The sequence below is a fragment of the Mugil cephalus genome, chromosome 3 (assembly GCF_022458985.1).
Source record: "Mugil cephalus isolate CIBA_MC_2020 chromosome 3, CIBA_Mcephalus_1.1, whole genome shotgun sequence".
NCBI classification, from domain to species: domain Eukaryota; kingdom Metazoa; phylum Chordata; class Actinopteri; order Mugiliformes; family Mugilidae; genus Mugil; species Mugil cephalus.
In genome coordinates this window covers 31,310,328-31,380,648 of record NC_061772.1, presented here as the reverse complement: position 1 = coordinate 31,380,648, position 70,321 = coordinate 31,310,328, and the positions used below count along the sequence as shown (strand labels likewise).

Below are 70,321 nucleotides of genomic sequence, written 5' to 3'. Positions count from 1 at the left end.
GGCGTATGGCTGGGCGTTGGAGGGCATGCGCCATCTAGCGGGGGTCAGCATGGAGGAGTGCTCGCTGCCGGACAGATGCCGGGCTGTGATTGGCCGCCTGGAGTCCTACCAGCTCCAGCACCCACCCATCCCTGACTCCTGCTTCCAGGAGATGAAGGAGGTGGCCAGGGAGGTGCGGGGGGAGCGGGGCCTCCGCCAGTGGAGCCTGGCCTGGTCCAAGTGCCAGGAGACCAGGAGGATGCTGGACAGGAAGATGGAGGCGGCGGTCAGGACTCGAGACTCCGCCCACAGGCGCCGCTCTGACTCCACCCTCAGCAGAAGCTCCTCCTCCTCCTCCAGGATGAGCCTGTCAGGACTGTGGGGGGTCCGCGAGACCTCCTCCTCTTTCTCCCCACAGGAGGAATCAAACAGCCCCTCCCCCCAGCACACCCCCCTCCTCCGGCGTCTGTTCCGCACCTCCTCCTCGGAGGAGTCCTCAGACCGGGGGGACGTCTGCTCCTCCAGCCCCAGCCTCCTCCGCCGCCTGGACTCCTCCCCCAGCTTCTCCTCCTCCTCCTCCTCGTTCTTCCCCAGCAGGAGGCAGCTCCTCAGGAAGACCCAGAGCTTCGACTGCCCCCCCGGCCCCGAGGCGCTGCGCTGTGGCCCCCGGGCCCTGAGCGAGCCGGGGAGGACGGGGGGGACGGGGGGGACGGGGGGGGGGCGCAGGGGCAACACCGGCGTCTTCATCCGGGGCCTGGAGGTCAGCAGCACCGCGGCGTCCGACCACACCCTCTGCCCCAGGACGCCCCTCCCCGGCTGGACGGGGCGGGGCCAGCACGGCCCCCCCGGGACCCCCGGGACCCCTGGGACCCCCCCAGCAGAACACCGACCCAGAGGAAGGTCTGACCTGCAGCTCATTCAGTATGAACATACGTCTGTGTGTTAATGTGTGTGTGTGTTAATGTGTGTGTTAATGTGTGTGTGTGTGTGTGTGTGTGTGTGTGTGTGTGTACATCTACATATATTGTGTGTGTGTGTGTGTGTTAATGTGTGTGTGTGTTAATGTGTGTGTGTGTGTTAATGTGTGTGTGTGTGTGTGTACATCTACATATATTGTGTGTGTGTGTGTGTGTTAATGTGTGTGTGTGTGTGTGTGTGTGTGTTAATGTGTGTGTGTGTGTGTGTACATCTACATATATTGTGTGTGTGTGTGTGTGTGTGTGTTAATGTGTGTGTGTGTGTGTTGTGTGTAATCTACATATATGTGGTGTGTGTAGTGGGTGAGTGTGTCTGTGTAGTCTGGTATGTGTGTGTGTGCGTACATCTCCATACTATGTGGCGTCCGTGGTTTGTGTGACTGGTACTCTACATATACTGTGTGTGTGTGTGTTTTAATGTGTGTTAATGTGTGTGTGTACATCTACATATATTGTGTGTGTGTGTGTGTGTGTGTGTGTGTGTGTGTGTGTACATCTACATATATTGTGTGTGTGTGTGTGTTAATGTGTGTGTTAATGTGTGTGTGTGTGTGTGTGTGTGTGTTAATGTGTGTGTGTGTGTGTGTGTTAATGTGTGTGTGTGTGTGTGTGTGTGTGTGTGTGTGTGTGTGTTAATGTGTGTGTGTGTTAATGTGTGTGTGTGTGTCTGTGTAGTAAGCTGAGACACATCGTGGAGGAGATGATCACCACGGAGCAGGAGTACGTCCGGTCCCTGCGCTACGTCCTGCGTCACTACGTCCCAGAGATGGACCGTCCCGACGTCCCCCAGGACCTGAGGGGACAGCGCTCCGTGGTCTTTGGGAACCTGGAGAAGCTGCTGGACTTTCACAGCCAGTTCTTCCTGCGCGAGCTGGAGGCGTGTTGGAAGCATCCGCTGAGGGTGTCGCACTGCTTCCTGCGACACGTATGCTACACAACTACACAACTACACTACTATACACTACACAACTACACACTGAGGGTGTCGCACTGCTTCCTGCGACACGTATGCTACACAACTACACAACTATACACTACTATACACTACTATACACTACACTACTATACACTACTATACACTACTATACACTACACTACTATACACTACTATACACTACACAACTACACACTGAGGGTGTCGCACTGCTTCCTGCGACACGTATGCTACACAACTACTATACAATACACAACTACACAACTATACACTACACAACTACACACTACTACACAACTACTATACACAACTACACACTACATAACTACACACACTGAGGGTGTCTCACTGCTTCCTCTGACACGTATGCTACACAATACACAACTAACACTATCTGTTCTGGCTGGTCCTGTTACCTGGTCTGTCCACTGTACACTGTTACTACCACTGATACGTACTGGTCAGGTCAACTAGTCCTGTCACTGTCCATGTGACAGTCGGTCTTGAGGTGTCCCCTTTGTTTACTGCAGGACCGTCATCTACACACTACAGTAAAACAAACCTGATAACGCCTCTGCCAGCATGAGCCCCTCCTTATCAGGTGAACCCATCTTCACTCCTTCCCCCATCACCTAGTAACACTCTGTCCCTTAGACTCTCTGTCCCCCTATCCTACTTCCCACTATCCTCTGTCCCTGTAGACACCTATCCCTGTAGACCACTCAACCCTGTAACCACATCTAGGTTCCCTGTTCCGCACACTATGTCCACCTACTGTCCCACTGTAGACCACTACTTTCCTCTGTAGACTCACACTCTGTCCCTGTACCGGTAGACCACTCTGACCTGCTAGACACCTTGCTACTCCACTGTAGACCACTCTGACCCATTCACCCTGTACACACTACTGTCCCTTCCCCTCTGTAGACCACTCTGCCACTGTAGACACACTCTGACCCCGACCCCTGTAGACCGCCCTCTGTCCCGTGCCACCTGTAGAACCACCATCTGACACTATGGATCCTTGTCTCCTGTAGACACCTTACCTGTCCCCCTGGTTAACCACCGTCTGTCCCCTGTCCGTGTGACACTCTGTTCTCTGTAGTCCACTTGTGTTCCTGCAGACCACCTCTGATCCCTAGTAAACACCCTGTAGACCCCTCTGGACCCGTGACCACCTCTTCCCCAGGGTGAGACCCTTCCTCTGATCCCCCATCCCCTGTAGACCACCTCTGTCCCCCTGTAGACCCCCTCTGACCCTTCCCCTGTAGACCCTCTGTCCCCCTGTAGACACCTCTGTACCCTGTCCTGTAGACCCCTCTGTCCCTGTCCCCCTGTAACACCCCCTCTGTCCCCCTGTAGACCACCTCTGACCCTGTCCCCCTGTAGACCCCCTCTGACCCATGTAGACCCCCTCTGTCCCCCTGTAGACCACCTCTGACCCCTGTAGACCACCTCTGTCTCCCTGTAGACCACCTCTGACCCTGTCCCCCTGTAGACCACCTCTGACCCCTGTAGACCACCTCTGACCCTGTCCCCCTGTAGACCACCTCTGTCCCTGTCCCCCTGTAGACCACCTCTGACCCCTGTAGACCACCTCTGACCCTGTCCCCCTGTAGACCACCTCTGACCCTGTGGCCCCTGTGACCACCTGTCCCCCTGTAGACCACCTCTGACCCCTGTGGACTCCCTCTGACCCTGTCCCCCTGTAGACCCCCTCAGTCCCCCTGTCCCCCTGTAGACCACCTCTGACCCCTATAGACCACCTCAGTCCCCCTATAGACCCCCTCTGACCCTGTCCCCCTGTAGACCACCTCTGTCCCCTGTGGACTCCCTCTAACCCTGTCCCCCTGTAGACCACCTCTGTCCCCTGTCCCCTTAACCACCTTGACCTGCCCCATGTAGACCACCTCTGACCCCTGTAGACCACCTCTGACCCTGTCCCCCTGTAGACCACCTCTGACCCTGTGGCCCCTTAGCACCCTGTCCCCTGTAGACCCCCTCGTCCCCTGTCCCCCTGTAGACCACCCTCTGTCCCCTTAGACCACCTCGACGTCCCCCTATAGACCCCCTCTGTCCCCGTCCCCCTGTAGACCACCTCTGTCTCCCTGTCCCCCTGTAGACCCCCTCTGTCCCCCTGTAGACCACCTCTGACCCATGTAGACCCCCTCTGTCCCCCTGTAGACCCCTGCTGACCGTCCCTCAGTAGACCCCCTGTCCCCCTGTAGACCACCTCTGACCGTCCCCTGATAGACCACCTCGCCCCTGTAGACCACCTCTGACCCTGTCCCCCTGTAGACCACCTCTGTCTGTCCCCCTGTAGACCCCCTCTGTCCCCCTGTAGACCACCTCTGTCCCCCTGTAGACTCCCTCTGACCCTGTCCCCCTGTAGACTCCCTCTGTCCCTGTCCCCCTGTAGACCACCTCTGACCCTGTCCCCCTGTAGACCACCTCTGTCCCCCTGTAGACCCAACCTTAGACCCTCTGTCCCCCTGTAGACGCGAACTCGCTCCCGACCCCTGTAGACCACCTCTGACTGTCCCCTGTAGACCCGACCAGTACCTCTGCCCCTGTAGAACTGACCGTCCTACCTCTGTACCCCTGTAGACCACCTATCTATCTGACCCTGTCCCTACCTGTACACCTGATTGATGCCCAGAGACCGTAACTGCAGCACCCGGGTGTCTGTGGGGACAAGATGGACGTGTCGTCCTACCTGCTGAAGCCGGTCCAGAGGATGAGTAAATACGCTCTGCTCCTCACTGACCTCATCAAGGAAGTGGGCGTGGCCCATGAGGCGGAGCTTGCCAGCCTGCAGGCCGCCGCCCACATGGTCAAGTTCCAGCTTCGCCACGGCAACGACCTCCTGGCCATGGACGCCATCCGGGACTGTGACGTGAGTAGGGGGGGTGGGGAGGACGGGGGACTCAGGGGACAGGGTGCTGATGTGTTACCTGTGTCCAGGTGAACCTGAAGGAGCAGGGTCAGCTGATCCGCCAGGACCACTTCACGGTTTGGACCGGGAGGAGGAAATGTCAGCGTCGTGTCTTCCTGTTCGAGGAGCTGGTCCTCTTCAGTAAACCCAGGAAGATAGAGGGAGGACTGGACCAGTTCCTCTACAAGACCTCCTTCAAGGTGAGAAGCCCCGCCCCCACGAGAACAGGCCCCGCCCCAGGTCAGACCCCCATCATCAGATGGGGCCAGGGGGGGCCAGTTCAGACCAGGTGGGGTCTCTGAGGGTCTGACTGTGTCCCTGTCCTCCAGACGGCTGACGTGGGTCTGACTGAGTCCTCGGGGGACACTGGGCTGAGGTTTGAGATCTGGTTCAGGAGGAGGACGTCCAAGAACCAGACCTTCGTCCTCCAGACGTCCTCAGCAGACGTCAAACAGGCCTGGACCCGAGACATCACCCAGATCCTCTGGACCCAGGCCACCAGGAACAAAGGTTATTATTAGCTCCTCTAACTCCTCCCCCTGCTCATCTAACTCCTCCCCCTGCTCCTCTAACTCCTCCCCCTGTCCTCCTCAGAGGTGCGTCTGAAGGAGCTGGTGTCCATGGGCGTTGGGAACAAACCGTTTCTTGACATTCAGCCGAGTGAAGCAGCGATTAGTGACCGAGCCGTTCACTGCATCATGAAGACCAGAGGTGACACCACTCATTCACTCATTCATTCATTCACTCACTCATTCACTCACTCATTCATTCATTCATTCATTCACTCACTCATTCATTCACTCATTCATTCACTCATTCACTCACTCATTCACTCACTCACTCATTCATTCATTCATTCATTCATTCACTCACTCATTCATTCATTCATTCACTCACTCATTCACTCACTCACTCATTCATTCATTCACTCACTCATTCATTCACTCACTCATTCATTCATTCATCCACTCACTCATTAATTCACTCACTCATTCACTCACTCATTCATTCATTCATTTACTCATTCACTCATTCATCCACTCACTCATTAATTCACTCACTCATCACTTACTTATTCATGCTATCACCTGATGAACCAGTGAGTGTGTCCTTGTCTCAGGAGCCAGGACCAGGGCGTCCATCGCCGTCTCCGTCTTTGACTCCAACCCTTTCAAACGTGGATCTCTGACCTCTGACCCCACGGCTTCATCTGGTCTGCTGGGACCCCTCAACCTGCACCTGTACAGGTAGGAGGAGTCCAGGAGGAGGAGGAGGAGGAGACCATGTTGTGTTTACTGACCTGTTGTTGTGTTTGTCTTCCTCCCACAGTCGGACGCTGTCCTCCCCGCCCGCCGCTGAGACCTCCTTCAGCTCCTCCTGCATCGAGGAGGAGGAGCAGGAGACGAGCAGCCAGCCCTCCATGAGTACGTACACACCTGTAGCTGTAGCCCCGCCCCTCCATGAGTACGTACACACCTGTAGCTGTAGCCCCGCCCCTCCATGAGTATGTACACACCTGTAGCTGTAGCCCCGCCCCTCCATGAGTACGTACACATCTGTAGCTGTAGCCCCGCCCCTCCATGAGTACGTACACACCTATAGCTGTAGCCCCGCCCCTCCATGAGTATGTACACACCTGTAGCCCCGCCCCCTTCCTGCTGCTGCTCAGCCAATAGGACGTAGACTTCACAACAACAACAAACCACGATGATCAAGTTAATCTGTTAATGTCACATCCTGATGGACAGAAGTTCAGAAGCACTTGTTGTTTTTATTTTTTATTTTTATTTATTTGTATTTTTTTATCAAATTGTCTTATTTCAAACTCAAATCCCAGAATTCTGACTGCTGTACTTCACCAGGCTTTAGGGGGCGCTGTCTCACATATAGTCACTAATTAGAGAAGAGGAGCAGACTTTTTATTAGATGATGATGACCCCCCCCCCCCATTATTATTAATAATAATAATAACAACACAACAAACAGCTTCATCCAATAAAACCGTCGTCTTCTGTCTCTGCAGCCACAGAGAGTTCTGGTTCTGGTTCTGGTTCTGGTTCTGGTTCATCCTCTCGTTGTTTCTCCGGCTCCACTGGATCCGACAGCGGCTGCGTCTCCTCCCACCTCCAGGAGGTGCTGCCCGAGGAGCCCGGCCCTCCCGCCCCCTCCTCCTCCACCTCCTCCTCCACCTCCTCCGCCTCCATCAAACAGCTCCTCTCATCAGCCGTGAGTTCACTCGTCTCATCCTTTAGACCTTTAGACACCGGGTCCAACACTGGTCTCTGCAGGGACTGAGATAAACCTGGTCCAGAGATAAACCTGGTCCAGAGATAAACCAGGTCCAGAGATAAACCAGGTCCAGAGATAAACCTGGTCCAGAGATAAACCTGGTCCAGAGATAAACCTGGTCCTGACATAAACCTGGTCCTGACATAAACCAGGTCCAGAGATAAACCTGGTCCTCGTCTCAGACTCTAATGTAGAGTTTATTATCCAGTAGAAAGTGGAAACTGTCCTCTGAGCTGCAGCAGAGACACAACTATGGACATCAGAGGACAACACAGACATGGGGGGTGTATCTGGACCACAGGACCAGGTCCCACATAGAACTGGTCCCGGTTGAATAGGAGGTGAGAGAATAAATATGGTTAAAGATATAAAATCCAAACTTTAAACTCATTAGACGTTGTCTCTGATTGGACGTAGTCTCCGTCCCGTCCCTCTGAGGCGCCAGTGTTTGAGGAGCTGCTATAAGCTATAAGCTATAAGCTAACAGACATCGTCGTCTCCTCGTGTTCGTGGTTTCTTCCTTCTCTTACAGCTGCTCTAGTTCTTCTTCTCTGTTTTCTTGTATCTGTGCGGCTGTGTTACAGCGCCACCCACAGGCCGGTTACCAGTGGTGTCTGTCACCAGAGGGCGCTGCTGTGCAGGGGAGGATTAGCTTTTAGCTTTTATAAGTTAAGGATAAATGATCTGTACACACTTATTGTGGTGTAGTTGTGTGAATAGTTGTGTTGATGCTGCAGTGTTGAGGACTGATGAACTGCTGAAGATCAGGAACCAGAGCTTTTCCTATCGTCTGATTTGAAGTGAGGGGCAGGTCTAGCTAGCTCAGCTAACATACGTAAGGTAACACACTGGTAGCGATAAACAAATCTCACGATACGACACGATATTCAGCCGACGATACGATTTGATATGATTCAACAGACTCACATCATTTCTGCCAGATTTTAAAGGGACAGTGTGAACGTGGTGACATCTTGTTACTGCTCCATTGATTTGGATTGAATTAATTTAACTGGAAACTGAAAGCATCAGTTACACAACATATGCTGTGACTGGACAGAGTCTACAGCTTGGAAATGCTGGAAAATGAATCAAAGCTGTGGTGAGACAGTTGTGTTATTATGAAATAAATCCGTTTTCATATCTGTTTTGACAAATACCTATGAGCCTTTCAGTGGCGTTCACATTACCTGCATGTTTAATTTAACCGATCTATAATGTATCATAAATATATTCAATTCAGTTTTATTTATATAGCGACAATAACAACACAAAGTGTCTCAAGACGCTTCACAAAAATCAGCCTGAGGGAAAAACTCACTTTACCAGGAAGAAACCTGGAGCAGAACCAGCTCATATGAAAACCAGCCATGGAGCCTCCTTCCATTTACCACCTTCTTTTTCAGAGGAGCAACTAGATTTAGAGTTGTACTAAGTGATGCTGTCAGGCTGTCAACAAAATAATCTATTTGTGATGGAGTTAGATTGTGGTTGCTGACATCCACATCACTAACATAAGGCACTGAGGTAAATACTGAAGGTATTAATTCCTTATATCTAGTTACAGCATCATCAGATAAGTGTCGACCATAACGAAATGTCTTTACAATTTCTGTGTAATTACTTATAGTAAATTCAAATGTTAAAGAGAATGATCGGACAATAGAGGGTTGTGAGAATATACGGTTAGACCTTCAGTTTCTATGCCATAAGTTAGTACAAGATCTAAGGTGTGATTGAAACAGTGAGTTGAGCCATTTACATTCTGAGAAAAGCCAATTGAGTCTAATAATGACATAAATGAAGAGCAAATACCGTCACTGCCAGCATCAACATGGATGTTAAAGTCACCTACTATAATGACTTTATCTGTTCTAAGCACTAAATCACAGAGAAACTCAGAGAATTCAGATAAAAACTCAGAGAAAGGAGCAGGTGGGCGATACACCACAACAAAGAGAACTGGTTTCTGTGTTTTACAGTCTGGATGAGCAAGACTAAGAGTAAGTAAAGCTTTGTTTAGGTCTAGGGTTAATACATAAATCAGAGTGGAAGATTGCTGCCACTCCTCCTCCTCGGCCTGAGCCTCCAGGAATGTGATAGTTACTATGACTGGGTGGCCTGGACTCATTTAAACTGACATACTCATCATCCTGCAGCCACGTTTCAGTCAAACTAAATAGATCAATCTGATGATCAGTTATCAAATCGGTCACTAGAAGAGATTTAGATGAGAGAGACCTGACAAATATGTGTCTGACATTTATAATAAACCAAACGGACTGAAAATCGGTTGAAATCCAGTGAGTTGTGATGATTTTAATCATTGACAGACCTCTGCCTCCGTTCACTAATATAATCAGTAGACGCTTCCCCCTGAGCAAGATGGCGACGTGATGACGTATTGTTCCAGTGGACAGAGACGATGGAGGCGGCATCTAGTGTTTATATCTACGGGCTTTAGGCGCATGAACGCGACGTAGCCACGCTATCCTGTTTAGCCACGCTATCCTCTCCTCAGGCTGCCTCCGTGAACATGAAGAGGAGACGCTGGCCTGTGTTTAAAGAGAGTATGTAGATGGGTGACTTGTTAGAAATGCTTTACAGTGACACTGTAACACAGCTGCAGGGGAGGATTTTAATATTAATATTAATGAGTTGATCATGTAGTTTATCGATGGTTTGATTATAGATGGAATGTAACTGGTGATACGTGGGGAGCTGTCCACCTGCCTGTGGTGCTGAAACGTGTGTCTGTCATATGTGTGTGTGGTGACTTTGTGTATTGATTGCTGTGTATTGGGAGTTCACCGTTCACGCCATGAGTCATGCATTGTGATTTTACTGTCACATTGTTTGATCCTGCGTATTTGATCCAGTCAGATCTTGAACTCTGCCAGTTGGTGGCGCTGTTGATATGATGATATCAGAGCTATATGTGATCAGAGAGCCACAGTGGAGTGGTGGTTAGCACTGATGCCTCCCAGTGACAAGGTCTGGGTTTGAGTCCGACTCAGGCCTCTTCTGCTGCTGCTGTGTTGATGGTGATATTTCTGGATTTCATTATTTTTTTCTATGTTTAACATGTTTGTTGTTCAAGTAGCTTCTTCAGTTCTGAGAGACTAGTAGGAAATTCAGGTTTAAATGGGAAAAAACTCAGTGGCTGCACTCACCAGAAACTTGTTGTGTTAGTTTGTGTGTGGAGAAAACGCAGCAGTTAATGAGTGAATGCACCAGGACGAAGAAGATGATGGTGAAGAAGATGGTTGTTGATCAGCTGATCTCATGACCTCATGTTTCCTGTGTTGTCAGAAATCTGCTGCTGTCGTCAGTCCAGCTACCATGGTGTGATCAGCTGACCTGTTCATCCACTCATCTCTGCTGCACATGTGTGACTTCCTGGTTCATGTGTTCATCTGATCACATGACTGATGGTTTGTTGTTTATTTACTGTAAATAATGTTGTTGTTGTTGATCAGCTGTTCATGTGTAAATAAACATCTGACTCTTTTCTTACGTCAACAATAAACAGTTTGTTGAAAACTGAACCACGGGTTGGATTTTATTCAGAGAACGGATCCGACCCGGTTCGGGACCCAGTTCTGGACCCGGTTCTGGACCCGGTTCTGGACCCGGTGTCATGATCAGATTTTCTGATGCTAAACCTGGAGTTTGTTCTCAGGTCAGAATGACTCAGTGAATGAATGAATGAATGAATGAATGCAGCAGCTGGAGCCAATCATCAGCCTCTGAACACGTGAACAATCACTCAGGCACTTTGTTCACGTGTTCATCACTATCTGTTCATGTTTTCATTAGTAACAGTCGACAGAAGGAACAAATGTATAAAATCAGTTTATTAAACGAGGAAATAAAAAAATAAAGTCGTCCAATCAGAGCTCAGTAACACAAACAATAAGAAAAACAAACGTTGGTTCTTGCATAGAGTTAGAAAGTGCAAACAAACAAACAAACACTGGTTCAGGATTCACGTTTCCTTCATTGGTTAAAGACGGCTGGAAGAGGCATGTCAGCCATCTTTGTAGTCCTGGCATAAAAGTAACATAAAACACTCTGAGGAGGAATGATAGAGATCAGTAATAATAATAATATTTATAATAAAGTTCTGTTTCTATTAAAATAAAACTTTTCTGATGTTTTTGTGAACGCGTCATTTAAACTGAACTCAGTTATTCATTTCGTTCAAAGACGAGTTCATGGATTCATCAGGAACGACTCTGGTTTCCTGTAAACGTGTAACTCTGTTCTGATCTGACTGACGTCTATGAGGCGGAATGAGGTCTGGATGAATGGATGAATGAGTGAATGAGTGAATGAGGTCTGGATGAATGGATGAATGAGTGAATGGATGAATGGATGAATGAGTGAATGAGGTCTGGATGAATGAGTGAATGGATGAATGAGTGAATGTCGTTCTCTCCCTGTAACAGTTTAATTCAGTCTCTTCGGCTCCTTCACGTCGGCTCGTCCTCCTTCGTCCACTCGTCTCCCTCAAAACAGCAGAAGAAGAAAAAGAAGGAGGAGTCACAGCCGGGGTGGGGGTGGGGTTCCCCTGTGAGCAGAGGCGGGGCTTCAGGAGGCTCCGCCTACAACAGCAAACACCTGAACAGACTCTTCTTGGAGCGGGACTCTGTGATCTTCACTGGACCTCCTCCTCCTGAGGGGCTGCTGTCAGTCTGCAGGAGGAGGTGGGAGGGGAGGAGGAGCATGTGGAGGAGGAGAAGGAGGAGGAGGAGGTCAATGAGCCGAGTGATAAACTGGTAGTGTTTGTGGTTTCCTACAGTTCCTGAACTCACCATCTTCCTGTTGAGTCTGGTCATGATGTCTCTGGCTAATGTGACGAAGGCCTGAGGAGGAGCAGGAGGAGGAGGAGCAGGAGGAGGAGGTTGAGGAGGAGCAGGGAGGAGGAAGAGGAGGAGGAGCAGGGAGGAGGAGGAGCAGAGAGGAGGAGGAGGAGGAGGAGGAGGAGATCTCTTTAGTTATTTACATCATAAATCTGTTTAACTCCAGATGGTTCATGTTAATGAGCCTCGTTTCTTCTCAACGTTTCTATCCAGCGTCTAATAACTGTCACAGTCTGATGGTTTAATTTTAATAATTAATCGTGTAAATGGAACCAAAACAAAGAGAAGAAGAGTGTTTGTAGAGGAGACGTTTCATCTTGTTCAGGTCTGAGGGTCTGGACGAAGTTTGAGGTTTAAATTTAAACGGACTGGACCGGTTCCTGTTTCTGAATGAAGTCCATTAAAACGTGACCTGATGACTGACAACGTTCAGGTTAAAACTCTCTGGGTGCAGATGTTTTTATGATCTTCTAATATATGTGTTGTTTGTATCTTTTAACCCTGTAACTGTCCTTGTCCCAGTTTAAATGCAGCACAAGAAAAACGAATAACTGACAGGAACATGTTCTCCTCCTCCACACCAGGGGGCGATACGTGTCTTTTCAGCGGGTTAATATCATGTTAATATCATGCCGCTTTCCGGTTGACCTGTTACGTCATATAATAAACGAGTTGTTCATGCGGCAGAACCGGCATTTAACCAACAACCAGAGGGACAATAGAACATTGTGTAATCGCGTACGTAATGTTCACGCTGCTTCTGGTGCAGGTAAGATCATCGCAGACGCTTCTTCTTCTTCTTGGATGTTTTTGTTCAGGGTCACACACGTTATCCGACTGAAAACTGAGATTCTCTGTTTACGTGCCGGAGAAAATCGAATCCAGTCGCATTATCTGATCGGATAATGAGAACGTAACGTGTTTAAATGAACTTACGTTCTCCTGTTAGAGTCCGATTAAGGCAATAATTCGTTTTTCTGTTTGTTTTTTAATGGGACAAACCTGGTTCAATAAGGGATAAATAAAAAATAACTAAAAACGATTATTTAGTTTTTATATTTGCACCATCATTTCCATTATTATTTAGTATCTTTTGTTTTCTTTGTGTGTTTTATGTATGTTCCTATTAAAAACCATTCAAATAACTAACGGACGGAGGAAACAACTAAACCCGGACTCACCTCGTCCACGTTGATGCTGGACTTGGCGCTTGTCTCCAGGAACTTAACGCCACAGTCGATGGCGAGCTACGGTAAAGACGTTAAAGACGTTAAAGACACGTGTTGCTCTCAGGAAAAACATCAATGAGTTCGTCTCACGTCTTTTTTTTTTTTAGTGTCCTCTCTTAATCGGGACAATGAGAAGTGAAGTGGACAAACCTTCTCTCCTTTCTCCTTGGACACTTGTCTCTTGTCGTTCATGTCACACTTGTTTCCCAGAACCATCCTCTCCACGTCTGAGGAGGCGTGCTGTAAAATAAACCAGCCAATCACAAAGCAGGACAGGAGGGCCGGTGGGCGGAGCTTCTGAGCTCCTGAGGGCGTGGCCTACCTCCTCTATGTTACGTATCCAGTTCCTGATGTTATCAAAGGACTTTTCATTGGTGATGTCATAGACGAGCATGATGCCCTGAACAGGAGGAGGAGCAGACTCATGAATATTTAATGAATAAGTCACGTGTTGATTGACAGGTGATATCAGAGCGAGGGGGCGTGTCCTACCATGGCTCCTCTGTAATAGGCTGTGGTGATGGTCCTGAACCTCTCCTGACCAGCCGTGTCCCTGCACACAACATCAACCAATCAAAGCCCAGCAGCCGAGCATCATGGGAGCTGGAGTTCTAGAGCTCAACTCACCAGATCTGAAGTTTGATTTTCTTTCCATCCATTTCAATGGTCCTGATCTTGAAGTCGATTCCTGAAACAAACATTCAGAGACGATGATGAAGACGATGAAGATGTTGAAGATGACTGGGTTGGATCAGCTGACTGAGCCTCGTTAAAGAGGAACTCGATATTTTCACCACAGTCACTTCCTGTCTGAGCACAGCTGCTTCCTGCTGTTTGGCTGATGACCTCTTTCTCTCTTTCTCCTCCTCCTCCTCTTCCATGAACATGAACACACACACACACACACACACACACACACACACACACACACACACACACACACACACTGCCACATGTGATCAGGTCCTGGTCTGACCTTTGACCCAGACTAGACCTCTGGACCCTTCAGCCTACGTTACCCATGAGGCACCGGGGCAGAGCGTCTTCTCCTACTTGTTTTCATTGTTCTGCTGTTCAGCAGTCACTGACATGTTAGTGACGTCACACCACAGGAGGAGGAAGAGGAGCAGTGATGGAGAAGGAGGAGGAAGAGGAGGAAGAGGAGCAGTGATGGAGGAGGAGGAGGAAGAGGAGGAAGAGGAGCAGTGATGGAGGAGGAGGAGGAAGAGGAGCAGTGATGGAGAAGGAGGACGTCAAATGTCACTAACCAGCTGCCCCCTCCTTCCCGGAAACACTTTCTGTTTCCTGGTCTAGCAGCCGTTAGCTTGTAGCCTGTGAAGCTAAGCAGCAGGAGCAGGAGGAGGAGGAGCAGGAGGAGGAGGAGGAGGAGGAGGACTCACCGATGGTGGAGATGAAGGTGGTGTTGAAGGCGTCCTCGCTGAACCTGAAGAGGAGACATGTCTTCCCGACGCCGCTGTCTCCGATCAGCAGCAGCTTGAATAAGTAGTCGTACGTCTTCGCCATATTCCCGGAAACTGACACATACCCACAATGCACCGCGGCCGCATCGGAGACGCGCCCTTCACAATAAAACACAAACCACTTTTAGTTCGTTTTCAGTTCACACATTATGCCACAACATTATGACCACAGGAAAATAAATTTGATCACTTCACATTCAGCTTTAATGTTATTCCACATGTGGCGATACAGAGCAATTAAAAGCAGTCAGCAGTTAGTGCATGTGGAATAAGATTAAGATTAATAAGATTAACATTGGAGCATCTTAATTATGAGTAATGGGTAATTTCACTAGAACTGAAACAAAAGGGCAAATAAATGTGTCTTTTATTCTTTTCTATTAAACAATAGAAAAAATCTGCATGTAAACAGGACTGGAACTAAAACATGTTATAAATAACATTTAAATCTTTCACTGTAGATGATTTATGAAAGGAAAAGCATTAGACTTTTATTAATCTCCTTGAGTTCATTGGAGTAAACACCTTCTGAACTAGCTCTGGTTGTTAGAAGGTTTCCATTTGAATTCCATGGTTTCTTGAACAGACTGGTGAGTTTCCTCCTCCAGGTCCAGGATCAGCTGATCTCTCTGCTCATGTTTAATGGATCATGCCACAGTTTCTTGTCACTTTCACTTAAATAAATTGTGCACGCTTGCAAGTGAAATCACGGTGCTTCTGGTTTGTCAGCACAACACAACAAGGAAGTGGGCCTGGTCACATGACATCCTGCTCACATGTTTTCTTTTTTTTTTTATCGGTTTATGGGTTAAACCACAGACTGTATAATTCTATAGTTCTAATTTTAACACAAATCTTTTATGAAAAGCCAGTGAATTATTGTATTGTTAAATGATCTGAGTCAAAGTGAACCAGGAACACAACAGGAGGGTTATATTTAGTACTAGGACCCTTTCACAGGAACTCCACTTTGAAGTGTTATCTTAATTAGTTTCTAGTTTTGGTTTAACTAGTTCTGAGGCTCTGCTACTCTCCCTTTAATCTCCTCTGTTCTCCAGATACTTTATTTAACAGTTATTATGAAATATGATTTGATTTTATTACACATCATTATTATTATTATACAGCCTGGCCAAAAAAGAAAAGTCACCACCAAATTAAAAGCTCCTCCTTCTAGTCTGTGGGCGGAGCTCCTCCCCTCTAGTCTATGGGCGGAGCTCCTCCCTCTAGTCTGTGGGTTTAGCTCCTCCCTCTACTCTGTGGGCGGAGCTCCTCCAGCTTTGATCCAATAAGAAGCTTCTCCAGTGTCTCCAGTTTCTTCCATCAGTGTTTTTAGTTCAGATCTTGTATTGATGATGTCAGAGTCTGAGTCTCCAGCTCATCCCAAACATTCTCTCTGGGTTCAGGTCTGGACTCTGGTCTGGTCTCATGGTTCCTGAACCTCTTTCTCTATCTGAGCTCCATGAATCCTGGTGGTGTCATCTTGGAATATGGAAAGTTTGAAAGCATGGGGAAATCGATCCTGTTGAGAAGATTGTCACCAGGCTTTTTTCCAGACATCTTCTTGTACAAATCATCATCCATTTTAAATCCGTTGAGTCTTGCTATTTCTTTCACAATTTCTCTGATAACATAATCTTCTGGAGAGGTTCCTGGTTCCTGTTTTTCTTTCTTCAGCCACTCCTCTGTAGTGAGAAAGTCTAATTTTGAGCATAGCTCGATTAAGCTCTGCATGTAAATGCACTGACTCAGACTTAATGAGTTCTTTAATCTTATTTTCACAAGCTTTTATGTCCCCCGAACATCATGAAACCATGGTGTTCTTTGCTTTAGCGGCACCAACGAGATCAGAGGTAACGTTGGTAGCCAAACCAGCCACTGATGCTACTGTTGCTGCTGCACCTATAAAAGGTATTGCTAGTCCTCCTGTGAGGAATGTTATCCCTGCTACTGTCAGGGCAGCTGCACCACCTACAGAGACAGAGCTCCCCACAACTTTAGTGACATTAATGTCTTTCTGACGTTCTTCCATCTCATTGGCCAGGTTCTTCAACTTCTTTGCACTTTCTACCTGCAGATCCAGCCAAGAGAATATTTCTTGGACCAGGAACCTCTCCAGGAGATTATGTTATCAGAGAAATTGTGAAAGAAATAGCAAGACTCAACGGATTTGAAATAGATGACAATTTGTACAAGAAGGTGTCTGTCAAGAAGAGGCTGGATTTACCTGTGATTTCAAACTTCATTCTCACTATTGCAGTTGAAATAGCAGATGAAGAACTGAAAGCTGCCAAGAAAGCTGCAGCAGGCAGCGGAACAGGCAGGACAGGCTAAAGCTGCAGCTAAAGCTACAGCTAAAGCAGCTGGACGTGTGAGTATCAACCACATTAACAGGTGATATCAGGGAGTTATGTCTTTTAAGTGAAAAATGTCCTCGTCCAGATGGATAATGTGTCCTTCTTTGCTCTGTTCAGGCTCTTGGTGGAGCGATTGGACTCGTGTTTACGGTTCCTGAGCTGATTGGCAACTGTAAAGATCTGGACAAATGTGACACAAAAGCCAGTAAATTCCTGAGAGAGAACGCCAGCGCCATCCAGACAACTGCTGAACAGCTGAGAGGAGAACTGGACGAAATGCAGTGAGTCTCAATACAACACTTGCACAATAAAACCTTTTCACAACTATCAGTTCAGTTTTTATTTAGAAACCCGTCACACAGCAGTTCTACTACCCACCACCGAAACCCATGGTTACTGTGTACATATGTAAAACAACGTCCATTTGTTAAAGAGTAGTAGTATAATAAGTACTACTGCACAGCGGGAGGAAGAGTTTGTCACATCTCTGAATGTTTTACATACAACAACCATTAGTAGCTTATTCTTGGTTACTTGGGAAAAGGAGCGGGATAAGCATGTCTTTATTCATCCTTAGATGGATGCATTGAAATGTTTTAATTTAATAGAAGTTTGTTCTTGCTTTGATCTCCGGTTACTACACAACATTTACCAATCAACAGATTATTAGATTATTTTAGATTATGCTTTAATATTTTTAAAGTTACACATCATCTAAGAGACTCGTGGTGAAATCACACAACTCTTGGACACTGGGTCACAGGTACAGATACACTGTAGGGTGGTTTGCAGGTCCTGGTTCGACCTCTCAGTGTGACCACTGGACTGTGATGATGTCCAGAAGACAGACTAATAGTGGCCCCCAGTGCCCGGCAAAACTGAACTGGGGACCTCTGTATGAAACAATGCCCAGCAGGAAACCATGGATGCAGAACATCCACCACAATCCTGGCCGTCTCAGCAACAGAGGGCAACTAGGATAAGACCACAAAGTGTAAAGTATTAAAAAACGTTCAACAGTTGCTAGTACAGGTTTGTTACCTTTGGACCGAGGTAGGCCAGTCACAAAGTCAGGGCAGCAGGGGGCGGTGAGTGGCTTTTCCTGTGGCATAGACAGTACAGGCCATGACGTACTCACAGGTACCTGCTTCCAGTGGAAGGTTACCAGAAGTGGCGTTGGAGGAGCCATAGGGTGGTACCAGGGTGGTGGTGCATCCACATCCCAGAACCTGAGAACGGACAAAGGCAGGTACAAAAAGAAGCCCCAGGGGACCTTCACCAGGACCAGGACCATCATGGAGAGCAGTCTTAACCAATGACTCCCATGTCAGGGAGCCCACCAGGCAGGAGGGAGCATGTTGTCAGAATCCTACAGATACTGTCTGGACGGGGCGTCCGGCTCAGTGTTCTCACTGCCAGGCCAGTAGGCCATGGTGAACCTCAATCAGCCAAACAACAATACCCAACAAGCTTGTTGAGAGTCAAGGCATTTAGCAGATTGAAGGTAGGTTAGGTTTTTATGATCCATCCACACAATAAAAAGAATTTCAGAACCGTCCAACCAGTGATACCATTCCTCCAGGGCGAGCATCACATCAGTACCAGTTCCCAGTTGCCGACATCATCATTTCTCTCTGCAGGGGTCACTTTCTTAGGGGAAAAAAGCACAGAGGTGAAGTTTATTGTCTGCTGTGGGACAGCACTTCACACATACCAACATCTGAGACATCCACCTCAACGATAAATTGGCAAATGGGGTCAGGCTGCACCAGGACGGGGGCAGTGGAGAAGCGCTTCTTGGATTTGTAAAAAGCCTTTTCGCCCGCAGGAGACCAGACAAAAGGGACAGATGAAGATGCTGACTTGGTGAGTGGTGCTACTACCTGACAACCTGCGGTAGAAATGAGAGAACCCAAGGAATCTTTGCAGCTGCTTCCTGGTGCTGTGCCGGGCCATTTGGTGACTGCCTGGACCTTGGCTTGATCCATCTGTACCTGCCCACTCTCCATGATGTAGCCTTGGAAGGCAACTGAGGAAGCATGAAACTCACACTTTTTGCTCTTAACAAACAGTTTGTTCTTTCACAAGCTCTGGAGAACCTGACGCACATGCACAATGTGTTCTTCTAGGCTTGGGAGAAACTGAGAATGTCATTGAGCTATGCAAACACAAAACAGTTCAGGGAATCTCTTAGCACATCATTGACAAGGGCTTGGAAAACTGCGGGGGCATTGATCAAACCAAAAGGCGTGACCAGATACTCAAAATGCCCCAGAGGCATGTTAAAGGAAGTTTTCCGTTAGTCACCTTCTCACTTCCACAGTTTACTGAAGACAGTAGCACCCTGGAGGGACTCGAAAGCTGAAGTGATAAGAGGGAGAAGGTACCTACTCGTTACAGTTGCGTTGTTGAGGTCACGACAATCAGTGCAAGGCCTCAGGGACTTGTCTTTCTTGAATACAAAGAAGAATCCTGCCCCCAGTGGAGAGGATGAGGGGCAGATAAAACCTGCATTGAGCAACTCGCTGATGTCCGTGAGCGGTTATACAGCCTGTTGGTAGGCAGAGCAACGGCAGGCAAGGTGATAGTGACACGGCTGGGGTTTACTGAAGACTTCAGCGAGGACAGAGGGACAAGGAATCCTGGGACAATGAGGCAGAGCAGATTTAAGACAGGAAGAGTGGCAGTGTGAACTCCAGGTAGCAATGCTTCCAACAACCCAGTCTATGACAGGGTGCGTCTTTTGTTGTGGTGTAGCAGTGGTCCAGAGTCTTCGTGTCCCTGGTGGGGCACATCACGTGTTGTCTGTATTTAGACATTTCAAGCTTGAGATCTGCTCTGTTAAAATCCTTGAGAATGTGTTTTCTCCACGTCTGTGATGTTGGAAATTCACACCTGTGGTGGAGTGAACTCCAGCAGTGAATAAAAGAGTCAACAGTTGGCGTGTGTTTCTGTTTAAACACCTATTTAAACATTAGGTCTGTCCCTGTCTGAAACACTGTGGAGGTGAGGAGTTAGTGGCCATTGGCGTTAATATTACACTTGTTTTACTGCTTTGGGTTCAGTTTATGTTCTATCTGTGAGGGGACCTGGGAGAACCAGACTAGAGAGGAGTGAACCTCCTTCAGCAGACAGAGGGTTTAAAGTGAGTCTGTTTTGTGAACTGTTGGCTCATTTTGCTACGTTCTGTGCTTCGTGCCTTGTTTGTGTCGTGGGCCCATTTACAGATGCTGGATTAAACACACAGAAAGACCAGAGTGTTCTTGGTGATCATTTATTAACATAAATGTCCACTACAGTGCAATCAGATGTTCATGCTGATGTAATGACAGAGAACAGATTCTTACTGAAGATCCAGAAATTCATTGTTTTCATTCATTTATTCATTGTTTTTTTCATTTTCAAAGATCTATTTTTTTAAAAAATTTTTTCAGGAAGTGAAACGTCTCCATGAGTTTGAAAAAGGAGTCAAACTCCTTTCTCAGTCTCTGCAGAACGGTCTCATCTTGGCAGTTTTCTTTGCAACTTTACATAGTTTATAATTGTTTCCAATGCAGCGTTAAACTGCAGCTAACCCACCAAACATTTTCCTGTGAAGAACAAAAAACAAGCAATATTACTGATATAATCTGCTCTATTATAGCATTTAAAAAAAATCTCATCTCTTTTCATTGTGAATAATGTTGTATTGAGACTCACTGCATTTCGTCCAGTTCTCCTCTCAGCTGTTTAGCAGTTGTCTGGATGGCGCTGGCGTTCTCTCTCAGGAATTTACTGGCTTTTGTGTCACATTTGTCCAGATCTTTACAGTTGCCAATCAGCTCAGGAACCGTAAACACGAGTCCAATCGCTCCACCAAGAGCCTGAACAGAGCAAAGAAGGACACATTATCCATCTGGACGAGGACATTTTTCATTTAAAAGACATAACTCCCTGATATCACCTGTTAATGTGGTTGATACTCACACGTCCAGCAGCTTTAGCTGTAGCTTTAGCTGCAGCTTTGGCTGCAGCAGCTTTTGCTGCCTGTTCTGCTGCCTGTTTGGCTGCAGCTCTGGCTGCTACAACCTTTGCTGCCTCTTCTGCTGTGGCTTTTGCTATAATAAGCTTAGCTGCTTCTCCTCCTGTGACTTTTGCTGTTATAACTTTAACTGATCCTTCCAGACCAGCTTTTGTTGCAGCTTTTGCAGCTTCTTCTGCAGCAGTTTTTGCCACAGCAGCTGTCGTTGCAACCTTTGCTGCTTCTTTCATTACGTATCTTGTTGTGGCTTCTTCTGCACCTTTCTCTATGGCCTTCGCTGCGAGATCTGCTGCAGCTATCTTGGCAGCTCTCAGTTCTTCATCTGCTATTTCAACTGCAATAGTGAGAATGAAGTTTGAAAGCATGGGGAAATCGATCCTGTTGAGAAGATTGTCACCAGGCTTTTTTCTAGACATCTTCTTGTACAAATCATCATCCATTTTAAATCCGTTGAGTCTTGCTATTTCTTTCACAATTTCTCTGATAACATAATCTTCTGGAGAAGTTCCTGGTTCCTGTTTTTCTTTCTTCAGCCACTCCTCTCTCAGTGACTTCACAAGTTCTTGAATCTTCTTCTTAAGATCTTCCATCTTCTTTGTAATCTCCTCTGCCTCTTCCATGGTGTTCTTTGATTTAACGGCACCAACGATATCAGAGGTAACGTTTGTAGCCAAACCAGCCACTGATGCTACTGTTGCTGCTGCACCTATAAAAGGTATTGCTGCTCCTCCTGTGAGGAATGTTATCCCTGCTACTGTCAGGGCAGCTGCACCACCTACAGAGACAGAGCTCCCTACAACTTTAGTGACATTAATGGCTTTCTGACGTTCTTCCATCTCATTGGCCAGGTTCTCCAACTTCTTTGCACTTTCTTCCTGCAGTTTCAGCCAAGAGAATATTTCTTGGACGAGAGTTTTGACATCACCCATGTTGAGATCACAGTGAGTCTAAAACAAAAACAAGTACAACAGTCAGGAAAGTGAAAGAAAAATATCCTTGAAATTTTGTTGATCAGTACATTGATGATAGCAATAATTTCATCATTTTGTGTGACACTAAGCAAGACTGATGGACCAGTGTGGGTTTGGAGGTTCCCAGGAGAACGCTACTGGTCTGACTGCACTGGGCCAAGGGTGGAGTTTGGTGGAGGGGGGGCGATGGTGGGGGTTGGTTGTTCACACCTGCACCTCACCCCCATACAACACCTTTGAGATGAATTCAATGAGGACTGTGAGCCAGGCCTTTTGCTCCAACATCACTAATGAGCTGCTGGAATAAATACACTCTTAAACCTGTGGAAAGACTTCCCAGATGAGTTGGACTTAGAGACGTCACACTAAAGCCTGGAGATTAAGAATGGACGCCACTGGAGTTCATACTTTTTGAAATATACCATTGTACCGTCTTCTCCCGGAGAAGCTTCTCTAGAGGAATCCCCAGGCATTCCCAGGCCAGAGGGGAGATACAATCCTGGGGCGACCCCGAGGCCTCCTTCTGGGTGGTGTCCTTACCAGATTCCTGGACCACCTCAACTGACTCCTCTGTCTGTGGAGGAGCAGTGGTTCTGCTCTGACCTCCTAACTCTGTCTCTAAGGCTGAACCCAGCCTTCCTGCCAAGGAAACCAAGGAAACTCATTTTGGCCACTTGCACTCGTGATCTTGTTCTTTGGGTCATTCGTTCTTGACCATAGTTGACGGTTGAAACATAGATCTGCTGGTAAATGGAAAGCTTCACCTTAGCTCTCTCTTCACCACGGTTAAGATCGGACTGCTCTGATCCTTCTGTTGATTTCCCGCTCCATCCGACCCTCATTCCTGGATAAGATCTCGAGATGCTTGAAATCCTCCACTTGAGGCAGGACCTCCTCCCCAACCCGGAGTGGGAAATCCACCCTTTTCCGACTGAGAACCATGGCCTCAGACTTGGAGATGCTGATCTTCATCCCAGTTTCTAGGAGAACCACATCACCCGCAAAAAGCAGGGACAAGATCCTCCGACACCCTCCACCCTCCTTCCGGTGACAGAGGACCTGGAACAGGAACAGGAACCTGGAACAGGTCCGACTTACAGCCGGCTACATGGTCCAGACTCTCACTGCTTTGGTCCAGGGCCTGAATGAGAGCTGGTCCGTGGTTCCACGCCCCCGGGATGAAAACCACATTGTTCCTCCTTGTTCTAAGGTTCAACTATCGGATCTTCTTTTCCAGCACCCTGACGTAGACTTTTCCGGGGAGGCCCTATTGTTAGAACACACCCCCTGGTCCCCTTTCTTAAAGCCGGGACTCTGGCTCTGTTTCCCCAAAAAAAGTATGTTGGTGGGATTGAGATATTCCTTAGCTATGTGGCTACAGAACTAGGCTAAAAATGTCCTACGTCTTAATAAAAATGTCTTATTACTTCTCTTTTAATAGTCATGAAATTCTGTGCTACTACATTGTAACATGCTAATACATGAGAAATGTTTATACAAAATACATTTGCAAAAAAGAAAATGACTGAATATGAAAATTTCCTCCACAGTGACTTCACATCTTCGAGCAGTTTTCTTTAACCCTCCATTGTTTCTTTCACTTTTGGTTAGGTTTAATCTTATCTTTACTGATTTAAGATTAGATCTGTCAAATGTGTGAATGGGTAAACGAATGCTCCACCGCAGACAGACCACGCCTGATTTCTGCAGCATTCAGAAGCTTTGAGGTAATTCAGGAGGATGTCCTGGACACTATCTGTCTCTGTGTTGCACTAATAAAGACACACATTAGATAAAGCATCAGATTTGTCCGCTCATGTGTTGATATGAGGATTAAAACGTGACAAAATCCCTTAAGGTCCATTTAGAAAAGATATAAATGTCTGGTTATTTACATGAATCACACATTAACTACTACAGATAATTAAATGAAATGTTCCCTCCTTAAAATACAACCATTCAATGCAACTTATTTCCACCTGAAATATATAACGGATGAATTGGATGAAAGCAGGTAAATCATTTGAGTTCTCTTTTGAATTGCGTGACCTGCATTCTTAATGTGATTTAAAGCTAAACCTGCTGCTCAGTTAGAGGAACCAAGAAGTAAAGAGATGATCAACAAAACATGTGAAAAGCCTGAACAGAGCAGAGCAAGAGTTCACACTTTATAATAACTCCACACTATGAAGCATTATTCAATATGAATTCATCTCTTATGACACATTACTGCTACATTAATAGGAGGAAGTTTATGAATGTAGCTATAGACGCGTTGTTCTTAAATCATTAACATCTATGCAACATGTTTATTAATGGTATGTTCATCATTTCCTAATGATCAGATTATCATTTATAATGTAAATATTTAACATTTCATTTTGAAATATATTTTTCAAGGAGTTATTAGAAAGTCTACATAAATTATGTATTAATTGTTTGTGTAAACTGTGCTACAGAAAATACTATTTAATGAGATTCTTTTCTCCACTTTATTTTATTTAAAGTGCATTAATATAGTGGCAACAGAGCTAAGTGCAATTTACACCGAGCACTTTACTGCAATATGATGTAGGGCACAGTGTAATTCCTGCCAGTGTTTTACACAGACCCCCCCCCCCCCCCCCCCCCCCCCCCCCCCCGGTACAATCTGACCTATTCACATGTTTATGTTCATTATCCCAGTAAAGAAAGTGAATAATTAAGTACTTTTTAAAATAAATATGCCCGGTTTATGTCACTATGTGTTGTTTTGTTGAATTAACTGAAAGTTTAAATTTCCTTTATAAAGTCTCATTGAGCTCACACACGTTCATTAACAATAAATCAATGTTTTATAACAAATGAACCAGTTACAGTAAGAACACATGAAGCATTTATTAACACACACTAATTAATCACCCCATTTATAAACAGCTTACTAACGTCTAATGTAGTTATGTATTACTTTATAAACGATTATTATTCTTTAATTAAGAATTAGTTTCAAAGTAAAACTGATTTTGATTTAAAGAATAAAACAATAAATAAACACTGTGGTCTTACTTTGTGTTGAGCTGAGGCTGGTTGTGTTGAGCTGATGGAGCTGAGGCTCTCGTCTCAAAGGGAACCTTCAGGGTTTCTGTATTTATACCAGGATGGAGGTGAAAGTGAAAGTACTGAAGATTTCCTGCAGCGATCCAGAAAGAAATGAACTCAGATTTCCATCTTTTCCTGATCAGGACAAACAGTTTCCCTGGTTTCCTGTAAACCACATGATTTACCTGAACACACTGCTTCCATGTTCAAGGCCATAAGAGCCTGATGTGTCTGGACTTTACTCAACATCTGCACAGTTTGACTGTAACTCATTAATAACTGTTCTAAGGTCCAGTCTTCAATAATTAACATGGGTCTGAGTGTAGAAATGGGGCGCGGTTCTTCAGAGGAACAGACCTAAAGGACATTTATGCAGCGTCACCTGGTTCTGATTTGTGTTTGCAGACTCTGTCCTGTTCTCTAAGAAGTGAGATAAGATAAGGTTTTATTTGTCACAGTTCTACATAGTACAATGTGCAGTGAAATGTGCTGTGTAGGTGTATGACTGAGAAAGATGAAATAATATCAAAATAAAATTGAATAAGATAAAATAAAATCTGTAGACTTGAAATGTTGGGGGGGCGGGGCCTCATGTAAATGCAGACAGGAGCCAGACTGTCCTCTCTGCTGGAGCTCTCAAACAAGACGCTCTCCAATCTGCAGGTGTGAAAATATATTGTATTTCAATTCTTCTCTTCTCAATTCTTCTCGCTGGTTTGTTTGTCAAGGAAAGAGACTTTTTCTAGGACCATGTCTCTGCAGGCCAATGATGTGCACATGGTTCTGACTGGCTGAGCCTGATGATGAGTCAGTTACTCATATGATGGTTGTATATGGACGTTTGGGGAGTTTACACATGAGGCATTGGTTTGGTCCATGGGATGGAATCTGTGTCTCTTACCTTGTGCCTCCGTTGTAATTGCTGAGTTGCCTCTAATGACACAGCTGTGGCTGCAAAACAGGTGATAGGTGCAAGTCACTCCTGGTGTGGGCTCCAAACTCAGTCCAAAAACTGAACCTTTTTATTTCTAAATCATTTTGTGACCATAAACCAGTGGTGTGGGGCGCGGGGCCTAAATTCTATTCAGATAATTCAGAACATCCTCATTTTAAAAACTGCAAATTGATTTTAAAAAAGGATGCACGGATGGATCTAAAGAGCCGGTTGCTGGTTTTAATTAGGAAATAACTTTCCGAAGCGTCACAGCATCAATCAGGACAAACTTCTCTAGTGTTTCCTCACATTTAAACGATGGATTTGGGTCCGATCTGATTCTCTGGCTGACTCGGCTGATCCAAATGTTGACTCCTAAATCTGACATTTATGATTTTCATATTGTACCTGTTGCTGTTTTCTGTCTTACTCTGTATCATTCGACCTCTGCACTGGGAGCCGTGTCTGGAGATCAGGTCTGGTCGACCTGTTCCTGATCTTTTTCTGAAATGCTCTGTTACTTTGACTCCAGGTGGAATGGAGTCCGGCTTTACAGTATTTGGTCTGGTCTCTTTCTGAACTCTGACCTTAACTGAGCCCAGCGAGGCTCCAGGTCTCAGGATGTCCTCAGGTCTCTGGATGTCCTCAGGTCTCAGGATGTCCTCAGGTCTCAGGTCTCAGGTGATAAACCACAGATGAGTTTTAACAGGAAAGAACCATGGAGGTCTGGATTTAAAGCCTCCTCAACAATCAAAACCTTCATCTAAAAACTGCATGTTGTGTTTACTTGTATTATCTTTGGCTAATATTTAAATGAGTTTGATGGTCAGTAAGTAAGAAACAATGAAGGGTGCACACAGTCTAGTGATGAATCATTCATGCAAACTAAGAGCGGACCACAAAGAACGTAACACAATTAAAACAAGAAAGCGTTTGTTGTGAAGAAGAAAGTAAAAGCAGTAAAATCAAGTAGTTTTGGGGGAAATCATGAGGAGGGAGCTGAGCCCTGGTTGAGTCTGTGACTCAGTGGATGGAGACACTGTAGTCAGGAGGTCACTGGTTCATCTTCTGTCAGTGAAGATGAAAACTGACTCCTCTGGAGATGAGGAGGAGGAGGAGGAGGAGGATGAAGACCAGGAGTGAGTTTAATTAACATTATCACTTCCACACACACACACACAGCAGCCAACATGACCACAGCTGTTCTTAAATGATGCTGCATCTCACTGGATTTAATCGTCAGAGTGAAAACATAAAACACATCAGTAGTTAAATCAGTGGAAAACTCAGAGTAAAAACCCGGAATCATCATTTGATTTGTAATGGTTAATGACTCGTGGCAGTTTTTAAAGCTTTTATTGCCTATCCTGCTCTTTATTTCTGTCTGGAATTGCAAAGAATAGTTGTGTTATTGTGTGATTTTTATCTTGCACTGGCTCTGGCGCCTCTCTGCGCCCGAGGACTCTGTGTTGTGTTGTTGTGGGGGTGAAATGCAGACTCAGGCTCAGCTAATTTGCTGTTTATTCTCTCTCTCAAACAATTAAAAATGGCGTGCCTGTGGGTGAACATCTGAAAGAAAAAACATACAACAGCACCATCTATTGACGTAAATAGCAACTGCCTTACATCCACCCCTTCATTAATGAATGGTTTTTCATCAAAACAAATGAAATAAAACCAGGACTAGGGATGGGCATCAACAACTGCTTCCATTCATCGACATCATTAGTCTTTTTGTGCCGAATCTTCATCGCGTGACGACAAGGAACATGGAGGAGAGACTGAAATGGACCAAAGTGGCTTCACTTCACCAGACAGAACTGGAACAGCCCCGTAACCAGCAGCAGGTCTCGTCTTCTACTCCGTCCTCAGCCATAGTAAACATCTAATATTTAACTCACAGGATCAGAGACTCTCCTTAAAGAGGGGAAATGTAACCTTGTCTAAAAAGGATTAGAGAAATAGGTTAACATTAAAAAAAACTATGTAACAACTTCCCTAACACAAAATAAAAGAAGTGTTCTGTCCTTTACCTTTCAGACTGAGGAGGAACCATCCAAAACAAACAAGTTAGGAGAACCAAAGGAGAACTCTGAACAGTGATGAACCATCCAAACACACAAACCCGTTCTTCACAAATGAAGTGCAAAGAAATAATGCATGTAATTATTCTCTTTTAAATCAAATGACATTACCTGGTCTGGAAGAAATATAAGTTTTAAAAGTTAATACATTTAAAGCATTTTCAACAATATTAGATTTCCACATTATTCCATATAAATATTCAATTCTATTCAGTTTTATTTATATAGCGCCAATAACAACACAAATCGTCTCATGGCGCTTCACAAAAACCAGCCTGAAACCTCCAGAGCAGCCTGAGGGAAAAACTCCCTTTAACAGGAAGAAACCAGGAGCAGAACCAGCTCATATAGAGGAACCATCTGCTGAAGACCAGCCGGGTAGAACCAGAGAAGATAGAGAGAGAAGAAGAACAGGAGAAACAAGATAAGAGAGGGAGACACAGTGGTTAGTAAATTATAAGAGATAGAAAATAAAATGATAAGATAAGGAGGAGGATTTTAAATTCAATTCTAGATTTTAAAGGGTGCCAATGAAGAGAAGCTAATACTGGAGTAATATGATCTCTCTTGCTAATTCCTGTCAGTGCTCTTGCTGCAGCGTTTTGAATCAGTTGGAGGCTTTTTAAAGAGTATTTGGAGCCAGACAGTAACGAGTTACAATAATCCAGCCTGGAAGACACAAATGCATCAACTAGTTTTTCCGCATCACTCTGAGAAAGGATGTTCCTAATGTTGATGATATTACGAAGGTGAAAGAAAGCAGTCCTGGTCACCTGCTTTATGTGAGAATTAAAGGACATATCCTGGTCAAATATAACACCAAGGTTTTTCACAGTAGCACTGGAGGCCAAGGTAACGCCATCCAACAAAAGCAGGTGATTAGATAATGAATCTCTGACATGTTTAGAGCCAAATACGATAACTTCTGTTTTGTCTGAGTTTAAAAGTAGAAAATTACAGGTCATCCAAGCCTTTATGTCTTTAAGGTGCTTGGAGTTTAACCAGCTGATTAGTTTCATCTGGTTTCATGGATAAATATAGCTGGGTATCATCTGCATAGCAATGGAAGTTTATGCCGTGCTTTCTAATAATATTGCCTAAGGGAAGCATGTATAATGTGAATAATATTGGTCCTAGCACAGAACCCTGAGGAACTCCATAGCTTACTTTGGTATATATAGAAGAGTTGTTGTTTACATGGACAAACTGGAATCTGTCTGACAGATACGATTTAAACCAGTCTAGTGCAGTTCCTGTAATCTTGATCACACTTTCAAGTCTCTGTAGTAATATATTGTGATCAATAGTGTCAAATGCAGCACTGAGATCTAGCAGGACAAGTATAGAGACAAGTCCATCGTCTGAAGCCATGAGGAGATCATTGGTTACTTTAACTAGAGCTGTGGGTTTTTTAAGTAATGGTTTAATTACAGCAGTTTTAAAAGACTGGGGCACATATCCTGTTAATAAAGACAAGTTTATCTGATTTTATATGGAGGTATTAATTAATGGAAAAACCTCCTTGAGCAACTTAGTTGTGATGGGGTCTAGAAGACAAGTTGATGGTTTAGATGCTGTAATAACTGAAGTGAGCTCAGGAAGATCAATTAGGGAGAAAGAATCCAAATACTGACTCGGTCCTACAGAGGTTTCTAATGCCACTGTACTTACATCTTTGACAGATGGAAGGGTGCTATGAATTTTATCTCTAATGCAACAATTTTATCAGTAAAGAAGCTCATGAAGTCATTACTGCTGAGGGCTGAAGGAATAGATGCTCAACAGAGCTGTGACTCTTTGTCAGCCTGGCTACAGCTGAAAAGAAATCTGGGGTTGTTCTTGTTTTCTTCTATTAATGAAGAATAATATGCTGTTCTAATCTTATGGAGAGTTTTTTTTTTATAAGTTTTTTTTTATATAAGTTTTTTTTTATAAGCCATAGGAAAAGTAATACCTATAATCTGTTTAATTTCCTTCTGAATATTTTCCCAGAACTCTTTTATTTTTGGCCAATCCTAGAATATATGGGTGGTGTCACCCACAAATCCACACTCCCTCCAGCATAGATCAGTTGTGTTGCTATATTTTGATGTAATAAACTGGGTGTTGAAGTAGCGCATTTTCTATTAGGATAGTGGTCAAATCACATGCCACTTGCATTACACTGGATTGTTACAGGTTAAACACATTAACACAGACAATACATTCCCTTACATCAGACCTGGGCATTTTATGGCCCATGGTATGTCAGTCATAAGTACAGATGAACAAGTATTTATTCTGTGCATGTAATACGACTGTGTTGCTTTTATTTTGAGCCATGATGTGTTATTTACGTCATGATGCTGTTAGTTCGTTAATTCTTCAAAAAGTAAGATTGAAACAGCTTCTTGCATCTATTAACCCTCAAAAGCCTGAACGGATCGCTGGCATCCGTCAAAGCGGCTGATTATAAATTACCGTAAGTCACAGTGGTTTGGTTCTATTGATAATATTCATTGTGACTGAACACTGGTTAGTTGTGCTTTTGCCTGGAAGACCTTCGTGACATCTCAAGGGTATAACTAACTTTGTTTTTACCAACAAATTCCTCCAAACAAGTCTCTCTTACTGAGGCTCCGTGATCGTTGCTCTCCAACCTGCAGCCACAGCAGCATCATTACCGTAATGGCAGTGTTTTTTCTAGAAAGCGCAACTTGAATATTGTCCATCTGTGAGTTACGGTAATTCAAATACAGCAAGCTTCTCTTTGTGGGCAGACGGACATTCAGGTCTTAAAGGGTTAAACATTTATTGACCTTTATTGAGATACAGAAAATAATTCATGTAACTACATGGTCACTTCTTGGTTCACTGACGTTTTCCAAAGAGGACAAAGTTTCCAACATTCGAATGCGTTTTATCCAAAACTACAGATCGATTGTTTCATTTTCCTCTTCAACCTACAACAAAACTCATAAATTTAAATAAATATCTACAGAATATTCTTATGTGTCTGATTACCAGTAGCAGCTTATCAACATATATAATTTACTGCTTTTTACAATGGGAGAAAATTAATATTGAGCAGAATTACGTTCAAGTTATCGTTTGGTTTGGCCTCCAACACAGTTCAGGTTTCGCATGTGGCCCCTGTAGAAATGAATTGCCCAGCCCTGCGTTAAATGATAGATGGATAGATTTTCTTTACCTTCCACATCAACATTTGATTTAAATATTTTGATAACACACCCCAGGTACCTTTCATTCATGTCTACGAGTTTGAAGGAGTTTTCACTTCTCTTTCTTTTTCGCAGCTAAACGCCGAAACATTTTCCTGTGAAGAACAAAAAACAAGCAATATTACTGATATAATCTGCTCTATTAAATCATTTTAAAGTGAGGCGTTTCAGTTCAGCACAGCTACTTTATCTCAGAATAAGGAGAGAAAACCTAAAAAAGTAAATATATATATATATATATATATATATATATATATATATATATATATATATATATATATATTTTCCTGCCTCTTTTCATTGTGAATACTGTTGTATTCATACTCACTGCATTTCATCCAGTTCTTCCCTGATCTGTTTAACAATAGTCAGGATAGCTTTGGCGTTCTCTCTCAGGATCCTACTGGCATTCGTGTCACATTTGTCCAGATCTTTACAGTTGATAATCAGCTCAGGAACCGTAAACGCGAGTCCAATCACTCCACCAAGAGCCTGAATAGAGCAAAGAAGGACACATTATCCACCTGGACGAGGACATTTTTAATGGTGTGGTGACTTTACACTTGATGTTTGACATACTGAACATCTTATCCCACTGACATATGCTAACCTATGCTAACCTCTCTTATCCTCCCAGGACCATGCTGGGTACCACTGATGAATGTGGTTGTTAACCTGCGATCAAACATTTAAATAACATAACTTACTGGTATCACCTCTTGATGTAATTGATACTTACATGTCCAGCTGCTTTAGCTGTCGCTTTAGCTGCAGCTTTGGCTGCAGCAGCTTGTGCTGCCTGGTTCGCTGCTTGTTTGGCTGTAGCTCTGGCTGCACCTGCTTTTGCTGCAGCAGCAGCTGCAGCTTTTGCTGCTGCAGCCTTTGCTACAGCAGCTTTTGCTGCCTGTTCGGCTGCTTCTTCAGCCAACTGCATGCTTACTGCTTGTGCTGCAGCAGCTCTTGCTGTTTGTTCAGCTGCAGCTTTTGCTACAGCAGCTTTTGCTGCTTCTTCAGCTGCCTGTTTGGCTGCAGCTCTTGCTGCTTGTTCAGTTGCTGGTATGGCTGCAGCTTTTACTGCAGCTCTTGCAGCAGTAACTTTTACTGCATGTTCCGCTGCTTCTTTGCCTGCAGATTTTATTGCATATTCTGCACCTCTCCCTATGACGTTCATTGTGACTACTGCTCCAGCTCTCATTGCAGCTGTGGTTGCAGCTTTCAATTCTTCATCTGCTATTTCAGCTGTAATAGCTGTAATGAAGTTTGAAAGCTGTGGGAAATCCAGTATAGACCCCTTCATAAGACTGTCACCAGCATTCTTCCCAAACATCTCGTTGTCTAAATCATCATCCATTTTAAATTTGTTGAGTCTTGCTATTTCTTTCACAATTTCTCTGATAACATAATCTTCTGGAGAGGTTCCTGGTTCCTGTTTTTCTTTCTTCAGCCACTCCTCTCTCAGTGACTTCACAAGTTCTTGAATCTTCTTCTTAAGATCTTCCATCTTCTCTGAAATCTTATCTGCCTCTTTCATGGTGTCACTTGATTTAGCGGCACCAACGAGATCAGAGGTGATGTTGGTAGCCACACCAGCCACTGATGCTACTGTTGCTGCTGCGCCTATAAAAGGTATTGCTGCTCCTCCTGTGAGGACTGATATCCCTGCTACTGTCAGGGCAGCTGCACCACCTACAGAGACAGAGCTCCCCACAACTTTAGTGACATTAATGGCTTTCTGACGTTCTTCCATCTCATTGGCCAGGTTCTTCAACTTCTCTGCACTTTCTTCCTGCAGCTTCAGCCAAGAAAATATTTCTTGGACGAGAGTTTTGACATCACCCATGTTGAGATCACAGTGAGTCTAAAACAAAGACCGAAAAAAAGTACAACAGTCAGAATTGGGCAGTAAACTCTGGGCACATTCAGACCTCACATTAACAAATGTCCTGGTCACTCGGTTAGGTTCAGGTCTAATTGTGGTTCCAAGAGGTTCTAAAGTAGAATGGAGGTAGAGCCTTCAGCTATCAGGCTCCTCTCTGATTTTTTTCTCAAATATGTTTATTGAGCTTTTTATATACATTTACATAACAACAACAATAAAACAACACCCAGTACAACACATTCACATCTCGCATGAACCCAACCAGTGCAATGAAAACAAGACACAGATAAAGAGCCAGGGCCTAACCAAGGACAACACTAAAGCTCACTGCAGAGTTGGAAAAGTTAATATATGGAGTCCAAATATTCATAAATTGTAACTCTGAAGAGTGGAGCAGACAGGTCAGGTACTCAGCTTTATTTAGTGGGTAGCTTGTCACTTATCCAAGATAAAGATGTTCTTCCTTTGCTGCATATGTGAGGATATTATAGAGTCTGGTAGAGTCACCATCCACAATAGTATCCTCTCTGGGGTAATATGTTTTCCAGATCTTGTAATACATCATCCATCCAGTATGCCTGAATATAGTGAGTATAGGTGCCCACTGCAATTTTACATTTTAGACATGTGGGTGAGAGTTGAGAGTTCATTTTATGTCTTTTGTTAGGAGAAATCTGTAAACGGTGCACAATTTTAAAGTGCAGCAATCTGGCACGGTTACACACAGATATTTTCTTTGTTTGAGTCCAAATCTTAGTCCATTTATCCCCATCATTGTGTATACCAAGTTCACCATGCCAAGTCATCATAACATCCTGCACATTTGTCACATCAATCTGGCTTAAGACATTGTAAAAGCAAGTAATGTATTTCTTAGCTGGGCCAAAGAGGAGTAATTGTTCAACTGCAGATGTAGTGGCATCAATATTGAGAGCAGTTACCCTGAAGATTATATTTTATCGTGCAAAAATAGTTGGAGTTGTGCAAATGATAGCATGGATGCACCCTGAAATAGTTCACGCATCCTTTTTATCCCATGAGATGTCCAAGTACTAAACCCACCATCCACCATACCTGGCAAGAAGTTAGGATTGCCCTGAATTGGAATCAATGAAGATGTTAGTCTAGATCTCCCTTCAAGTTTCTGTGTAATAAACCATGCTTTTAAAGTATTACAGATCATGGGGTTGTTTCTACAATGGCTTCTGGTTGACTTTAAGTCCTTGAAGGCCAAAAGGCCTGACAGAGAGCCTGAGGTCTGTGACTTTTCCAAATTCAGAAAATCAGAAGAAGATTCCTCCTTGACCCATTCTGCTATAAATCTTAAATGAGATCCCAGCTGATTAGCATCTGACGTTGGGAAGATCTAGACCACCCTTCAAACTGGGAAGTTGTAGTTTTGCTACTTTTAGCCTGGGCTTCCTCTTGTTCCAAATGAAGTCACTCAGCCAGTCATTAAGCAGCTTCAATACCTTGCCTGACAAAAGTAGTGGGGTGTGAGTGGGGTAGTGAGGGAGGTGTGTCAGTTCTATCTCTAAGGCAGACATCCAAAGTGATTACATCAACCGAAGCTTCAGGCTCCGACACATAAAGCAAAATGTCATCTGCGTGAAGAGAAATTTTATGTTGGATTCCACCCACATTTATACCAATTATTTCAGCCTTATGGCCTCAGCGAGAGGTTCTATCACAAGAGCAAAAAGAGCAGGACTAAGAGGGCAGCCCTGACGTGTTGAGCAATGAAGTGGGAAGTTGTCAGATCTATAGTCGTTGGTGATGACTGCGGCCATGGGGTTCTTATATAATAATTTGACCCATCAAATGAAATTGTCTCCCAAATTAAATTTATGTAAAACATAAAACAGGTATGACCATTCGACATGGTCGAATGCTTTTTCTGCCTCCATGCTATCAATTTCCTGTGTCTGACAAATATTGATAATGTGCAGGAGCCTCCTAACATTGTAACTAGAACTTCTATCTTTGATAAAAACCTGTCTGATCTTCTCTGATAAGAAAAGGTAGAACTTTCTCTAGACATACTGCCAATATTTTAGATTATATTTTAATGTCCTGATTCAGAAGAACAATATGCCTGTATCCTGAACAGTCCTCAGGAGACTTTCCTTTTTTTTTAAATTAAGGTGACGTCGGCTTCTCTTCTCTGTTCCAACATATCCAAGAAGGAGTCTATACCCACATCTTAAAATTCTCGATAAAATTCACTGCTCAGGCCATCAGGCCCAGGTGCCTCCCCTGATTGCAGTCCTTTAAGTGCCAACAAGGCCTCCTCCCTGGAGATGGGAGCATCCAATTCATGTTTTTGGGAATCAGAGATGGTCGGAAGGGTTCATTTCCCTAAAAAGGATTCCATCCTGTCTGAAACTCCCTGTGGATGATCCAATTCATACAACCTAGCGTAAAATTGCCTGAAGGCATTATTAATGTTTTTGATATCAAAGTGGCGGGTGCCATTCCTGTCTTAGACTGAAGGAATCACTTGAGAGTCTCTTTTGATTTTGGTCAAATGAGATAGATACTTACTGGGCTTATCCCCATACTCATATAGCCTCTGCTGTGAGAACAGGAAAGCACTCTTGGACTGCTGGGTTAGTAAAGTGTCCAGAGCAGCTTTAGTTGATGTTCAAATAGTTTTTTTCTTTTTCGAGGCTGAAGAGGCTACAAATAAACCCCTGATGTATGCTTTGGCAGATTCCCACAGTAAGGATGGGTTGCTAGTAGATTGTGAATTGAAAGACAAAAATCTTAAATTCACTTTTCAGATAAGAGATGAATTTGTCATCTTTCAGGAGACAGATTTTGCAGATTCTATGTCAAGAGACGATTCAAGGAGCAGAATTACATGATCACTGACCACAATATTAACTTTTAAGCAGGAAGACACAAACTGCATTACAGCTGTCTCATGTCGAGTTAGCATTAGCTTTGCTTCAGAAAAATCACAATGCTAAAACTACGATATGCGTGTTACACTTTCAGTCTCTTCATTATAACAGTTAGCTATAGCACAAAAAGTAGGCATACACATTAGATTCACCTCTTTCAGGTCACACAGAAGTTCATATCAGGACCACGATTGTCGACCTCCACGATAAAACTTAAAAGTTTCCCCCACCAGATGCCTCTTCTCTTAGTTCTCTGGTTCGATAGTTTCTGTTTGTCTTCTGTAGCTGCTTACTCCTCCCCGCACTAACGTGGGCCACCAGACCCGCCCCTTAAACGGAGACTTTACTCTGATTGGCTCCTGAGTTTTAACTAACCACAGGTCAAACAGGAATGAAATGATTGACAGGTAACAGATTACGTTACACATATAAACACGTCTTCTTCCTTTCTCTTTGCTCTCGGATCACAGATATTTCACAGACTTAATGAACTTAAAGACCTTTGTATGAATTTATCTTTTAACTGTAAATAGTTCAATTTATTGAACTGTACATATTTTATTTATGCTTTTAACAAACACACATCTTAACCAATTTTAACTATTATGAACTCTATTTATTTATGAACTTTGTTTTAACACAGCATGTTATCATACTGTTAATTATTTATTATTCTCTGTAACTTATATGATTGTTGTACAGGGCTACACTTGTATACATCACAGGGATGTAACACTTGAATATACAGCACCTTTTGGATAAGCTTGCTCTTCCTATGCTGTCTGATGATGAGAAAGAGATACTAGAGGGCAATATTACGAAAGAGGACGTGATAAAAACCTTGACCTCACTTACCTCAGGAAAATCACCAGGTCATGACGGTTTTCCCGTGGAATTTTTTAAAGCATTTATTCCCAAACTGATAAAACCTATCCTCTCAATGTTTATGCCATAGCAACAGGTAGATTCCTAGAGTCACTGGAGCAGGCGTTGATTATTGCCTAACCGAAACCAGGGAAGGACCCTAAACTCTGCAGCTTGTACAGGCCTATTTCAATTTTGCCCAGTGAATATAACATTTTTTCTAAAGTCCTTGCTCTACGACTTGAAAAAGTACTACCTGACATTATCAATATGGACCAAACAGGATTTATTCAGAATAGACCTTTAATTGACATTGTACAATTATTTTATAACATCATTTACAGCTCCAAGTCTGATCAAAACCCATGTGTTGCAATGTCACTTGATGCAGAAAAGGCGTTTGACCGTGTAGAGGGGCAGTACTTGTTTGAGACAATGGGAAAAATGAACATAGGTCCTAAGTTCACTAGCTTGGTCAAACTGCTTTACAAACACCCTACAGCACAAGTTTAAACTAACAAAGACATCTCAGCCAGATTTGTTTTATCACGCGGCACTAGACATGGCTGTTGCCTTTCGCCTCTATTATTTGCTGTTACGATTGAACCGCTGGCTACAGCTATACGGTCTTATCCAGACATTCATGGTATACAAATTGGTGACTGCATTCATACTCTGTCCCTATGTGTGGACAATATAGTGGTATTCCTCTGAAGCCCAGATGAATTTATCCCAGCTCTTATGGACACACTGACGGAATATGGTAAAATATCTGGGTATAAGATCAATATACACAAAAGTGTTGTCATGTCACAAGGGTTGAAATTGAAATCAGTTCCATATATCAGCTCGCTAAGATCTCTTTTGTTTACTACAACAAACCCAATTACTGTCCATACTTTATATTTGGCAGCAAATACGGAAGAAAACGGGCTGTACTCAGCCTATTTATGACGAATCACCTTTCCACTCAAATCCCTCTTTACCTAAAACCCTCAGAGATGGTATTACAAGCATACGTCTTTAAAAAAAAAAAAAAAAAGGTATTACAGCTTTTGAGAATTTGTTTTAAAACAGAACTCTTCAGACTTTTGAAGAGGTCTCATCTCAGTATGGGTTACCCCGTACCCATTTTTTAGGAATCTCTCAGATTATAGGTTGGGAAGAGCTGAGAGTGAATGTAAATGGGAAGAAGACTTGAAGTGTAATTTTGAAGAAGGGGATTGGGAGTCCCTGTGTACTAGTAGTCAGTGTTTTTCTTTTAATTCTAGACATAAACTCACACAATACAATCTTATTCATAGAACATACTTTACCCCTTTACAGATTACATTAAATAAAGCCTCAGTACTCTCAGTTTTGCCAAAGATGCAAATCAGGAATGGGGATGTTGGTACATATGTTTTGGACTCGCCCTGTCTTAATTCATATTGGATGTCTATAATGAAAATGCTTAATGATATTACAGGACTAAACATCCCCACAGAGCCAAGAGTAATCCTCCTGGGTGACACTTCTGTGATAAAAGTCAATAGAAACCAACTCAAATTTATCAGGATTGCCCTTATCACAGCCAACAAATGTATAGCTATGCATTGGAAGATGTACTACCACCTACACTTGCTAGATGGACAAATGAAGTTTGAAGTGAAAAGATTATGTACAATTTGAAGGGAAAACCTGGAGAGTTTCTAAAGATCTGGGGTGATTTTCTAACAAATCTGGACACAGAATCCACAATACAGTAATCCTGTTACGTCTAAACAAGTGTTAAACTCCTATGTCATGTGTTTGTTAAATATGTTTATTCAACAAATGGTGCTGTTTTTAACTTCATTTTTATTTATTTTAATTTTCTGGTATATATGTTTCTTCTTATCCCAGTTTTTCAACTAAAGTGCAGTACAGTGGCTGTTATTTAATCCCTCTCTGCAACAGTCTTGTTTAATGCTTTTTCTGGTTTTGTTTATTTGTTTTATGATAAACTGAAGGTTTGGATTTATTCTTATTTATCTGGATAGGTACACACTCTGTAGGAATGTTTGTTCAGACCTGTTGAGGTGGGTTGAGTGGGAGGGAGGGTGGGAAGGATGGGCTGATCTGGCTTAAGACTTTCCTTTTAGACAAAGCTTATAGTTAGAGCTGGACTTAACCATCCCTTAGTGATGCTGCTATAGGCCGAGGCTGCAGGGGGACGATGCACTGAGGACATGTCCTCTCCTCTTTGTCCTCTAATATCTTATCATTTTATTTTCTATCTCTTATAATTTACTAACCACTGTGTCTCCCTCTCTCCTCCATCTTCTTGTGAGGGTCTCTGGTCTGGAGGCTGAATATCTGACCTGTGGAGTTCTAAGCTACATCTGCTGCCGTGGCCTCATCAACCAGCCCAGTCTTCATGGTCTGGAGTCTGTGTATCAGACCTGTGGAGCTCCATAAACTACATCTGTCCCAGTCTTCATGTCCTCCTCCAGGTGTCCACTCCTACCTAGATGAATTATTCACCAACATGATTCCTGTTATACTCACAAACTGTCACAGATCATCAGGTATGTGTTATATTACTAGATCCTACATGTTTCCTTCAGCTTGATGTTTGTATCTATGACAGAAGTTAGTTTATCTAGTTTCTCCTGTTCTTCTCTCTCTATCTTCTCTGGTTCTACCCGGCTGGTCTTCAGCAGATGCTTCCTCCATATGAGCTGGTTCTGCTCCAGGTTTCTTCCTGTTAAAGGGAGTTTTTCCCTCAGGCTGCTCTGGAGGTTTCAGGCTGGTTTTGAATTTGTTACTGATGCTATATAAATTAAACTGGATTGAACTGAATTACCTTGATCTGTTTTGATCTTTGTGTGGATGTAACAAGATTGTCAGCTTCATAATCGACAGTTTATTGCTTGAAACTCTCCTATATGGTTCTTGAAACATGTTCTATCTTCAGCTGGTTTTCACAGAGTCACACAGAGACTCTCCCCAGATTCTGCAATCAGGATACATGCAACTCTAGTTGGAACAAACATCTCCACAATCACAGAAAGGACTGTTGATGCTGCCAGGTTGAGTAGCAGGTTGTTGTTCTGTTGGAGCTCTCTGAAGAGTTGAAGTGCAGCTCTGTTGATGGTCTTAAATGGAGACCATGTGGATGAAGCTCTCCTCTCCACCTCCCAGTAACATGGTCCAGTCAGAGTCTGCTTCAACCTCTGGGTCATCAGGACACAGCTCATCCTCTCACAATACCACCTGTAGAGAGGAGGAGAAAGAAGAGAGGAGGTGAAGGAGTGTTTCCCTTCATCATCACATCCAGTAGAAAGAGCAGCAGGGACTTGAGTCCTGTTCAGAGCAGCAGTGGAGCAGCTGTGGAGCTCAGCCAGCTTCCTTTCAGCTTCATGTTAACGTGTTGGAGTGAACACACACAGACCTGCAGAGACTTTTAGCATCAAGTCTGTTTCCTCTGCACATTTCACTAAGACTGACTGTCTTTGATCTTTGATACGAACTGTGTTTAGGACGATACTGATGAAAGCAGCATGGACTGACTGGAACCCTCTACTCACCTCAGAGTCTCCAGTTTATAGTCTGGACTCTCCACAAGATCAAGAAGCTGCTTCACTTCTGAATACTTCAGGTTGTTTTCACTCAGGTCCAGATGTTTCAGATGGGAGGGGTTGGACTTCAGAGCTGAGACCAGAGAATCACAGCTGATCTCTGACAAACTGCAGCTCCACAAACTGAATAAAGAATAAAATGGACTAAAGGACATTTACAGATTCATGGAGGAAAGTTCTGGAGTTCTGCAGAGCGCTTTAGGAGGTTATTTATTCCCACAGCCATTAGAATACACAACACTAACTGTTAAAAAGGCTTGGGTGATTGCACATCTGTTGCGCATCTGCATACAAGACACTGTATAGACACTTTAAACTCTAAAATGAGCAGAGTGACTTTGTCCTTGTGTTATTGTGGATCTTCATCATGTCAGCCTTCTACAGACATCATCCAAACATCAGCACAACATTCAGACAACTATTGATGTCAACACAGATCAATAAGATGCTGCTGACCTCATTACAGGATCAATATCAATGATCAGACATTATCAGTCAAGTCACTTTGAAATAAACACAAAGCAAAGAAATCTTTGGACTTGATCAAGAAAACTTTGTCAGTTGAAACAAATGTGAGTTGAGAGGATCTTCTGGATCCAGATGTGACTCTTCAGCTCTAATCACAAACATTCATTGACTTCAACAATTAACAGTGGACGTTTTCTACACGTTCTGCTACAAAGACTTGGAGACAAGGAAACAGAAAAGATGAACTAAAGGACATTTACAGATTGATGGAGGAACATGAATTAGATTCAGTTGGTGATTAAACATATCAGATCTAACACAGTAACAGACAGTGAACTCACTCCAGAGTCTCCAGTCTACAGTCTGGACTCTCCAGAAAACCACACAGCTGCTTCACTCCTGAATCCTTCAGACTGTTGTAACTCAGGTCCAGATGTTTCAGATGGGAGGGGTTGGACTTCAGAGCTGGTCCCAGAGAATCACAGCTGATCTCTGACAAACTGCAGTAACTCAGTCTGAATAAAGAATAAACGATAGAATGATTCATGATATCTTGAAATGTGTCCTGATCAATGAGCTGTTCTCTAAAATGAGTAGAGTGACTCTGTCCTTGTGTTATTGTGGATCTTCATCATGTCAGCCTTCTACAGACATCATCCAAACGTCAGCACAACATTCAGACAACTATTGATGTCAACACAGATCAATAAGATGCTGCTGACCTCATTACAGGATCAATATCTCCTCACACATGTTGGACTACAAACTGTTGATTAGTTCTTTGATTCCAGGACCTTCTTCTTCCTGGATTTGGTGTCTCAGGAGGTTTGTGTCATTCAAATGTTAAAGGACAAGTTGACATGTTCAAGTGTGTCTTCCAACCATAGTCACATGTCATATGGACTGATTCCAGAGTTGTTGAGATTCCTGCTGTCCACACTGACTGTGAAGTGGTCTCTTCCTAGCACAACTGTTGAGCTGACACTAATATGAAGCTGCAGCAGTCTGACTGACACTAATCAAAGTTCCTCTTTGAGTTCCTGTCCCTCCACTGCAGCTCAGCAGGAAACACTGTGGAAACACAAACTGATACTGACTGGATGTGCTGAAGAACAAGATGAGTTGAAGATCTTTTCCAAGATGGCGCCGCACTAGGTGGCCGCTTGTTACGGCAGCTCCATATGTCTGACTTTTTGTGTATGCCTGTGGACTATTCCCGTGCCGTTTTCTATGAAAAGTTTTTGTTTACTGAGCGGCAAAACTGTGGTACTATTTCTGCTTTTCCTGCTTATTTTTACCTGGTTCATTACACCAGCGGCCACTGACTCAACAGGTACACACTACACTGTTTACACCTGTGATCAGCTGTTAGCTCTAAGCAGCGCAGGAAGGCTAACCGGCCCGACGTCCTCCGGAGCTGAAGAGAAGGAAAAGAGGCTGCCGTTCGGGGGTAAAGCGTCGGAATAGGAGGAAACGCTTCAAGCCAATCCTCCCCACCATCATCACCGGGACTGTGAGGTCCATCTACAACAAGATGGAGGAACTAACGCTGCTACCACGGCACCAGAGGGAATACCGGGAGTGTAGCCTGATGCTGTTCACCGAGATCTGGTTAAAGGAGCAAACACCGGACTCCAATGCTGCACTGGACGGTTTTCAGCTGATAAGAGCAGACAGGACAAGGGAGAGCGGTAAGAGAAAAGGTGGGGAACTTGCTGTGTTTGTGAACGACAGATGGTGTAACCCTGGGCACATCATTATCAAGGAAAAACTTTGTAGTGGGGACATTGAGCTGTTAGCCATTAGCATGAGGCCATACTACCTACCGCAGGAATTCTCGCATGTTATTGCAATAGCAGCATGGAACCCTGGTTGCCATGGCCTCAACCATCCCTGCCCCTCCCCCCGCAACCTCCTTGTGCATCCACTGCCCCCACACCCCCTCCCACCCCCACTTACCTCCCTGCAGTCCTTCGACAGCCCAGCACACCCACTGCCCCTCCACCCAGCATGGTGCTCTCCTCAACCCAGGTAGAGAGAGAACTGGCCAGGCTAAAGGTCAAGAAGGCAACAGGTCCAGATGGCATCAGCTCTAGACTCCTCAAATCCTGCGCCTCAAATCCTGCTCCAGCCAACTGTGTGGGATTGTGGAGCACCTCTTCAACATGAGCCTGAGGTTACAGAAGGTACCACTGCTGTGGAAGTCATCCTGCGTACCAGTGCCCAAGTTATCTCGTCTTTTAGATAGATAGATATACTTTATTCATCCCCGAAGGGAAATTAAATAAACGACTACCGACCAGTAGCTCTAACAGACCACCTGGCAAAGACCCTGGAGAGGTCGGTCCTCCAACAACAGCGCCCCCTGGTGAGCTCATCCACTGATCCACTGCAGGTCACCTACCAGCCTGGCATAGGAGCTGAGGACACTGTCATCTTCCTCATGCAGAGATCCCTGTCCCACCTGGAGAAGTCTGGAAGCACTCTGAGAATCATGTCCTCTGAATCCTCCAGTGCCTTTAACACCATTCAGCCAGAACCCCTGAGGGACAAGCTGGACCACCAACAGCTGTCAGCCTGGCTCCTGGACTTCCTGTCCAACAGACCATAGTTCATGAGGACAGAGGACTGTGTGTCGTACACAGTGATCTGCAGCACGGGGGCACCACAAGGGACGGTCCTGGTCCCTCTCCTCTTTACCATCTACGCAGCCGACGTCACCCACCACACAACTGACCCTCACCTACAGAAGTGACTCAGCCATAGTCATTCTCATCAACAACAGCACAGATGAAAGGGAGTACCGAGAACTGAACCGGAACTTTGTGGCCTGGTGCCAGCGGAACCACCTCTGGATCAATGCGGGAAAAACCAAAGAGCTGGTTGTGGACTTCCGACAGAGCAAAGCCACTCCCCCGCCACCGGTGAACATCCAGGGAATGGACATTGAGATAGTGGACTTTTACAGGTACCTGGGTGTTCACCTAAACAAGAACCTGGACTGGACTAACAACACTTAGGCACTTTACAAGAAGGGCCAAAGCAGACTCCATCCTTTGAGGAGACTGAGGTCCTTCAGAGTGCAGGGCGTCCTCCTGAGGACCTTCTACGACTATGTGGTCGCATTGGCCATCTTTTATGGTGTGGTCTGCTGGAGCAGCAGCATCATGGCAGCAGAGGGAAAAAGACTGAACAAACTGGTAAAGAAAGCCGGCTCAGTCCTTGGCTGCAGTCTTGAGCCTGTGGAGGTGGTGTGGGACAGGAGGATGTTGGTGAAGCTGTCGTCAATCATGGACAACACCAACACTGTCAGAGCCCTGGAAAGCTCCATCAGCACCAGGCTTCTGCACCTACGTTGTGCAAAGGAGCAGTACCGCAGGTCCTTCCTCCCCTCTGCTGTCAGACTCTACAACCAGGTCTGCTCCCAGTAGACCCACAACTACATAATGTGCAATTATGTGCAATATCTCCTACATATACTTGTGCAATACTCCTCCCAATCTTAACTACATGTACATATACCGCTTAGATTCCGTTTATATACCTGCCATTCTTTTTTTTTTTTGTACGGTCTGCATCTCCCTGTCACTGGAGATACGTGAACATATATGTACATTTATATTTATAAACATATCCACTTCTTTACATAAACACTGCCTTGCTTGTTGTGACATAACCTTCTTATACATTTTTTATATTTTTATACTCTATTCTTGTTTTATGTGTGCACTGTGTGCACTGCTTGTGAAGTTGAATGTTGCTGCTGTTAACAACCAGAATTTCCCCACTGTGGGATGAATAAAGCCTTATCTTATCTTGACTTGTCTTGTCTTGTCTCGTCTTATCTTATCAACACAACAACACTGTGGATGTTGTCCTCCATCCGGTCTGATTGGAGTCAGACTATAAGGGGATTTGTCCACAGACAGTATGGACAGAAAGAATGATTAGTGACACCAAGAACTCTGTTAATGTCAACACATGTGAAGACTGGACTTGATGTGGTTTGTGATCAGTCCCACCACCGATGACTAAGGAGATACCTGCTGATGTTCAGGAACATGATGCTCCTTCATTTCAACTCTTTGAGCTCCTTTTCTATCTGACAGTCCTGACAAGAGAACTCACCTAAACTGGATCTCCATTCTTCAGAAGCCTGAGAAGAAAAGAAATGAAAACTGACCTCAGAGTCTCCAGTTTACAGTTTGGACTCTCCAGTCCAGCAGACAGATGCTTCACTCCTGAATCCTCCAGTTTGTTGAGACTCAGGTCCAGATGTTTCAGATGGGAGGGGTTGGACTTCAGAGCTGAGGCCACGACTTCACATTCACTCTCTGAGAGTCCACAACCACCAAGTCTGTCATGAGACAAAACATAAAATGTGTTATAATGGAAGAAGACATTTCTATGAAGGTGATGTATTGATGAGTGGACAGTTGGACACATCCTGTTGGACATTTTGTGAAACAATCATTGTCATCATCTCTCTCAGACCTTTCTTTAGATGAATGGAGACAACACTGAGTTACATTGAGGCTTCCAGACTGTCCACAATCTGTCAGTGGATCTGATCCATGAGGACATCTGGATGAGACAAATATCTGGACTGTCTTCACTGGTTAATGGACTCTGGCTCTTCTGACTGACTTGAGCTCAGTGACTACTTCCAGTTGGAAAAACATGAACTACTGTTGACCTGCTGCTGTTAGCTTCAGTCCACAAGTGGAACATCTTTCATCAACTCATGTCACCTAACTACTAAAATGATGTCTCCTAAACCACCCTGGAAAAACTCTACTGGTATGTTGGAAGTTAATACAACTGATCAAAGAACTAGAGAGGAAGCAGCTCAGGAGCTTAAACCATCTACTCCGTGTCAATGCCATCTGACTGTTTTTAAAACTATTGCAAAGTCTCCTCTTACTGATTTGCAACAAATGACAAATTATTCAATTCAATCAGACATGTTCCCTAAATCCCTGAAAGTAGCTGTTATCATGAAACTCTTAAAAAAAGAACACTTGCTATCTCTCTGTTATCCAACTACAGACCTATTTTAAATCTGTTTCACAGTCAAGATTGTTGAGAAAATGATTTTTGATCAACTCCAGTGGACTTTTTGACACCTTATATGCACCCTTTAGGTGAATTTCTGCAGCGTTCCAATGTTCAATATCACAGCGATGCAGATAACACAAATATACTGAGCACTATCCCCATATGACTGTAGCCCAATAGAGTCCTTGTGTCGCTGTTTAAAGCAGGCAAATATTTGGATGAACCACAGTTTCCTTCAGTTGAATCAGGACAAATCAGAGTTAATTGGTTTTGGCACTAAAGACTGTGATCGCCAGATTAGCTTCCATCACTCTTTGTGAGTTCCTGTATTTCTCCCGCTCACCTACCTGTGGCACCTGCTAAAAGCATAGGCCCAGTGGACAGAGATCCAGATTTTCATCAGGCCTTGTCCAGCCATGGAGCCTTATTAGAGCAGTATGGCGTTACCATATGCTACATCACCGATGCCATGACGGAGCTTACTACCAGACTTGCTCGTGTGGGGCTTCAGTGTCACTCACCCCTGACTCTAGTCATCAGCCTGCTCCCAGCAGTCCCTGTGGGAACCTCACAGTCTAGTGAACCATTCATCTGAGGTAAACTTGGGTGAATGCAAATCCTTTCTTTTCCAGTGTTCCTTAATGTTTGACCACCCCTAACTTATGCCAGTGACCATTCTAAGATAGCCTTTGTGTTAAGTTTATTAGAAGGGAAGAGCCGGAATTTGGGGAACCGCTTATTGGCAAAGCCCTCAGACAGCTAATGCTACATTTGATGAATTCTCTGCTGACATGACTGCTGTTTTTGACCATCCTGTTTTAAGAAGTGGTGCTAGCGATCATCTGCTCAGCCTCTGACAGGGTATGCTCAGTGTTGTTAACTACTCTGTAACATTTCGTACCCTAGTTACTGAGTTAGGTTAGGATGACTGGACTCTCCATCTTTTGGGATAAAACGAGGCTGGAAAAGACTATTTAGTGGGAAGAGAGGAGACAAAGGATTTATCTGAGCTAACAGCCATTTGACAACCGACTTAGAGAGAGGCGCAGGGAGAAGGTTCACACTCCACCCTCTCAACCTCCTGAGCCAGAGGCTCCACCTCTTCTAGTCACCGCACAGAGAAGCCCATGCAGCTAAGTAGGAACCGCCTCACCTCCACCGAACACAACCGCAGGTTCAAGGAAGGCCTGTGCACCTACTGTGGATAACCAGGTCACCAGTTAGCTTCCTGTCCTCACTGGTTGCAGACACTTTCAGGCAGGAAGCTCTAATAGACTCAGGTTCAAACTCAGTTACTGGCCTTGCTCTGGCCAAAGGTAACAACACTATTATAATGAGTGTTGATTGTTTTTCTAAAGCTGTGCACTCCATAAGTTTTGCATTCATGGCATCCCGGTGGCCATCATCTAGACAGAGGTGTCCAGTTCACTACCCAAGTATGGAAGCAGTTTTGCCGGGCGCTGGGGGCTACTGTCTGTCCTCTGGACACCATCCATAATCCAATGACCAGACCAAGAGGGCGAACCAGGGCCTGGAAACCACCCTACGATGTATCTGCACCTGTAACCCAGCATCCTGGAGCACCTATCTAATTTGGGTGGAGTATGCGCACAACTCCCTCACGTCAGCAGCTGCAGGTAAGACACCTTTTGAAGCTTCCCAGGGATACTTATCTCATCTGTTCCCTACTCCGCGAGCGGAACGGAGGTTGGCAGCTCCCACATACGAGCCCGGGCAGAAGGTTTGGTTGAGTACCCAAGATATTCCACTCAACTTATCCTCTAAGAAACTCTCTCCTCACTCCATTGGCCCCTTTAAGGTTGAGTCTGTTATCAACCCTGCCAGCCCGGATCAACTGACTGTGTACACCCCACCTTCACCACCACAATCACCTGCACTGTACCATGTGGGATCCTTGGAAGCCAGCCCCCCTCCCCATGCACTTGAGTCACCATGTCACAATAAACTTGTTGGACTTGGGCTGTTGTGAGTCTGTGTCTGCTTTTGGATCTGATCGCTATTGAAAGCATTGTTGAGTTGAGCTGAAGGCCGCCCCCTCTGGTTGGGTGCATCAGGGTTGAGTGTGTCTCCCAGCCAGGAGGCAGCTGATTAAGTGCACCAGGTGGAGACAATCTGGAAATCAGGATGGTTTGGAGGCACTCACTCACAGGACATTGAGGAGTTAGGAGTGTGTGAAGGAACTTGTGCTTGGGAAAAGGAGACTGCAGGATTAAAACTTACAAAGATAGAAGAAGGAGCCGGTGAGCTTTTGATTATTTTGCATCTTTGCAGCCTTGCCTTGGGGTTGAGTGGTGGAGAAATCATGTGACCAAATATAAGTCAAAATGTGCTGTGGTGAATTATGTGTTTAAAATGCAAGATAAAATGGTATATATTTAATATGATGTGGATTTAAAAAGTATTCAAGTTAAAAGTAATTAATAAATAAGATAAACATGATTTGTGTGTATTTACAAGAGTTAAAAGCTGTTAAAGTTTGTAAGGTTAAAATCATCATTAAATAGTGCTTTAAAATGTATTTAATTAATTTTGGGTACTTTAAATATGAGTATTTTCTACTAATTTTGGGGTTAAATTTCAGTAGATTAAAAGTTAAATATTTGATTTTTTGATCTACTTTTATCTTTATTTTGATGTTGATTGATTATGGTTTCTTGGGTACAATTTTGATCATTTATTTGTTTGTATTTTAAGGTTTTTCACCTGAATTTGCTTTGGACAATTTTCAAAAATAAAAGGAAGAAAAGAAAAGTCTGAATCTTGGTCATTGAGTGAATTCCAGTCTAATCTTCTGAGCAAGTTACCCTTTCAAGTGGGGTTATGTGCAGTTCAAATTTCACATAAGTGAAAGCCACTTGACAAGCATAATACCCAGTCAGCTGTAGAATAGATTTCAAAGTTCTGCTACTGGTGTACACATCAATATAAGCCCAACAGAGCTTTGAGATCTGTAGACTCATGTCAGAGAGTGGAGCTCAGGGTTCAGTCCAAACATAGTTAAGCAGCATTTGGCCATTATTCTGGACACCAGTGGAACAAACTACCAACAGCAGTGAAATCAGCTGAAAGTGGGAATGTTTTTAAATCCAGGCTAAAAATTTTTTACTTTGCAAGTGCTTATGGGTTAGCTCTTTAATGCTCTTTATTTACTTTTGCATATTGATTGGTAATCATTTGAAAGAAATTCTGTACTCTCAAGCTGGATTTCCATACACGGCCTATCTCCACACTGCCCCGCACTGCCCACTTTAAATGGCTATTTCTGTTGTTAGAAGGCCAAAGGGACACTTTTCTGGGTACTTTTTAGTACGACTTTTTAGTCGGTCTGAAGTAGGTGAATCGGGGCCAAAAATGTGATTTAGAACGCTGCTTACTAGTGATTGGTCAGTGAAGAGAAGAGAGTATACAGAGGGAGTTGGATGGGACCTCTCGGTTTTCCAGCGGATCGCGGCTGAGATGGACAAACTTGGCTTTATCAGGACAGCAAAACAAATGAAGGAGAAAATGAAAAAATGAAGGTCGATAATCGGGCAGCCAAGGGGCACAACAAAACTAGTGGTGCTGATCGGGAGGTATGAGGAGATGGACACGATACTGTATATACACTGTTGGCGCAGTCCTCCGCTAAGTTTTTATCTTTTATGTTCATTGTGTTCTGTTTGAAAGCTCATAACTGCATAATTGTTGTTTTCTTTCGTTCACTGGTTGTTGGATCATAACTTTACTGTGTAGCCCGCTGTTGCTAGTAGCAACAAGGGTGGGTGTGGCAAAACCGGGGAGAGCGGGGGTCACTCCTAAGCAATGGAAAAGGTACTTAAGAAAACCTGGGGAGGTGTGGGGCGCTGAGGAGTGGGGCAGTGTGGAGGTAGGCCGTCTATGGAAATCCGGCTTTATTTTATGTCCTCAATGTCTTTATTGTTTTTATCATAACATATTGATTATAACCCTTGTTGTTTTTCTTCAATGTTTGTTTGTTTTTCAACTATACACACTATGTATGTAAATGTAATATAACGGCATTTTACTGTTTATTTTTACATATTATCTCTGTATTTTTAAAATACAGAAACAATCTGACAATCAACAAAAGAGACTGTGATTTTACATGTCAATGTAAAATGACATGAAACCACTGTAACTGTGAAAATACGCGTGAGAACATGATATTTTGTTGTTTTACAAAAAACATTAGGAATACAGATATTTATTGTTAAAATATGTTCACAAATGTATCGTAATTTTACAAATATTAGTCTGTTATTTAATGGAATAAACTGTAAAATTCAACAAAACTTAAAACTTAAAAAAATCATTCAAAATTACTGAGAAATTAATAGTAAAATAGCTATTTAACACTGTAGGCTATTGTGTGTGTATATATATACAATCCAATGTAAATCACAACGTCTTGAATTATTTCACAGCATGTCTGAACAAAACACGGTTAATCAGGAGACATTTTACTGCTGCAACGTCTCCCTGCACAAAAAAACACAAGACAAAAATGTGAACGCGACACGTCATTGGAGTGCGTGCTTTGAAAAGCGCGGGTCCCGTTTGGATTGGTCGACAGAAACGGTTGGAGAAGAAGAAGCAGAAGCAGAAGAAGAAGAAGAAGACATGCCATTGTCTGTTGGGACACTGAACATCCGTCTTTGACGTTACGCTTAACAAGGTCAACAACCACCACGCGGCTGTTCCCGTTTGGTCACAGAAACTTGGAGCAAACAGCAGCTAATGTCGAGGCTGGAGGAAGGACGAAGGCAGAAGGCAAGTATCAAACTGAAGCTTAGTGGTATTAGCTTTATTTACCACCATGCCTCTGACTTTACTCAGTCGACAAAACCAATCCGCTAGCATGTCGTCAATTGAAATATTAGCTAACTAAGTATGGCCAGCGGCGGCGTCTGCCAGTGTTATTACTCTGTCATTTCAAATGGCATGATTTCTGGCTAGGATAGGAAGCTGGATTTTATAGAATGTGTCAAAATGTCAAAGTCTTCTTTCCACACAGACTGCTCCTACTCCTCCACTTGCAGGTGTCACTAGTGAGACATTTTAAGTGGATTATCTTCCAAAGAAGAGAGAACAAATGTTTTATAAATGAAACTGCGATTTGGTAATGGTTTATTTCAACCAGTTACTCTTTCTTAAAACTAATATTTTCATCTTCTTCTTGCCTCTCACAAATATAGGAGGAGCGACCTACTCTGCCTTTTTCAAGGTTTTTCAAATTTTCATTTTGGTGCAACACTAGTCAGTGGTCAACATGAAATTCAAAACAATACTGAAAAATATGTAAAGGATCATCTTCTGATTTATTGAGGGGAGATCTGCTAACACAGTTTAGGTCGACTTTTTCACAACCAATAGCAATTATTTTGATTTTGGCAAATTTCATGATTCATAATTTTTTTTCTTTCTCTCTGCAGATAAGTGGTGAGAGTTGATTTCATGGCATAAACTGGTGGTTAAGAACTCAACTCCTTTCCATGCTGAACTGTACAGTGCAGCAGTGTGCTCCGCAGTAGGAGAAACCTTAGTCAAAGAACCCAATGTTGAGCAGCTACCGAGGTGCAGCGGAAAGGCACTCAGTACAAAAAGGGTCTTTCTGTGTTTAAACCAAGGTGAGTCACTTGAATTCAGACAGATTCAGTTCATGCTTGTGATGCAGGACCAGCACGTATACTTTATTGTTACACCTCATGACGTGTCCTATGTGCCAGCATTTGCATTGTATGAAGTGAAACAAGCATAAAATGTTGCTCTTTTGGGTTAGATAAATACTGTTGGCTGAAAAATAATAGTATCTACCTGTAACTTAGTGTAATATAGTACAATCAGCAGCAGTGAATTGGCAGTGTGCTTAGAAATCAGTATCATCAGTTGGGTCTATCTTCTCTAGATTCTGATTCGGTTTCAAATGACACACAACTAATGATGGGATGGGATTATGGGATGAATACAGGATACTTTATCACAATGTACAGAAAAAATGACTTTTGTATCCAGCAGTAATAGTCCCCCCAACAACAATATGTTGTTTATTTAGTTCCCATGTATAGTCAGTCTGGTGTGTATTTCCTTTGTAGTGTGTTATGTTGAGATCTCACAAGCTTGTCTGTCCCAAAGCAACGGTGTCGTCTATAGTGGGACTCGTGTGACTGCTGTGGTGTTGGAAAAGGCTGTATCTTCTTGCACCTTTATCCTGGTCCTGCCTCTTAAACTGTTATTAGCTGTTATTATTTAATAACCGCTAATATTTTCTGTCTCCTCTTCAGATGGTCACAGCTCAGAAACTGCAACTTCACTACGATTAACAAGTAGTTCAAATATGGACACCACACCTCGTCAACTGTATAGAGCAGCTCCGGAGCCGCATGCCGCTCTTTCGTTCCCTTGTTGCAGCTCTTTCTTTCCTCTGTTGCAGCTCTCTGCAGCGAGCGGTGCGGAGCAAGGACACTGATCAAAGCCGTTCACTTTTTCACGCTAACTGCCTCAGAATAACGGCAACTAGTCACTCATCAGTGAATGAGCGAGAGTTACACAACAACTGAATGACACTGAATGCCACACCACACTCACAGTTGTAACATCAACCAAAAAACACTAAACTCCCACAGTGCATTGCAGCTCATTTACTCGAGTATTTAATTCAAATGTATTTTTATTTTAGTGCGTTAGTTTTTTAAATATAATTCTAAATTGATGGTGATCTTTTAACATTAAAATAAAATGTATTTAATTTTTTGTTGCACAAAATATACGCCACAACTGCCGACGTGCGACACCCGCCGGCAGGTCCAGCCCACTATTCATTGAACTTTTCCACCCCAGGTAAGACAACCACGGATAAATTCCTGTTATGTTACATAAATAACATGTCGTTTTGTCTGTAGCAGTTATTTCATTTCATAAATGCAACACACTATGGGCCTAGCATAGAGGTGAAAACGATATATGCAGTGTTATCTTCATTTTAGATGTCAAAGGGGTTTTGTTGGTCCCAGGCTTTTCTTTCCAAATGGCTCTTTGAGTGTTGAGGGTTGCCGACCCCTGGTACAGAGTATGGATTTATTTCCAGTGACGTTTCACCAAGTTTCTAATCAGTGTTGTGGATGTATGGTGACTTGTTTGTAAATTGGTAACTCAACTATTTTTTTTTTTTGTTTTTTTTTTACTTTTTTCTTTCATTACCAGTTCAGTTGAATTTTGTTTTTGTTTTGTTTCAGAACCGGTCATTTTAATTGAATAGATTTTTGAATATTGCTGTAATAATGGTTACCTGCTACAGTTGAATAAAAATACAGAGAATGGAAAATTGTAGCTGTTTTTGTTCAGCTTGGTCTCATTTTTTTCATGTTCTCATGTTTTGAAAAGATCAAATTATTGTTGTATACTGTTATATTACATTTAATCTTATAGCCTATAGCCTTTTTAAATAAAATGATGCCATTAAAACAACTAATAAGAGCACATTTCTGTAACTTTAAGCATTATTATTCATATTACAATGTTAATTTGCCATCTTTATGGGTAATTTAATTGTTTTAAAATGTAAAATGTTTGTAATTGAACGTTAAAAACAAAAGTAAAACAATTAAACATCCATTTGATGTTTTCTAAAATTAACAGTAAATTCTTGCAATCTAACCAAATATCTAGTTTTGCAACAGATTAATCACATCATTTTGTGTCATATACTGTTGTATTACATCAAATATAAATTATTATAGAATCTCTTCCCATAAAATAATGCAATTAAAACCGATTAATAACAGCACATTTCTGTAAATTTAAGCATTATTGTTCGTAATATAACATTTATTTTTCATATTTCTAGGTTATTTAATTGTTTTAAAATGTGAAAATGTTTCTAATTAAATGTTAAAACAACCTGAAAATACAAGTTACAACGCAACAAGTACAAACTGTATTTTTTAATGGAAAATAACTGTATTTTTACGTGAAAGTAATTTCCGTTATTTTACTGTATTTTTATGGCGCCCCTGCTGCCATAAATTTAGCGTTTTTTTACGAGTATTTTTTTACAGTGTATGTCTTCACTTTTTAATTTAAAACACATTGACTGTGTATGAAATGTGCTATATAAGTGAAGCTTTTAAATATATGCCTTTAAATATATTTTTGGGTGGCATTTTAAGCCTTTAATGGACAGGTAAGCACAGAGAAGATAGGAAACAGGGAGGCAGAGATGGCTGAAGGACATGCAGGAAAGGCCGCCCAGAGCAAGACTCAAACCGGGGGCGCCTGCAGTGAGGACTGCAGCCTCAATACATGGGTGCCTTGCCTTGCCTTGCCTTGCCTTTAGTCCAACACAAATGCAACTGATCATTTGACAACCCTCGGACCTGTACATCATTGAACATGATGAACAGGAATGCTGCGTCAACCTGGTTTTTCGTTGTGACGTTGATGTATCTGCCTGACGCATTCTGATTTTGGCACTCAATGGCCTGTCAGACTGTATCATTATAGAAGCTCCAGCTCATAAACAGAGCAAAGTTTTGTTCTACTTCTTCTAGATTTTTGATCTTTTTTTCCAATCATACAAATAAAATGTGTTGTTACACGATTAATGGAAGCACATAGGTGAATTAGCCCTACGTCATGTTTGGAAAAGTGCACCGATCAGGGAATGCATGTGTAACTGTATTCATATACAGCTTGCATAGCAATATCCCTCACTTTTTTGTTATCAATCATGGCAGTGCACTGGTAGGACTATGAGCTCTGCCAGTTGCAATTGCTCTGCATCCGAGGAGAAGTGGAGATTCGGTGGCAGAAGTGGGAGTTTGATCAGTCCATTCTTCAGGTTATCAACAAACTGAAAGCATTAAAAAATACGCCATGCTGTCCATTGTTTACCTGCAGTGTACGGGCCTTAAATGTGTAATGACGTTATCAATGTGATGAGGTATGAGAGTAAGGAAAACACAAGCACACAGCTCTTACAGTGGGAGGTCAGACCCAAGACCTTTGGTGATGTGACAGTGCACCAAATGTGGGTCGACCCAGGATTTTCAATGTAAAAGGGATATTAGTCAGATGTTGATGTGGAACCACTTCACAGCCTCTAGAAAATGTGAGATGTAGTTTGTATTTGTTGTATTCTTTTTAGTGTCGGTTAGTATTTCCAGTTACTATGATTAGGACAGAAAGCTGAAAGAACCCAAGAAGGATGTCTAGGAGATCAAACAGCAATGGGGTTGTTCCCCCCTCCTTTCCTCTGTTTCTCACCCTTCTCTTTCTCTCTTTTTGCCTCCCTTTTGTCTAAAGTGAGGTCATCGAGGATGAAAAGAATGAAGCATTAAGCTCAAGCATTGGTTCCCCACTAGGGAGAGTTAAGTCTAAGCTACTGCTCCTCCCCACCTACAGGCAAGCAATAACATTCACTCTGTGGTTTTGTACATAAACTGTTAAAATGTAAGTAATAGTAGCCTCACTCCAGCTCACATTGGGATTGAGTGGTGGACTAATTATGTGATCAAATAAAAAGCTAAAATGTGCTGTGGTAAATCATGTGTATAAAATGCAAGATAAAATGTTATACATTTAAAATCATGTGGGTGAAAGTACAGTTCATAATATGATGTGTTTTAAAAAGTATTCAAGCTAAAAGTAATTGGATAAATGTCATTTGTGTGTATTTACAGGAGTTAAAAGCTGCTAAGGTTAAAATCATCATTAAATAGTGCTATAAAAATGTATTTAATATATTTTTGGGTACTTTAAATATGGATATTTTCTACTTATTTTGAAGTTAATTTCCAGTAGATTAGAAATTAAGTATTTGATTTTATCTACTTTAATCTTTATTTTGATGTTGATTGATTATGGTTTCTTGGGTACATTTTTTGTGACCATCTATTTGTGTTTGCATTTTAAGGTTTTTCAAGTATGCCTTGGACAATTTTCAAAAAGAACAGGAAGAAAAAGAAGTCTGAATCTTGGTCATTGAGTGAATTCCAGTCTAATCTTCCGAGCAAGTTGCCTTTTCAAGTGGGGTAGCTGCAGTTTAAACTTCACATAAGTGAAAGCCACTTGACAGACATCAATTATAAGATAATACTTTATTGTCTGTGAAGGTTCACAGTCATCCAGGTCATGGTAATCCAAAAAAGCGTTGAATAAGGTCAGCTGGACTTGTAGAATTTCTTGAAGACGTTTCGCCACTCATCCGAGTAGCTTCTTCAGTTCTGATAAACTAGTGGGAAATTGAACCTCAATTCTACGTCTTCAAGAAATTCTACAAGTCCAGCTGACCTTATTCAACGCTTTTTTGGATAATACCTTATTGATCCCCATTGGGGAAATTATATATATATATATCTTGATAAATGTTTTAAACACAATAACATAATTCCTTTTTGAAGAATTAATGAACACAGATTTTGACAAAACAGCCTTCAACATCCTCTCATCATTGTAACATGATGCCTCAGAGGCTGCTTCAGCTAAACTGATAAACTGATGGAGAGAATAATAGGACAGAGAAACAGAAAAGACCCAGTAACTACAAAAAAAATTGGAGAACATCTGTGACTGAATACAACTGACTGTAATGTTTGCCGAGAACAAGTGGAACACTGAAGAAGAATGAGAACGTCTGAAGAACTAAACTACTAATCTCCACTGATTGATTCTGTTATTGATCAGGACTCACCGAGCCTTTCTGCAGTTCCTCACAGCTGGGATCAGTCTCCATCGTCCCTCCATTGATGTGTTGTAGTCCTCCAGGTCCAACTCATCCAGAACCTCCTCTGACATCTGCAGCATGTAGGCCAGAGCTGAGCAGTGGATCTCAGAGAGTTCCTCTGATCTGTTCCTTGACTTCAGGAACTCTTGGATCTTCTGATGAACTGAGAGGTCGTTCATCTCCATCAGACAGTGGAAGATGTTGATGCTTCTGTCAGGAGACATTTTACCAGTGTTCATCTTCTTCAGCTTGTTGATGGTTCTCTGGATGATTTCTGGACTGTTCCCTGTCTGACCCAGCAGACCTCCTAAGAGTCTCTGGTTGGACTCCAGAGAGACGCCATGAAGGAAGCGAACTAACAGGTCCAGGTGACCATTTTTACTCTCCAGGGATTTAATCATGACTCCGTTCAGAAACTCATCCAGAGGTGAGTTATTGTAGTTTTCTTTCAGGAAGTCCTGCAGCTCCTCTGTCTTCCTGTTGGTGTAACAGTGGATCATGTAGACTGCAGCCAGAAACTCCTGAACGCTCAGATGGACGAAGCAGAACACCTTGTCCTGGTACAGGCCTCTCTCCTCTTTAAAGATCTGTGTCAGCACTCCTGAGTACACTGAGGCTGCTCTGATATCAATGCCACACTCTGTCAGGTCTGATTCATAGAAGATCAGGTTTCCTTTCAGCAGCTGATCAAAAGCCAGTTTTCCCAGAGACTCAATCATCTTCCTGCTCTTTTTATCCCAGTGTGGATCTGTCTCAGCTCCTCCATCATACTTGACCTTCTTGACTTTGGCCTGAACCACCAGGAAGTGGATGTACATCTCAGTCAGGGTCTTGGGCAGCTCTCCTCCCTCTCTGGTTTCCAACTCATCCTCCAGAACTGTAGCAGTGATCCAGCAGAAGACTGGGATGTGACACATGATGTGGAGGCTTCGTGATGTCTTGATGTGGGAGATGATGCTGCTGGCCTGCTCCTCATCTCTGAACCTCTTCCTGAAGTACTCCTCCTTCTGGGGGTCAGTGAACCCTCTGACCTCTGTCACCATGTCAACACACTCAGGAGGGATCTGATTGGCCGCTGCAGGTCGTGTGGTTATCCAGAGGCGAGCAGAGGGAAGCAGTTTCCCCCTGATGAGGTTTGTCAGCAGCACATCCACTGAGGTGGACTCTGTAACATCAGTCAGGACCTCAGTCTTGTGGAAGTCCAGAGGAAGTCGACAGTCATCCAGACCGTCAAAGATGAACACAACCTGGAAGTCTTCAAAGCTGCAGATTCCTGCTTCTTTGGTTTCGGTGAAGAAGTAATGAACAAGTTCCACCAAGCTGAACTTTCTCTCTTTCACCACATTCAGCTCTCTGAAAGTCAATGGAAATATGAAGAGGATGTCCTGGTTGGCTTTGTCTTCAGCCCAGTCCAGAGTGAACTTCTGTGTTAAGACTGTTTTCCCAATGCCAGCCACTCCCTTTGTCATCACTCTTCTGATTGGTCCATGTCTTCCAGGTGAGGCTTTAAAGAGTTCTTCTTGTCTGATGCTTGTTTCTGGTCTGTGTGGTTTCCTGGATGCTGTTTCAATCCGTCTGACCTCATGTTCATCATTGACCTCTGCAGTCCCTCCCTCTGTGATGTAGAGCTCTGTGTAGATCTCATTCAGAAGGGTTGAGTTTCCAGCTTTAGCAATCCCCTCAAACACACGCTGGAACTTATCCTTCAGAGAAGATTTAACTTTACGTTGACAAACTGGAGCAAAATGTCCTGAATGAAGAAACAACAAATAAGATGAATGAATAAACTCTCCAGTAAATATTCCAACATGTCGTTGCTCTAAAGAATGAGTGTGTGAATATATCTTGGTTCATCTCTTGAGACGTTATTAAATGTCTCATTTCTCCAGCAGCTTCAATGTTTAGAGAAATCCTCTTACTGCTCTGCAGACAGTCAGCCAGCTCCTCCTGCTTCATTCTCCTCAGGAAGTTCGCTGTCATCTTCACTAATAAATCTCTGCTGCTCCTCCTCTGCTCTTCATCCTCACCCTCCAACACCTCCTCATCCTCCCTCTGACTCTCTGAGCATTCTGGGTAATCTGGACTCACAACCTTCTGGATCTTCTTTAGCTCGTTTTTTATAAAAGTGATGATGTTGTCCTCCAGCAGCTGGAACAGAAGACAATATGAATGACACAAGCAGACTGAAACCATGGAGAAAAAACATCAGATCCATGTTGGACACACTGACAATCCACTGGTCTACAAAGAGCAAAGTAGTTGTTGTACATGTACAGACCAGAAAGATGGAGTCCAGCTGTTTCTGATGCTGCTGGGTAGACTGACCACTGAGAACCTCTGAGCTCTGCTGGTGGACTCTGTGGACCAACCATCAACAATTAGCTCTCATCCATTACAAGATTGAAGACACTACTCTGCTTCAAATATCCCCTTATTGATCATCTCTTCTAAGGCTGTGTTTCCCCAACTACTGCTATGAACACAAGAAACAAATATTCATGTTTTTCTAAGGTTCAACAGCTTCCAGAGACACAACGCTGATTACTCTTCAACAGACAAGTTCATTTAGTTTATAGCTTCAAAACACTCAAACAATGTCCTCTTCCTGCATCTCTGTTTGCTCCCGCCCTGTTTTAAGTGTTTTAAGAAGAGTAAACCAAGGAAAAGCCCTGGAGCTGATCATATTAGTGGTTGTGATGAGCAGATTGGTCATATTTTTAACTTTATTTTTAACATGTCTCTTGTGTAGAAGGTGCCATCTTTATGGAAGCAGTCTGTCCTGGTGCCCATTACCAAAACAAATAATCTCCACCAAGACATGTTACTTTACATGTTACAGCTTCACTGACACTTTACCTCTTTGGACCAGAACCACTTCCTCCTTTAAAATAAATCCCCTTGTCCTTCGACTGGTCGCTCTTCAAGGACACATAGCTGTGTTCAGGTGCAGGTCCAGGTCCAGGTCCAGGTCCAGGTCCAGGTTCAGGTCCAGGTTCAGGTTCAGGTTCAGGTCCAGGTCCAGGTCCAGGTCCAGGTCCAGGTCCAGGTCCAGGTCCCTCCAGTTTCTCTCTACTCTGGTCCATGCTGTAGGGATGTGGTATCGATCCAAACATCGATACTTCTGATCTAGACGTGTGTCTTTTAGAATCCATCTTCACATCAAAATATCGATTCCAAGTCTGAAATAATATCATTATTATTATTATTATTATCTGTAATCTGTTCTAAAAAATTAAATAGTGTGAGAGAGAGGGAGTGCAGAGAAAGGCCCCCACACCTGAGACAGAGCTATTATCAGCCAACTATAGGCTAATTTCCAACCTTCCTTTTATCTCTAAAGTTTTGGAAAGGGTGGTTGTCAATCAGTTGCTTGATAATTTAAACAGGAATGGTTTGTTTGAAGAGTTTCAGTCAGGTTTTAGAGCTCATCATAGTACAGAACAGCTCTGGTTAAAGTTACCAATGATCTCCTCATGGCTTCAGACGATGGACTTGTCTCTATACTTGTCCTGCTAGATCTCAGTGCTGTATTTGACACTATTGAGACTTGAAAGTGTGATCAAGATTACAGGAACTGCACTAGACTGGTTTGAATCATATCTGTCAGACAGATTCCAGTTTGTCCATGTAAACAACAACTCTTCTGTATATACCAAAGTAAGCTATGGGGTTCCTCAGGGTTCTGTGCTAGGACCAATATTATTCACATTATACATGCTTCCCTTAGGCAATATTATTAGAAAGCACGGCATAAACTTCCATTGCTACGCAGATGATACCCAGCTATATTTATCCATGAAACCAGATGAAACTAATCAACTGGTTAAACTCCAAGCGCCTTAAAGACATAAAGGCCTGGATGACCTGTAATTTTCTACTTTTAAACTCAGACAAAACTGAAGTTATTGTATTTGGCTCTAAACATGTCAGAGATTCATTATCTAATCACCTGCTTTTGTTGGATGGCGTTACCTTGGCCTCCAGTACTACTGTGAAAAACCTTGGTGTTATATTTGACCAGGATATGTCCTTTAATTCTCACATAAAGCAGGTGACCAGGACTGCTTTCTTTCACCTTCGTAATATCATCAACATTAGGAACATCCTTTCTCAGAGTGATGCGGAAAAACTAGTTCATGCATTTGTGTCTTCCAGGCTGGATTATTGTAACTCGTTACTGTCTGGCTCCAAATACTCTTTAAAAGCCTCCAACTGATTCAAAACGCTGCAGCAAGAGCACTGACAGGAATTAGCAAGAGAGATCATATTACTCCAGTATTAGCTTCTCTTCATTGGCTCCCTTTAAAATCTAGAATTGAATTTAAAATCCTCCTCCTTACATACAAGGCCCTGAAAGGCCGAGCTCCATCATATATGATTCATGGTCTGGAGTGCTGAATATCTGACCTGTGGAGTTCTAAGCTACATCTGCTGCCGTGGCCTCATCAACCAGCCCAGTCTTCATGGTCTGGAGTCTGTGTATCAGACCTGTGGAGCTCCATAAACTGCATCTGTCCCAGTCTTCATGGTCTGGAGTCTGTGTATCAGACCTGTGGAGCTCCATAAACTGCATCTGTCCCAGTCTTCATGTCCTCCTCCAGGTGTCCACTCCTACCTAGATGAACTATTCACCAACCTGCCCATGATTCCTGTTATACTCACAAACTGTCACAGATCATCAGCTACGTGTTATATTACTAGATCCTACATGTTTCCTTCAGCTTGATGTTTGTATCTATGACAGAAGTTAGTTTCTCTAGTTTCTCCTGTTCTTCTTCTCTCTCTATCTTCTCTGGTTCTACCCGGCTGGTCTTCAGCAGATGGTTCCTCCATATGAGCTGGTTCTGCTCCAGGTTTCTTCCTGTTAAAGGGAGTTTTTCCCTCAGGCTGCTCTGGAGGTTTCAGGCTGGTTTTTGTGAAGCGTCTTGAGACGATTTGTGTTGTTATTGGCGCTATATAAATAAAACTGGATTGAACTGAATCAACTGGGAGGATAAAAGTACTTAGTTACTTTCAGCTCTTTACGTTACAAAAGCAGGTCAAACTTCTACAGACAGTTTCAAAATAAAAGAAAAGAAAGAAAATCACCTTCAATCATATTCATGCACCGAGTGACACAAACTGATCCAGACTCTTTCCTTTCAGCTGTGACTGAGTTTAACGTGAACTATGGAGCGGCAGATTTCTGCTGGAACTGAGCTGATGATGAAGAAAACACCACAAACCGCTTCATTACCTTCAGATGGAGAAAAAGATCTGCGACACGACTCTGGAGAAAGTAAAGTCAAAACAGGAAACTCGTCGTGTTGCCAGATACAGCTGATGGTTTCCAGCCCAGTGAGTGCTGTTCAACAACCACCAGAATATTAGTTTGGTTTCAAATCAGCATCACATGTTATTAGAAAACCAGACGAAATCATCCTGAACCAGAACAGAGTTTGTTCACAACTGTATTTTAGTCGCAAAATAAAACTCAAACCTGTCAGATTTTACCTTTAAACGCCCGATCTGGCAACACAAACTCGGAGTTACAACTGTACAAAGTCAAAGCGAGTGACGCAATGACGTGATTCACGTCCGTTCAGTGTAAACAGTGGAGACAAGACGCGAGGGACATGAGTCAAATGGACACACTGTTCACCACCAGGGGGCAGCAACACAGCGGTTTATTCAGATATTATTATCTCTATAAACAGCTCTGAGATGAAGTCTCCAAAATATCTACGGAGGAGGACATTATGTTATTGTGAGTCGTCTTGATTTATTTAAAGCTTTACTTAGTTTTCCTCTTTAACCCTTTGATGCACAACGTAAAAAGTGACCTGAGGTTTTTCCTCCTGTATTTTTGCAATAATTTATATTGCAATAATAAATATTTTCTTTTTTTTACCTTTTTACTTTTTGAATAAACCCCTTTGAGTCACTGCCCTTCTAATGCACAACATGGTTCAAAAATAACCCGTATTCATTTTCAGTGTTATTTTATGTATGGCTGAGTGTTTCTATGATAATTCTTAGAAATGAACTTATCTTATCATTTACTGTCCCAGTTATACAGTAAATATCTTGTTTTTCTTTACCACAAATCTCTTTATTTTCCATTCTTGCTTCATGAACAAACAAAACCTTTTGTATTTCTACATCAAGTTTCCAAAGCCGCACATTTACTGCTTTATTTAGCCTGAAACTGAGACACGGTTCAGACATTTCACAGCTCAGCATAGCTCCCTTTGCACATCTACTGTAAGTTGTTTTTCCATTATTCTAATGTTAAATTGATTGGATTCAAAGACAACATGGCCATGGTGAGTTCTATCCAGAGGAAGGGGAAGACTATTGTCCTCCTGAGCACGATGCATGATGACAAAGCAGTGGATGACAAGATGGAGATGCATGGAGTGCATGCCCAAACTCTAAAAGCACGTCACTGAGGCAGTGGGAAGATCACAGCAACCACCCGCCACCAGAAGACACTAGACAGAAGGGCCAAAGGAAGAGGAAGAGGTGTGAAGAGGTCTGCCCAGTTTCCACAGTCAGAAAAGTCAGCAGGTGGTTCCCTGTGCACCAGGCCTTTGTTCAGAGAGTACACTTAGCACATTTAGTGATTATCTGAGAAAAATCAGGATGGCAATTTGTGCACTAGTGACGTGTTCAGTTCAGTTTTATTTTATTTATATAGCGCCAATAACATCACAAACTGTCTCAAGACTTTTCACAAAAACCAGCCTGAAACCTCCAGAGCAGCATGAAGGAAAAACACTTTAACAGGAAAAACCTTGAGCAGAACCAGCTCATATGGAGGGACCATCTGTCTAATGCCAGAAACAGAGAAGATAGAGAGAAAAGAAGAGCAGGAGCAACAAGACAAACTAACTGCTGTCATCTTCAGGGGATTCTTACTATGTTTGGTCATGTTTCACCAGTGTACAGCTGTTAAACTACTGATTCAGTTCAGATCAACAGCCACATTTAAGACAAAAGTATTACTTAGAAAGTATTTGGTCTCAGTATTGACTTGTACTGAAACTAATTATCATAGAATTCATTTTAATTCATTTTAAATCACAGTTTCATGACTCTGTCATTTTTGACCCATGTGTGTAAACTTGTTCATAAAGTATGAAAGGAAAAATGGAAATAATGATCTGTAGTCGTCAAAAACAAGATATTTAAATAGTACTTGGAATATTCAGTGATAAAATAAATTACTTTCAAAAGTAAGAACAAAGAAAACCTCAGCATACTTACATGCTAAGAAATGAATGCGGGTCATTTTTAAGCCATGTTGTGCTTTAGAAGGGGTGAGCATATGTTGTGTATCAGACGGTTAATTCTAAAGAAGTGAGAAAGGGACAGAGATAAGTTTTACTTCCACCTGCTCATTTTCAGACACTAGACTTTGGTTTTCTTTCAGCTTTTAAATTTATTTCTCTTATGTTGGAAATAAATAAATCCCATTCAGTTCAGTTAAGTTTGGGTTCAATCAGGAAAAACACAGGAATATTTTTTCTTGGCCGATAAGACGCAGTAGAGACGGTGGGACACCACCTTGTTGTTTATGTGTCCTACTGAGTTTGTCCCTCACATTTATTTCCAGTCTTTTCTGACACTTTCTTGGCTCTTTCCCATCGCAACAGTAATTTCTATCCACACATTCTCTGTGTCAGTCTTGTATGAGAGTAGGGATGTGAAGTGGATGCACCCATGGTCAGAATAAAGAGGAGACGCCGCCATCTTGGACCGGTCTAAACTCAGCCTCCAGCTGCAGCTACTACGGTACTGAAGCACTGGACCGGAGCACTGTGCAGCTTCTCCTGGAAAATCAGCGGAGCCAACAAAACAGGACACGAGGAATTACTTTTCACAAGTAAGACTGAACATCTGTCCTGTAATAATCTGTTCAATCAGGGACTAATTAGGCCCAACTCATGTTCAGTGCTAGTTCTAAAAGTTAAATGTGTGAAACTGTAGAAATCATGTGTCTATAACACAGATGTAGATTACAGCTGAGATTATGAATGGCCTTGTAGAAATAAGCCTAGTGACCTGGTATAACACTGAGCAGAGTATTTTCCACAGGGAGGCACAGACCGTATCCATCTCTAACTATGATACAGGTGCAGCCAGGATCACTTGGACGTGAAATGTTGGCGCAGTCACAAAGAGCTGGAATAGCGTTCACACAGCACATCAAGAGAGACGACACAACTGAGTTTAGTTTGACTGGGGAGAGCTGCACAAGAGCAAGCAGTCAGTCATTGATTTAAAGATTTGCTTCACCTGGTGCTGGTGTCAGTAGGAGGGCAACGTTCAACAACAGCACATTTTGCAACGGTTTAACAGAATTCAATCAGAGCCTCAGGTAGGGTTCATGCTTTTCTAATTACAATCAACTCTACAAATAGATTTCATCATTTTTTATGTGCTGTATGTTTTGTTTTTCCTCCTCCTCCTCAGTCAGCGTAAATAATCATCCTGTATGAAAGTCACATGTCTGACGTTTGCAGCAAAGAAAACCACAGGAAAATCAACTGAGAAACCTGTGAGTTCTGCTCACATTAATTCCTTTTAAACAGATGAGTGAATGGAGCTGATGACCACACTGGAAAAAATCAGAAAAACACTCACAAACTCAGAAAAATACACTTATTTTCCATCATTAAAATAAAGTTTGGACTTGTCATTTTAACAAGATTTTGCCTTATTTTCAGGTTGTTTTAGGTTAAATTACCTAGAAATATGGTAAATAAATGTTGTATTACGAACAATAATACTTAAATTTACATAAATGTGCTGTTATTAGCTGGTTTTAATGACATGATTTTATGGGTAGTGATTGTACAATAATTTATATTTGATGTAATACAACAGTATATGACACAAAATAATGAGATTCATCTTTACAACAGGTCAAAAAACTGTTGAAAGACGAGATGTTTGGTTAAATTGCAAGAATTTACTGTTAATTTTAGAAAACAGCAAATGGATATTTAATTGTTTTACGTTGTTTTTAACATTTAATTACAAACATTTTATATTTTAAAATAACGAAATTACCATAAAGATGGAAAATTAACATTGTAATATGAATAATAATGCTTAAAGTTACAGAAATGTGCTCTTATTAGTTGTTTTTAATGGCATAATTTTATTTAAAAAGGCTGTATATGACTATATTAGATGTAATATAACAGTATACAACAATAAGGTAATAAAGGTAACTACATATTGGGTGAACAACTGCAACAATTTACTGTTTATTGTAATTTCTGTGATTTCTTTTCCATTGATTTCCTGAATATTTAAAGGACTTTCAAGTTGAAAAACTATAGTGACCTAATAACAGCAGAATGATTTGAATGTGAAATGGTTTAAAGCAGTTTTTGTCCCGTGGGAAAAGGGGCTTAAATGAATGGTTGTGTTTCAATGAGACCAAGCTGAAGAAGAACAGCTACAATTTCCCATTCTCCGTATTTTTATTCAGCTGTAGCAGGTAACCATTATTACAGCAATATTCAAACATCAATTCAATTAAAACGACTGGTTCTGAAAGAACAAGAATCAAATTCAACTGAACTGGTGATGAAAGAAAGAAACAAGTTGAGTTCCCAGTTTGCACACAAAGCATCATAACCTGGTCATGTCACCAAACATCCACAACATTGACTCCAAAGTTGATGAAAGCTCAATGGAAATGAATCCATACTCTATCCAGACAGTTGACGAGGTGTGGTGTCCATACTTGAAGTACTTGTTGAACGCGGTGAAGTTGCAGTTCCTGAGCTGTAAGCACCTGAAGAGGAGACAGAAAACATTAGCTGTTGTTAAATAATAGCTGGTTTTTCATGGAGCTTTTTTTCCTCTTTGCGGACGTTGGTTGGGGCCCAAACTACTGCACATAGAAATGACTTGGGTGATTTGTCCTCTTTTTTTGTCACGTTCAGGCCGAGACTTAATGCTAGTGAGACGCGCTGAGTCCAGGCTCCAACACCCACGGTTCCGGTCCAATTTTCATTTTCAGGCCCAAAAAGAAGTGGTCAATGCATAGTGACGTTTACATGTTGATTTGTATGGACGCGGAGCAGAAAGAACGGAACAAGACAACATTTAGTTTGATCGTTTCCATGACAGAAGTGTCATTTGTTTGGGTTGTCATTCCACCTCTCTGGGCTGGTTTCTTTTGACTGGGCTGATTGTAATGAAATTATTTGGCTCCTTGAAAACCCAGTTTGTGATGCAACAGTTAAAGTTTCCACAAATAGTCAGTGGGCAGCATTTTAACCCCAGCATGGAGGTAGTAGTCCTGATACTGGTTGCAGGAATGAAAACGGGAGGAAAAGAAAAACACTAAGCAGAGCTACGGTGGAAATATTACCTGCGTGGTCACATGGGTAAGTTGATGAGTTTTCTTTATCAGCATTGGGCTGAAAAATGTCATTTCCTCACATGTTTCCATTACTGTTGTTGGCTGGTAGACCTGACTGTTTTTGTTGTTAGGTTGGAGCTTTTATTGAGTCTGAGAACATTTGCGAGTGATCCAGTTTATGAGGCAGGACCAGGATAAAGGTGCAAGCAGATCCAGCCTTTTCCAACACCACAGCAGTCACACGAGTCCCACTATAGACGACACCGTTGCTTTGGGACAGACAAGCTTGCAAGATCTCAACATAACACACTACAAAGAAAATACACACCAGGCTGACTATACATGGGAACTAAATGAACAACATGTTGTTGTTGGGGGAACTATTGCTACTGCTGGATACAAAAGTCATTTTTTCTGTACATTGTGATACAGTATCCTGTGTTCATCCCATAATCCCATCCCATCATTAGTTGTGTGTCACTTGCTACCGAATCAGAATCTAGAGAAGATAGACCCAACTGATGATACTGATTTATAAGCACACTGTCAATTCACTGCTGCTGATTGTACTATATTACACTAAGTTACAGGTAGATTATGTTATTTTTCAGCCCATCTAACCCAAAAGAGTAACTGTGTGCAACAGATGCATGTACTCACCAGAGAGGGGCATCTCATCAGACTGTGTTACTGGACTTGTACTGGTACAGGCTCTGCTCAACTGTTGGTTGCTCTGGCTGCTTGGAGGACTGTCCAAGACATGTTTTTGGCCTTATTAAAGGACAGATAGTAGTAATATTTAAACACAGGCATCACATAGCTCAATCTGGGTATATTAATACCTTACATAATTATATCCTCAGTAGCCATTGGTATATTTAAAACTGTTCCTTTCTCAATAAAAGTCAGTACACCACCACTAAGACCCACTATGAAATCAATGATGAACAAGGTGTAGTGTATAGTCATCACCTTTTTCAAAACATCAACAAAAATGTAGAGAAGATTCTTTGAAGTATAATTCATAGTAGAACTGCTGTATTGGACTGCATTGATTAGTACAGGTGGACCTAATAAGTAGATTTTGACTATGCACATTTTTTTAATGTGAAAGTTTATTCTGTACAAACTGAAACACATACTTGTCTTTTGAGCAGTGACAGACGTTTCCTGGCTTCAACTGGTCTGAGGACAGAAAGGAGGTCACTCTCCTGCAGGAAGCTCAGGTCCTCAACTCCTAAACATTGCAGATGCTCCAGCAAAAGCTCAGGGTCTCAGTTTAGGCACTGATTTGATGAAAGACAGAAGCGGACACTCTGCATCCATGACTAGGACGACTAGAAGGATGAAAAATACTGTTACTGTCAGATTTTTATCTTTCAAACTCCAGATGACTCTGAGTCAACAGTGCTATGCTTCAGTGAAATAAGTCTTGTCCCACAAAGCTTGTACACATGCAAATGGTAATAATCTAGTTTCCGCTCAGGCTTCCAACATTTCATGCTTGTTTCACTTCATACAATGCAAATGCCGGCACATAGGACACGCAGGGGCGTGACTACGGGTATGCAGACGCCCATGACTGGCGCCCATGTTTTAGGGAATAATTCTTGAGGCTTGCACTCAACTGGTTTTACTTTGAAGCAAGTCATTAAATGCAAAATGTATTATTTGCAGCTTCAACTGGACTGGTCTTCAGGAGTGCTGCTAGGGATTTTGGGCCCCATGAAAATAATTTTTACTGGGCCCCCAAACAGCTGGCCAGGACGCTGGCGAAAATCTGTGGTGCTATTTTAAATACAACTATGCATTTTGATGGTATTTGAAGTATTTCGTTAAAAATATAAGTAAACACTTTAACTATGAAGTGCTTTAACTCTCTGTAGTGTTGTAAGAGATTGAAGTAATGCCTGGACTTCCACTTCGAAAAGGACAACTTTTCCTCCACACCTGCCGCTTACCTGCTAGTTGTGTTTGTGTGTGTGTGAAGTTGCTGTGTGTGTGTGTGCGGTTTGTGTGTAAACTAGGGGTGGGCGATATGACGATATTAAATCGTGAACGATTACAACCAATTCTATAAAGTGCAGTTCTATGCTGATGCACCGAAGCACCAGACGTATTACACCGACCAATCATAGCGAATTATGGGAAGTGACGCTTTCTTACCCGCCTCCTTGTTTATGTGTGTAGCCGCATGGAGCCACGGCTGAAAGACAAACAGAGTTGGTCACTATAAAAAATCCACTTCCATCAATGGAATTGGTTTGGATTTTCCCCAACTAATGAAGTGCAGGCAAATGTTTTGTGCAAAGTTTGCACAGAACAGGTTTGCACGTCTGGTGGCAACATGACGAACCTGTTCAATCGTTTGAAGAGGAATCATCCCAAACAATATACTGAGAACCAAACAGCGAGAGGCCCGGCGGCACCGGCACCGCAGGCGGAGGCAGCAGCTAGTGTAAGACCAAAACAGTCAACATTAACACAGGCGTTTAACAAAGGAACTCCGTATGACAAGTCAAGCAAGCGATGGAAAGAGGCAACAGGAGCAGTTACCTTTTATCTTGCAAAAGATATGGTACTGTTCAAGACGGTAGAAAACGAGGGGTTCAAATGCCTCCTTAAAGTAGTTGACCCACGGCCATGCCACGTCTCTACTGTGAATGCCGAGATTTTCATTTTTCAATTTAAGATCGTGATTTTATTTTTAAAAAATCGTGATATGATATTTTTGCCATTTCACCCACCCGTAGTGTAAACTGAACTCTGCCTCTGATTGGCTTATCATCAAAGCTTACTCCACCTTAGCCAATCATCATCATTTATGCGGTTGTCTCGCCCCTCCCTCCTCTTCACCAAAGAAAAAACAAAAACAAAAAAAACGCTCTGTGGCTCATGTGGCTGAGAACCAAATTGGACGAACACAGACAGCTTTAGTTTATAACGCGCCCCGTTTAATTGCCAGTAACAGCAACGGCGTTGTAACGATGGAAATAGTAATTACTGAGATTACCCGTTACTGAAAAAAAATAACGCCGTTCGTAACACTGTAATTTAACACCGTTTTTCACAATAAAATACC

At 42.9% G+C, this 70,321-nt stretch overlaps 5 protein-coding genes and 2 long non-coding RNA genes across 9 annotated transcripts in view; 1 reads left to right on the top strand and 6 right to left on the bottom strand.

The window, feature by feature from the left end:
• plekhg4 (pleckstrin homology domain containing, family G (with RhoGef domain) member 4) overlaps window positions 1–10,662 on the top strand; it is a 30,038-nt gene extending 19,376 nt beyond the window's left edge. Inside the window, exons 14-23 of the mRNA XM_047580794.1 lie at window positions 2–879; window positions 1,632–1,962; window positions 4,565–4,786; window positions 4,855–5,025; window positions 5,155–5,335; window positions 5,420–5,536; window positions 5,946–6,072; window positions 6,155–6,249; window positions 6,849–7,051; window positions 10,427–10,662. Of these exons, the coding sequence (XP_047436750.1) occupies window positions 2–879; window positions 1,632–1,962; window positions 4,565–4,786; window positions 4,855–5,025; window positions 5,155–5,335; window positions 5,420–5,536; window positions 5,946–6,072; window positions 6,155–6,249; window positions 6,849–7,051; window positions 10,427–10,465 (2,364 nt within the window). The 3' untranslated portion in view covers window positions 10,466–10,662. The remainder of the gene's footprint in view (window position 1; window positions 880–1,631; window positions 1,963–4,564; window positions 4,787–4,854; window positions 5,026–5,154; window positions 5,336–5,419; window positions 5,537–5,945; window positions 6,073–6,154; window positions 6,250–6,848; window positions 7,052–10,426) is intronic.
• A 294-nt stretch (window positions 10,663–10,956) lies between these two features.
• Window positions 10,957–14,791, bottom strand: LOC125005573 (ras-related protein Rab-8B). The gene is made up of 8 exons (XM_047581021.1): window positions 14,609–14,791; window positions 13,836–13,896; window positions 13,701–13,761; window positions 13,531–13,608; window positions 13,359–13,448; window positions 13,161–13,226; window positions 11,932–11,982; window positions 10,957–11,811 (listed from the first exon to the last, which is right to left on the bottom strand). Exons 1-8 carry the CDS (start codon window positions 14,730–14,732, stop codon window positions 11,722–11,724), a joined length of 621 nt encoding a protein of 206 aa, XP_047436977.1. The 5' UTR covers window positions 14,733–14,791; the 3' UTR covers window positions 10,957–11,721.
• A 5,513-nt stretch (window positions 14,792–20,304) lies between these two features.
• On the bottom strand, window positions 20,305–25,388 carry LOC125005568 (treponemal membrane protein B-like). Of its 2 annotated transcripts, XM_047581014.1 has the most exons (5): window positions 25,302–25,388; window positions 25,084–25,207; window positions 21,013–22,014; window positions 20,746–20,909; window positions 20,305–20,636 (listed from the first exon to the last, which is right to left on the bottom strand). In XM_047581014.1, the coding sequence occupies exons 3-5, from the start codon at window positions 21,994–21,996 to the stop codon at window positions 20,606–20,608; spliced, it is 1,179 nt and encodes a 392-aa protein (XP_047436970.1). In that variant the 5' UTR covers window positions 21,997–22,014; window positions 25,084–25,207; window positions 25,302–25,388; the 3' UTR covers window positions 20,305–20,605. The 2 variants fall into 2 exon arrangements, with proteins under 2 accessions (XP_047436970.1, XP_047436969.1); XM_047581013.1 differs by having other exon boundaries at window positions 25,084–25,352.
• A 5,776-nt stretch (window positions 25,389–31,164) lies between these two features.
• Window positions 31,165–36,461, bottom strand: LOC125005564 (transcriptional regulatory protein AlgP-like). Of its 2 annotated transcripts, XM_047581009.1 has the most exons (5): window positions 36,293–36,461; window positions 32,095–33,213; window positions 31,684–31,847; window positions 31,375–31,450; window positions 31,235–31,289 (listed from the first exon to the last, which is right to left on the bottom strand). In XM_047581009.1, the coding sequence occupies exons 2-4, from the start codon at window positions 33,193–33,195 to the stop codon at window positions 31,408–31,410; spliced, it is 1,308 nt and encodes a 435-aa protein (XP_047436965.1). In that variant the 5' UTR covers window positions 33,196–33,213; window positions 36,293–36,461; the 3' UTR covers window positions 31,235–31,289; window positions 31,375–31,407. The 2 variants fall into 2 exon arrangements, with proteins under 2 accessions (XP_047436964.1, XP_047436965.1); XM_047581008.1 differs by having other exon boundaries at window positions 31,165–31,450.
• Window positions 36,462–45,373: 8,912 nt separating this feature from the next.
• LOC125005561 (protein NLRC3-like) lies at window positions 45,374–58,846 on the bottom strand (the record flags this gene model as incomplete). The annotated part of the gene is made up of 3 exons (XM_047581005.1): window positions 58,793–58,846; window positions 56,841–58,623; window positions 45,374–45,431 (listed from the first exon to the last, which is right to left on the bottom strand). Coding segments are annotated over exons 1-3 (1,878 nt in total), but the record flags the coding sequence as incomplete, so codon positions are not given.
• A 321-nt stretch (window positions 58,847–59,167) lies between these two features.
• LOC125005577 lies at window positions 59,168–62,386 on the bottom strand. Its single transcript, XR_007112456.1, has 3 exons — window positions 61,962–62,386; window positions 59,730–60,052; window positions 59,168–59,230 (listed from the first exon to the last, which is right to left on the bottom strand). It is a non-coding gene; the product is annotated as an uncharacterized LOC125005577 (long non-coding RNA).
• A 3,944-nt stretch (window positions 62,387–66,330) lies between these two features.
• LOC125005578 lies at window positions 66,331–67,929 on the bottom strand. Its single transcript, XR_007112457.1, has 2 exons — window positions 67,900–67,929; window positions 66,331–66,666 (listed from the first exon to the last, which is right to left on the bottom strand). It is a non-coding gene; the product is annotated as an uncharacterized LOC125005578 (long non-coding RNA).
• Window positions 67,930–70,321: the final 2,392 nt, after the last annotated feature.

Excerpts from the sequence above, each read along its gene's own strand:
- LOC125005568 (XM_047581014.1), bottom strand. The coding sequence starts at position 21,996 with ATGGGTGATGTCAAAACTCTCGTCCAAGAAATATTCTCTTGGCTGAAA. Across the intron at positions 20,910-21,012 it reads CAGCTAAAGCTGCTGGACGT|GCTCTTGGTGGAGCGATTGG; the intron begins GTGAGTATCAAC and ends TGCTCTGTTCAG. Across the intron at positions 20,637-20,745 it reads GGAGAACTGGACGAAATGCA|GAAAATGTTTGGTGGGTTAG; the intron begins GTGAGTCTCAAT and ends TGTTCTTCACAG.
- LOC125005573 (XM_047581021.1), bottom strand. The coding sequence starts at position 14,732 with ATGGCGAAGACGTACGACTACTTATTCAAGCTGCTGCTGATCGGAGAC. Across the intron at positions 13,762-13,835 it reads AAAATCAAACTTCAGATCTG|GGACACGGCTGGTCAGGAGA; the intron begins GTGAGTTGAGCT and ends TGTTGTGTGCAG. Across the intron at positions 13,609-13,700 it reads CCTATTACAGAGGAGCCATG|GGCATCATGCTCGTCTATGA; the intron begins GTAGGACACGCC and ends CCTCCTGTTCAG.
- LOC125005564 (XM_047581008.1), bottom strand. The coding sequence starts at position 33,195 with ATGGGTGATGTCAAAACTCTCGTCCAAGAAATATTTTCTTGGCTGAAG. Across the intron at positions 31,848-32,094 it reads CAGCTAAAGCAGCTGGACAT|GCTCTTGGTGGAGTGATTGG; the intron begins GTAAGTATCAAT and ends TGCTCTATTCAG. Across the intron at positions 31,451-31,683 it reads GAAGAACTGGATGAAATGCA|GAAAATGTTTCGGCGTTTAG; the intron begins GTGAGTATGAAT and ends TGTTCTTCACAG.